The sequence below is a fragment of the Nicotiana tabacum genome, chromosome 6 (genome assembly GCF_000715075.1).
Source record: "Nicotiana tabacum cultivar K326 chromosome 6, ASM71507v2, whole genome shotgun sequence".
In the NCBI taxonomy this organism is placed as follows: Eukaryota; Viridiplantae; Streptophyta; class Magnoliopsida; order Solanales; family Solanaceae; genus Nicotiana; species Nicotiana tabacum.
The window spans coordinates 83,584,516-83,656,604 of record NC_134085.1 but is presented as its reverse complement, the minus strand read 5'-3'; the positions used below and the strand labels follow the sequence as shown (position 1 = coordinate 83,656,604).

The following is a 72,089-nucleotide window of genomic DNA, read 5'->3' as shown; positions in this document are numbered from 1 at the left end:
GCTCGAATTATGAGAGCTACTTGAAGGAGCAGGTAGTTTTTGTCCCAAGCAAGCGGGTGTTCCTCCTTCTAGCTCCCAGAGCTAATGCTTTGTTTATTTCAGTTGTATTAAAAGGCGAAGGTCATGGAGCGCCTTCGAGATGAGGTTGGTCGAGTCAGGCACAAGTATGATGAGTTAAAGGCTCAAGTGGATGCTCAAGCTTCGACGGAGGAGGGTGCTCTGGCTAAGGCTTCCACCCTTGAGGTTCAACTTTGCTTAGCTCGTGACAATAGCTTGGTTCGAAAAGATACGATTGCAAAGCTCGAGACCAAGCTCTCGAAGATAAGGGCTAAGATTGTGGATGCCCGAGCTAAAGCTGTAATAAGCCGAATAAGGCGGACTAGAAAGTGGCGGATGCTCAATCTAAGCTGAGAAAGATCCTTGACCGCGAAGATCAGATCAAAGAATACGCTCAGTGTAAGTCTCATAGGAAAACCCTCGAGGAGATCAGTGCAATAATGGCTATTACGCTTTTGCCCTTAGCATATTTAGCTAGCTGGACCTTAGGATCTTTTATATATGTGGGCTGGCGACAGTGTCTCTTACGCCTTGGGTCGATGCGACCTTTTATGTATATGGGCTGGCTACAGTGGTTGTTACACCTTGGGTCGATGCGGCCTTTTATGTAGGCTTTAATTTTCCCTCGATAAAGATTTTTTGACATAGTGTTTGCTTGGATCTTTGACGGTTTAATAAAAAACCTCGATTGTGAGTCGTTATATAGTTATGATTGAGCACCTCAAGAGGTTTGGCTCGGACGTTGAGTATCTCGAAGCCGGTGTTTAGGAGCTGACATGGTCGAAGCTCTTTTGCCTATATCAGGGGTAGCATGTTTAACTGGTTCTTTCCGAAGTATATTCGAAGTAATTGAAGGCCTGTGATTTATAGCGACGGTACGGCATCCCCGAGTCGTATGAGTTTGGCTGGTACAGCCTTGTGACCGGAGTCATTAGTGTTTGGCTGTAGCCTTTAAGTCCCGAGTGAAGTAGTTTCAGCATCTATATCGAGGGTATGACTTTCTAGGGGTCTTACAAGTTCGATATATAGCCGAAACTTTGAGGTCGGGTTTATGCCTTTATTAAGGTCCTACAAGTTTTTTATGCCTTTGAAGTCTTACAGTTTTGGGTACTTGGTACAAGTATTGTTCATGCCTTACTTGAGGTCTTACAGTTGTTGTTGTTGCCTTATGTAGGTCTTACGATGCCGAGGCTGCCCGCATGTGGCCTTACGTCCTCGGATTTTGGTAAGTGGATGGAGATGGAGATTGAAGATAGTCCCTAATTCATCGAGGGTTTCTTGGCTCGGGAGCAATTACTTGCAGACTCGGTGTTGCCTCATTGAGGGCTTACGATTTCGGAGTTCACGACTCGTAGGTCATTTGGTCATGAGTATTTGACACTAATCCCCGAGTGTTCGGGACGTTCTTGGCTCTGGAGCCACTTTGTGATCATGATGGTTCCTCATCGAGGGCTTATAAGTTAGGAGCTCTGACCTAGAGGTCGCATTGTTTCTAGTAGATGACGCTAGTCCCCGAGTGTTCGGGACATTGTTTTGGCTCTAGGGCCATTTTTTGCAAAAATGTCGAGCTTCCTTGAAGTGCAAAAATTCTTTTGGGAAGATTCTTTGATTACTTGGTACAAGTATACATGTTTTGGCTATTGTGGGCTCGGTTGTTCTATACGGACACAGTTCGTTCAACCGTTTGGCCATATACATTACTTTCCTATTGAGCCCCCGTTTAGCGTATCTTGGCTTCTCCGAGTAGGTGACCTTCCGGGGGGATGGCCCCTAGTATTTGAGGCTGGTTGTAAAAGAAGCCTTGAATACTTGTTGGATCATCGTTAGGTAGCATATAGATGTTGCCTCATTAAAAACCTCGCCGGTAAAACCCTTTTTGGGATAAAAACCTGGTCGAAGGAAAAAAGTGCAATGCATGCTTTAGAATCCTAAGGCCTACGAGTTGGAGAGTGCTTTGGCCTTTTTGATCAGGTACCTGTACTCGGGTCAGTGTGGAATATAATTGAAAGAGAAAGGAAACGGTCATACCTTAGTGTACGATGCAGTGGCGATGTTTCGAGCCCTGATACGTTTTAGTTGCTTGTGATGAGGACGCAGTACGGTCCCATACTTTGTTTAGTTGGGATAGCTGGGAGTGTAGTTTGTTATTGTTATTTTACTGTTTACTTATCCTTCGACTACCTCGAAGGTGGAGATGCCGGTGTCGGCGCCACATCGTGTACTGCGAATATTTCTTTCACCGCATGTTATTCCCCATAGACGGACTTAATCCCATCCTTTGTGGGGAATTTCATCATCTGATGGAGGGTGGATGGAACTGCTCTCATGCAGTGTATCCACGGCCTTCCGAGCAAGGCGTTGTACCTCATGTCTCCCTTGATGATGTGGAATTTGGTTTTTTGGATTGTGCCGGCCACATTGACTAGAAGGGTGATTTCCCCTTTTGTTATTTCGCTCGCCATGTTGAATCCATTGAGGACTCGAGAGGCAGGTACGATTTAGTTAAGAAGTCTGAGCTACTCTACCACCTTCGATTTGATAATGTTGGCCGAACTGCCTGGATCCACAAGTACATGCTTAATCTGAAATGTATTAACAAGAAAAGATATTACCAATGCATCGTTGTGGGGATGAGACAAGGTCTCGATGTCTTCGTTGTTGAATGTAAGGTCATCCTCGGGTATGTAATCCCGAGTTCGCTTTTCTCTGGTGACGGATATTTTTGTTCTTCTCATTATGGGCTCTTGTGGGGCATCAATGCCTACAAATATCACGTGGATGACATGTTGTTGCTCATTCGTTTCGTTCTTCTTGGTCGCCTCTCTTCCCTAGAACTGGTGTTTGGCCCGATCGCTTAGGAATTATTGGAGGTGAGCTTTATTGAGTAGGGTGGCCACTTCCTCTCGGAGCTAGTTGCAGTCTTTCGTCTTGTGGCCATGCGTGTTGTGAAACTCACAAACTAAGTTATGATTTCTTTGCGAAGGGCCTGATTGCATAGGCCTGGGCCTACTGGCGTCTCTGATTTTACTGATGGCGAACACGATTTCTGATACATCTACGTTGAAGTTGTACTCCAACAAGCGAGGTGCCTCCGTTGGCCCCGTGTTCCTGTCGAATCCGAATCTATTGACGAATTCCCGAGGGTTTTTACCTCGATCCATCCTTCGGTCATTGCGAGGTATGTTACGCTTCGGGGCGTTTCTCCTATCGTCAGTGTATGGCTGGTACCTTTCCTTGTTTAGTTTTGGCTCATTCGCCAAAAGCCTTCTTGGGTATACCGAGCCTGAGGGGCCTCCTAGTTGGTCGTCTTCGGCCCTGATTTTTGATTGATAGCGATTGTGAACGTCCGACCAGGTCACAACGGGATATTTGACCAGTTTTTGTTTCAATTGCTTCGAAGCCATCGAGCTTCGCTCATTCAAACCTTGAGTAAAGGCCTGCACTGCCCAATCATCGGAGACTGGTGGTAGTTCCATTTGTTCCATTTGAAAGCGAGATACGAACTCTTGCAACATCTCATTCTCTCTCTGCTTAATCTTGAAGACGTCGGATTTCCTGGTTTGTACATTGATAGCACAAGCATGTGCCTTTATGCAAGAATCTGCCAGCATGGCAAATGAATCTATAGAGTTGGGAGCTAAGTTGTGATACCACATCATGGCCCCCTTCGAGAGTGTTTCCCCAAACTTCTTTAGTAATACGGACTCGATCTCGTCGTCCTTTATGTCGTTGCCCTTCACTACGCAAGTGTAAGCGATAACGTGCTCATTGGGTTTTGGGGTCCCGTTGTATTTTGGAAGGTCTGGAATCCTGAACTTCTTTGGACTGGGATTTGGAGTCGCTTCCTCTGAGAACGGCCTTTGTATGAACTTCTTTGAATCCTCACCTTTTAGGATCGTGGGTGCGCCCGTAATTTGGTTGACACTGGAGTTGTAGGTCTCGACCTTTTTGTCGTTGGATTATATCTTCTTCTCACTGTCACACCTCCTTTTTACTTGGAAGAGAAAAGAAAGAAATTTTTGCAATTTAAGTGACATTATTTGAAAAAGGATTAATTTATTTTAATATAAAGAGTCGCCACTTGGAATAAATATTTACGGTGTCCCAAGTTACCATTTATTTTAAAATTCCAATTCAAGGAAATTGCCCTGATTAAGTCTGTGAAACACAGAAGACCGGGTAAGGAAATCTGTTAACCCAGGAGAAGGTGTTAGGCACTACCGAATTCCGTGGTTTTAGCACGGTTGCTTAACAATTTATACTTGGCTTAAATTATTTAATTACGTGTTTTAGAACCTACATGCATTTTACCTTTAATGATTTTAATTACTCGATTACTCATACTTAAAGAATTATCGAGTTACGCGTACGTATACTCGTGTGGTTTGGCATGCCAAGAGTCATGTCACGCGTACGTGTACACAATTCACAATACATAGTTTATTTAAGAGAAAGCTTGGTCAAAGTCGTACGGACGCGTACCTTGATTTATCTTGAAAATCGTAATTATGTCACGCGAACATGTACACAATCACGATGATTAATTGGTTAACACGCACCTAAAGCATACTAGCTTATTCAGAGTATTTTGTTTATTTATCTTTTATTACCATTATTATTTCTTTTACCTATTGGAGCAGAATCTTGAGTTAATTAGCTAATTAATGCATGACTTGATTACTAAGCCTAAGTTCTTTTACAAGACCAATCCTTGGCATACATAATTTCTCATTGATTTAAGCTCAACTTTTCATTCTTTATTAATTCAAACCTAAACTTACTAAAACGTTAGGAGTAATTAAAGTTTAATCATCTTATGCAATTTTTTTTTATTACCACTAAGATTGAAATATTTAATATGCTACTATTGCTATTACTTTCTAAAGATTTAGAAGTAAAAATTAAGCAAAGAAATAAAATGAACTAGCTAAATCATCTTAAAATTGAAAAAATACAGAATATTTAATCTATTATACTAGAAGGACATTCACCTCGTATATATACTAATTAGAGTACTTCAACCTATACTAAAGTCTGCAATTTGCAAAAGAAAGTTCTTATATGAAATTTATATGAATATCTACATTGAAAGTAAATAGGTTTTATCATTACTTTTTACGATGCAAAATTGACGATTTTTAAAGACTAATGGAGACCTCTAAATTTATATATATTTTTAAACCATGTTAAGAAAACAAGAAGAAAAGAAAAAAAAACAAAAATGTGAATTTTCTTCTTCTAAAACACTTTATCCATTTAGCCAAAGGACCATTTCAACTTCTAAAGGAAAATTAAACCAAACAGTAGGTATAAGATACCTTAGCAGTACTTTAACCAAACTTTAAGAATGGCATACTCATTTTTATTTAACAATCTTTACGAAACTAGTGAAAATCATTATATACTAATTAGTGTAGTATAACAAAGTAACTTCTATAATTAATTTTTAACTTTAGCAGCAAATGAGTGTTCAACTAACTATGAATTACTTAGCACTATCTAATATCTATGGCATCAGGATCACAATAAAAAAAGAAATTAAGGAGATAACTAAACAATAAAATAAATATGAAATAAGGTAAACATCACGTTAAACATTACAAACACACAAAATGCGTACAAATTAAAAGAATGGAGAAACAAAGATAGAGGATATGAACCTTTGCAGAAGCTTTTAAGAATATAAATGAAAACCCAGCAATTACAAGAAAACGGATGAAGATAGTAAACGTAACCCGGACCCGAAAATCGAAATCGAAACTTCGTCTCTCCAAAATGCTTTTTCTCTTGATCCTTCTTACTTAGTTTTTTTTTTTTTTTGCTTGCTATGAATATATGTCTCCGGTCCTCTTTTTTTCCTTCAGAAAAGTCACTGTATATAGGAATGTATAGGAGTTGAGGACGGAGGATGTGCAAGTGAGTGGTATTGATCGTGTGTATGTGTGTGATGTGGGTGTATGATCATGGGTAGAAGACGTGAGTGAAGTGTGGAAATTGGGGAAGTTGGGATCAGATTTTGTTCTCTCTTTTTTTTCTTTTTCGTTAGTTTTTAATTTTTAATTTTTTATTTAAATTTTCTTAACACTTTTTTTAATTAAATAAAAGAAGATAAAACACACACACATACACACACATATATATATATCAACCAACTTACTTTTAGACTTAAAAAAAACTATATAAATAAGAAAACTCAATATTTACACTAAAGTTTAAATTATACTAAGAAAAATACTACTATAACTTACATTTAAAATAAGAAGAAACTAAATTTATATATATTCTTCTATTTAAACATAGGAACAAATCTTATATTCTAAGAATGTGAATATTTTTTTTTAGTTTTTAATTTTCTTAAATAAAACCTATTAAGAATAAGATAAAAATTTAAAATATTAAAAATTAGACCTAAAAGAAATATCTACACCAAAATAGTATAGAATTTGGGTGTGGTCAAAAATTAATTGTTCACACTCGCCCGATTCTATCCTCTTCGTGAGGTCCTCGAGCATCTTTACGATGGCGGGATCGGCTACCGACCCGTTGTTGCTTGACCTTCCGGTACCTGCTCGGTCGGGGGAGCCGTCGCAGGCACAACCGTGCTGGGAGTTTTCAGGTGGCTTTGCAGTTGAGCAATCGCCATTTGTTGTGCCTGCAACATTTCAAAAACAACGTGAAGGCTAACCTCCCGTTCTTCCCTAGCCGGGGTTTCCTGCGCTTCTTGTTGGTCTCCTTGGTGCACGCTCCTGTTAGTGTGGGAGCTTACATCGACGTGTTGAGCATCATGTGAGACCGCGTCCACGGAGATCGGTTCTGGCGCGTTCTCGGGGTTTAGTGGTGTCTCATCAGCATCTGGAACATCTACGCCATTGTCTCCGTGGTTCTCAAGATTGTTGTTTACTGAGTCGGACATTTTGACCTGAAATCGAAGATCTTGGACAAGAAAAAGTGTGAAAGATAACTTGCTTTATGTACTTAAACCAGCAAGAAAATAATCACTATTATTTTTAGCCTCACGGTGGGCGCCAAACTGTTTACCGTGAAAATGGTAATATCAATTAAATTTGATTTAGTGGTTCTAAAAATACGTGATCTATTTTAATGCTAGTTGTTAGGCAGTAGATACTATGTGAAAGAATTAGAAACGAAATAAAAGCTTAAGAACGAGGTGTTAATCAAACCGAATCGTTGCTAATCTGGGCCTCTAGCTTGCCTATTCGAGGGCCTCGGGGTCGAGTTTGAAACTCGACTGGGAGCTATCAAAGGCGGTCGATGGCGAATAGCAGTTACAAATTGATCAAGGGCGACTCTTTATGGCCAATAATAAGCATTAGATGATGAACAATGAATAGAATCACAATAAATACGAGCAATAAATGAAGTAATAAGATCAGGAGAATATGTTAGAGAGCAGAGAGAATGTTCTTGTATATTTAGTATGGAGCAACATATGTTTACACAATGATAAGGATCTCCTTTTATATAAGTGGGGGAATCCCAACATTGTACAAGTGCATTTATTACAAAGATATGGAGATGGGACATCCAACTAATGCCACGATATGGGCTTAGACTAGCCTGACAGATTTTGTCGGCTCTAGCTTCAGGCCTTGGGAACTCCCAATTTTCTTCCTGTAACTGTCGGCCTCACACTGTCCCGAGGTCGAGCGTCGATGGCCCTCGAGGCATGAAACTCGGTCGTGATTTCTAGCCTTCGAGGCGTCATAACAATGAAAAATTGGACCCCCCGATTTTACAGTATACAAACATAAACAACAACAGACCCTCAGGCAATATCACATCTCCTATTGGGTACCCGCACTCACTGGGGGTGTGCCGACTCCTGGAGGTGCTCCTATAGCCCAAGCATCATACCAAGCCATCTCTTGGCATAATCAAACAGGCCCTCGACCTCATAACAAGCCACCTCGTGGCATAACAAACCAGGACCTCGACCTCATAGTCATGAATCAGTACAATACTGTTGCGGCACGCAGCCCGATCTCATAATATCCTCATAACATAGGACCTCGGTTAACTCAGTCAGAAATCTCTCAAGCTACTCCGGCAACAGTAAAACGTGATGCTCAGCCCAAAATATCATTTAAAATATCAAAATGGAGTAAGTATGGCTGAGTTATGAAAATAGTAGAATACGACATGACTATGTACAAATATGAAGTCAAAACAGTGAGGAATAGTAGTAAATATCCCCTAAGGGTCCAAAACAGTTGGCACGAGGCCCAAATATGGCATTCAGCCCAAAACATGGTAATACTTTCCCAAAACATAATGATAACAAACAAGTTTTAATCAAATACGCGATTTAACAGTCATACGAGACGAACTAATTCACAATCCCCAATGGTGCACGACCCCACGCTCATCATCTAGCATGTGCGTCACCTAAAAGTAGCACAACGATGTAAAATCCGGGGTTTCATCCCCTTAGGGCGGCATTTACAATCATTACATACCTCTATCCGGTCCAAACTCTAGCCCGCGATGCCTTTGCCTTTCGACTCGGCCTCCAGATGCTCCAAATCTATCCAAAAATAGATTTATAGCATCAAAATATGCTAAAGGAACAAGGCCCACTAAAATATAACCAATTTACATCAAAAATCCCGAAATTGGCCAAACCCGACCACCGAGCCCACGTCTCGAAATTCGATAAAAGTCACATCAATGGAATCCTCATCCTCCCACAAGTTCAAACATACTAAGAATACCTAAATCCGACCACAAATGACCCCTCAAATCCCTAGATTAAGGTCTCCAATTTCCAAGCCCATACTCCCCAATTTTTAGGCTTTAGATTCCACAATTTCATGTTTAATTAGGTAGAAATCACAATAGGATCGAGTATTGAGTCCAAAAATATTACCTCCAAGAAGTTATCTTGAATTCCCCCTTCAATCTCCCCAAGAAGCTCCAAAATCGACTCAAAAATGGTGAACTATGGCCAAAAATCGCTAAAGTGCTCTTTTAAACATTTTGCCCAGCAATTTAAATTCCTTCTTCGCAAACGCAGTCAAAGCCTCGCGTTCGCGAAGCACAAAATCCGTTGACCACTTAATCCTTCTTCACGAACGTGACATCCTGAATGCGAACGCGAAACTTCAGCTTCTCAACCCATCGCGAACGCGACCTCTAGCCCGCGAACGCGAAGCACAAATGAACCTTGACCCCAGATGCTACCATTTACTCTACGCGGACGTGGGAACCTCATTGCGTTCGCGATGAAAAATGAACCTAACCCTTCGCAAAAGCGGGACCAACATCCCAAACATGAAGGCCAAATTAATAGCCTCACTACTCATCCCTTCGCGAACGTGAGAGCCCTTTCCCGAACGCGAAGGCCAAAATTCTGCAACTCCAATAGAAGAAAATCTGCAACTTCCCTCAACAAGATTTGATCCGTTTAACCATCCAAAACTCACCTGAGGCCCTCGGGACCTCAACCAAATATGCCAACATATTACAGAACATCATTAAAACTTGTTCCAATATTCGGAACACTCAAAACACCAAATCATCATCAGATTTAAGCCTAAGAATTTCAAAACATCCAAATTCCGCTTTCGATCAAAAAGTCTATCAAACCTCGTCTGAATGACCTGAAATTTTGCACATACGTCACAAATGATACCATGGACATACTCAAACATCCAAAATTCCATTCCGACCCCTATATCAAAATTTTCGCTACCAACCGGAAGACGCAAAAATTCCAATTTCACCAATTCAAGCATAAATCTACTCCAAACCTCCAAAACCCATTATGATCACGCTACTAAGTCCCAAATCATCGTCCAAAAGCTATCCTAACCTTCGGAATTCATATCCGAGCCCTTTTTCACTTAAGTCAACATTCGGTTGACTTTTCCAACCTAAGCTTACTCAAAAGAAACTAATTATTTTATCCCTTTCCAAAACCTCTCAGAATCCGAACCAACCAACCCGATATCACATAATACAGCTGAACAAGACAATAAGAAATAGAAATAGGAGAAATGGAATGGTAACTCATGAAATGACCAGCCGGATCATTACATCCTCCCCCTCGTAAACAAACGTCCAACCTTGAATGGGTCAAGAAACATACCTGAAGTCTCAAATAGGTGAGGATATCTGCTCCGCATCTCCCGCTCGATCTCCCAAGTAGCCTCCTCCATGGGCCGACCTCTCCACTGTACCTTCACTGAAGCTATATCCTTTGATCTCAACTTTCGAACCTGACGCTCCAAAATAGCCACTAGCTCCACATCATAAGTCAAATCACCATCTAACTGAACCGTACTGAAATCCAAAACATGAGACGGATCGCCAATATACTTCCGGAGCATAGAAACATGAAATACCAGATGCACACTTGACAAGCTGGGTGGCAAAGCAAGCTCATAAGCCACCTCCCCAATCCTCCGAAACACCTCAAAAGGCCCAATGAACCGAGGGATCAATTTGCCCTTCTTCCCAAATCTCATAACACCCTTCATAGGTGAAACCTTCAATAGAATCTTCTCCCAAACCATGTATGACACATCTCGAACCTTCCTGTCAGCATAACTCTCTTGCCTCGATTGCACTATACGAAGCCTCTCTTGAATCACCTCTACCTTGTCTAATGCATCCTGCACCAAGTCTATACCCAAAAGCCTAACCTTGCCGGTCTCAAACCAACCAACTGTAGATCTACACTGTCTCCCATATAAAGCCTCATATGTAGCCATCTGAATACTCGACTAATAAGTGTTGTTACAAGAAAACTCCGCGAGAGGTAGAAACTAATCCCATGACCCTCCAAACGTATTGATACAAGCACGCAATATATCCTCCAATATTTGAATAGTGTGCTCGGACTGCCCGTCCGTCTGATGGTGAAAAGCTGTACTCAACTCTACCTGAGTACCCAACTCTCTCTGTACGGCTCTCCAAAACTGTGAAGTAAACTGAGTACCTCTATCTGAAATGATGGAAACTGGGACACCATGCAACTGAACAACCTCTGGGATATAGATTTCTGCCAACCGCTCTAAAAAATAGGTAGTACACACAGGAATAAAGTGTGTGGACTTGGTCAGCCAATCCACAATCACCCAAACAGCATCGAACTTCTTCAAAGTCCATGGGAGCCCAACTATGAAGTCTATAATGATCCGCTCCCACTTCCACTCTGGAATATCCATTTGCTGAAGCAAGCCACCCGGTCTCTGATGCTCATATTTCACCTGCTGACAATTGAGACACTAAGATACAAATCCTACAATGTCATTCTTCATTCTCCTCCATCAATAATGTTGTCTCAGATCCTAATACATCTTTGCAACAGCCGGATGAATGGAATACCGCAAGCTATGGGCCTCTTCCAGAATCAACTCCCGAAGCCCATCTACATTGGGCACGCATATCCATCCATGCATCCTCAATACCTCATTATCACCAATAGTCACATCTCTGGCATCATCGTGTTGAAATCTGTCCCTAAGGACAAGCAAATGAGGATCATCATATTGACGCTCTCTGATGCGATCAAATAAGGAAGACCGAGAAATCACACAAGCCAATACCCGACTGGGCTCCAAAATATCCAACTTTACGAACCGATTGGCCAAGTCCTGAACATCAACTGCAAAAGGTCTCTCCCTAACAGGAATATACACCAAACTCCCCATACTCACCGCCTTCCTACTCAAAGCATTAGCCACTACATTGGCCTTACCTGGATGGTACAGGATAGTAATATTATAATACTTTAGCAGCTCCAACCATCTCCGCTGCCTCAAGATGAGATTCTTTTATTTGAACAAGTGCTGAAGGCTGCGATTATTAGTGAACACCTCAGGGGATACACCATACAAATAATGCCTCCAAATATTCAACGCATGAACAATGGTAGCCAACTCTAGATCATGAACAATGTAGTTCTTCTCATGGGGCTTAAACTAATGAAAAGCATAAGCAGTAACTCTACCCTCTTGCATCAACACACACCCAATACCAACTCTCAAAGTGTCACAATACACGGTATATGAACCTGAAGCTGATGGCAAAACTAACACTAGAGCTATGGTCAAAGCAGTCTTAAGCTTCTGAAAGCTCACCTCACACTCATCCGACCACATGAAAGGAGCACCCCTTTGAGTCAACTTGGTCAAGAGTGATGCTATAGATGAAAATCCCTGAATGAACCGACGGTGGTAACCTGCCAAACCAAGAAAGCTGCGAATCTCTGTGGCTGAGGACAGTCTGGGAAAACTTTGAACCACCTCTATCTTCGTGTGATCAACCTAAACACCCTCACTGGACACCATGTGCCCCAAGAAAGCAACTGAACCAAGCCAAAACTCACACTTAGAGAACTTTGCATAAAGCTTCTCCTCCCTCAATCTCTGCAACACAACTCTCAAATGCTCCGCATGCTCCTCCTGACTACGTGATTACACCAGAATATAATCAATGAAAACTATGACAAATGAGTCGAGATAAGGCCGAAACACGATGTTCCTCAAATGCATGAATGTTACCGGGGCATTGGTTAGCCTAAAAGACATCACCAGGAACTCATAATGACAATATCAGGTTCTGAAAGCTTTCTTAAGAATATTCGAGTCCCTGATCTTCAGTTAGTGATACCCTGACCGAAGATCAATCTTGAAGAACACTCTCATTCCCTGAAGCTGGTCAAATAAATCATCGATACGAGGCAAAGGATACTTGTTCAACTGCCTATAATCAATGCACATCCTCATCGTGCCATACTTCTTCTTCACAAATAGAATAGGCGCACCCCAAGGCGACATACTAGGCCGAATGAACCCCTTATCAAGGAGTTCCTTAAGCTACTCCTTTAACTCCGATGGTGTCATACGATATGGTGGAATAGAAATGGGCTGGGTGCCCGGCACCAAGTCAATACCAAAATCAATATCCCTGGCTGGGAGCATGCCCGGCAGGTCTGCATAAAACACAACGAGAAAATCCCTCACTACTGGAACAAAATCAATATAGGGAGTCTCTGCACTAACATCCCTCACAAAGGCTAAGTATAAAAGAAACCCTTTCCCAACCATACGCTGGACCTTCAGAAATGATATCACCCTACTGGGAATATAATCAGTCGAACCTCGTCACTCAATCCGTGGCACACCCGGCATAGCCAACGTCACTGTCTTAGCATGACAGTCCAATATAGCACTACATAGAGATAGCCAATCCATGCCTAATATCACATCAAAGTCTACCATACACAGTAACAAAAGGTCCACTCGGGTCAACATACCCCCAATAATCACCACACACGACCGGTACACACGGTCCACAACAATAGTATCACCCATCGACGTAGATACATGAACAGATGAAACAAAAGACTCACCAGGCATACCCAAATAACGAGCAAAATATGATGACACATATGAAATAGTGGAACCAGGATCAAATAATATAGAGGCATCTCTGTGGCAAACGGAGACAATACCTGTAATCACAGCATCTAAAGCAATAGCATCAGGTCTAGCTAGGAGTGCATAAAAATGGGCCTGACCACCACCTGATCGACCTCCCCCTCTTGGGTGACCCCTAGCTGACTGCCCTCCACCCCTAACTGGCTGGGTGGGTGGCGATGTAATTAGTGCTGAAGTCGATGGCTGACTCCTCTGCTTAGATGAATCACCAAGACGACGAGGATACTTCCTCCACATATGACCCAATTCTCCACACTCATAACAACTCCCTGGTGCTGGAGACGGAGACTGAAGGGAACCCCAAGCACCAGAATGACTAGCAGATGCACCTTACATAGAAGAGCCCTAAACAGATGGAGCACAGGATGAACTCTGGGCTGGAAGGGCAATGAGTGATGAATGGCCCTGATGAGAATTGTGAGAACCATGGCCCGATGATGCCCCACGATAACCTGGGCGGGCTGACTGAGCATGCTTGAATGGGCGCCGTCTGCCGTGTCTAAACTAACCTCTTGAAAGAGCACCCCCAAAACTACCAGATTGCCGAGGCCTCTTGGCCTCCCTCTCATCTTGCTCCTGGCAAAGAACTAACTCAATCTCACGAGCGATATCAACAACCTTCTCAAAAGTAGCACCTGACACCCTCTCCCTAGTCATCAGAATCCGAAGCTGATATGTGAGGCCAACAACGAACCCCCTAATCCTCTCCCTGTCCGTAGGAACCAACCAAACAGCATGATGAGCTCACTCCAGGGACCTAATCTCATACTATGTCACAGTCAAATCACCCTGTCGTAACTACTCGAACTGCCTGCGCAGCTCCTCCCTGTGAGCTAGGCCAGTGCATACTGATAGAATCTGGGTAAAGGCCTCTTGAAAGCCTGGAATCACAATAGGCACAGCTGGTGCCTGAGCTGGTGCACTGCTGGAGCGTCCATAATTAGGACCTGATCATAAACTGGGTGGCTAGTGGATCTACAAGTGCTGCCATAGCTGTTGTACGGGTTATAACCCTGCCCTACCACGGCCTCGACCGCATCCTCGGCCTCTAGTGGCCACAGCTGGTGGTACTGGTGGTCGTCCATCCTGACCGGTAGCACGTGTCCTCACAATCTATCAGAGAATAGAATAACAGAAGTTTAGTACTAGATCAACAGATTCACATGACAAGAATTCAAGAATATGAATTTTTTCCTAAAGGTTTTGCAGCCTCCCGAGGATAAATACAGACGTCTCTGTACCGATCCCCGAGGCTCTACTAATCCTGCTCATTACTAGTAAGACCTATGTAACCTAGGCTCTGATACCAACTTGTCACGACCCTACAATAGACCTGGTCATGATGGCGCATATTGTGGAACTAAGCCAGCTGACACAAACCCCAAACAAACCAAACAATTATAATAAGTCATTTAATGTCATTAATAAGCTAAAACTCCCAAAATGTAAGGTAGAATAGAACAGTGCGGAAACAAAACACAGCCTGACATCGGAGTGTCACTAGTCACGAGAAACTACAACTCGTCTAGAAATATGAAAAGACAACATAGTCTGAAACAAGCTAGTACAAAGCAGAATAAAGATAGGAAGGAGAAGCACTAGGCTGCGGACGCCAAACAGCTACCTAGTAAACTCCGAAAGCTTGCTGGATGACAAATTAACACTTGCTAGCATGACCCGAGACTCTTGGATGTGCACATAGGGTGCAGGGAGTAATGTGAGTACGCCAACTCAATAAGTAATAAAAGTAAAGAGAGCTGAGCAGTAAGAAAATACGTAAACCACAACATAACACTACAACATAACAGTATAAGTCCAAAAAAATGTAGTAAAGCAATAACACTTATTAAAACACCTCAGTTTAGTAAGACCTTTTTAAAACAACTTTCAATAGTTCAAGCGACTGATGTAAACAGTGAGAAAATAATGGAAATGTAAACAGCCACTCGGGCTACCTCATAATTCCTCGTATCAGAACCTCGAGCAATAACAAGAACAACAACAGCCCCTCGGGAAATATCACATCTCATACTGGGTACCCACGCTCACTGAGGGTGTGTAGACTCCTGGAGGGGCTCCTACAGCCCAAGCGCAATAACAAGCCATCTAGTGGCATAATCAAATAGGCCCTCAGCCTCATAACAAGACACCTTGTGGCATAACAAACCAGGCCCTCGGCCTCATAGTAATGAATCAGTACAACACTACTGCGGCGTGCAGCCCGATCCCATAATATCCTCACAACACAAGTCCTCGACCTCACTCAGTCAGAAATCTCTAAAGCCACTCGGACAACAGTAAAACATGATGCCTGGCACAAAATATCATTTAAAATATCAAAACGGAGTAAACATGACTGAGTTATGAAAATACTAAAATATAGCATGACTGAATACAAATATAAAGTCAAAATAGTGAGGAATAGTAGCAAAAATCCCCTAAGGGTCCAAAACAATTGGCATGAGGCCCTAATATGGCATTCAGCCAAAAACATGATAATACTTTCCCAAAACACAATGATAACAAACAAGGTTTAATCAAATACGCGATTTAGCAGTCATAGGGCACAGACTAAGTCACAATCTCCAACGGTGCACGATCCCACGCTCGTCATGTAGCATGTGCGTCACCTGAAAGTACCATAACGATATGAAATCTGGGGTTTCATACCCTTAGGACAGCATTTACAATCATTACTTACCTCTATCCGGTCCAAACTCTAGCCTACAATGCCTTTGCCTCTCGAATCGGCCCCCAGATGCTCCAAATCTAACCAAAAACAGATTTATACCATCAAAATATGCTAAGGGAACAAAGCTCACTCGAAAATAACCAATTTGGATAAAAAAATCCCGAAATAGGCCAAACCCGACCCCGGGACCACATCTCGAAATTCGATAAAAGTCATATCAATGGAATCCTTATTCTCCCATGAGTTCATACATTCCAAGAATACCAAAATCCGACCACAAATGACCCCTCAAATCCCAAGATTAAAGTTTCCAATTTCCAAGCCCTAACTCCCTAATTTTTAGGCTTTAGATTCCTCAAATTTCATGTCTAATTAGGTAGAAATCACAATAGGATCGAGTATTGAGTCTAAAAATCTTACCTCCAAGAATTTATCTTGAATTCCCCCTTCAATCTCCCCCAAAAAGCTCCATAACCGACTCAGAAATGGTAAACTATGGCCAAAAATCGCTAAAGTGGTCTTTTAAACATTCTGCCCAGCGATTTAAATTCCTTCTTCGCGAACACGGTCAAAGCCTCGCGTTTGCGAAGCAAAAAATCTATTGACCACTTAATCTTTCTCCGCGAACGCGAACGCGAACGCGAAGCTTCAGCTGCTCAACCCATCGCGAACGCGACCTCTAGCTCGCGAACGCGAAGAACAAATGAACCTGGACCCCATCTACTCCCAATTACTCTACGCGAATGCGGGACCAACATTGCAAACACGAAGACCAAATTAACTGCCTCACTACTCATCCCTTCGCGAATGCGAGAGCCCTCTCGCAAACGCAAAGGCCAAAAATCTGCAACACCAACAACAGAAAATCTGCAACTTCCCTCAACAAGATTTGATCCGTCTAACTAGCCAAAATTCACCCGAGGCCCTCGGGACCTCAACCAAACATGTCAACAAATCCCATAACATCATTCAAACTTGTTCCAATCGTTGAAAAACTCTGAGGGTGCGCTCAGACTGTCCGTCCGTCTGAGGGTGAAATATTATACTCAACTCCACCCAAGTACCCAACTCATGTTGAACGGCCTTCCGGAACCGTGATATGAACTGAATACCCCTCTGTTAAATGATGGAAACTTGAATACCGTGAAGACAAACAATCTCCCGGATATAAATCTCCACTAGAAGCTCCGAAAATAGGTAGTACTCATAGGAATAAAGTGTGCAAACTTGGTCAGTTGATCCACAATCACCCAAATAGAATCGAACTTTCTCAAAGTCTATGGGAGCCCAACTACAAAGTCCATGGTGATCTGCTCCCACTTCCACTCAGAAATTTCTATCTGCTGAAGCAACCCACCAGGTCTCTCGTGCTCATTCTTCACCTACTGACAGTTGAGACACCGAGCTACAAATCCAACTATATCTTTCTTCATCCGCCTACACCAATAGTATTGCCTCAAATCCGGATACATCTTCGCGACACCCGGATGAATGGAATACCGCGAGCTATGGGCCTTCTCCAGAATCAACTCCCGAAGCCCATCAACATTGGGTACACAAATCCGGACCTGCATCCTCAATACCCCATCATCACCAATAGTCACATCTCTGGCATCGCCATGCTGAACCTTTTCCTTGAGGACAAGCAAATGAGGGTCATCATACTGACGCTCCCTAATATGATCAAATAAGGAAGACCGAGAAACCACGCACGCTAGAACCTGACTGGGCTCCAAAAGATCCAATCTCACAAACTAGCTGGCTAAGGCCTGAACATCCATCGCTATAGGCCTCTCCGATGCTGGTAAATAAGACAAACTTTCCAAACTCTTTGCTCGGCGATTCAAGGCATCGACCACCATATTGGCCTTGCCCAGATAATACAAAATAGTGATATCATAGTCCTTCAGCAACTCTAACCATCTCCTTTGGCGCAAATTTAAATCCTTTTGTTTGAACAAGTGCTGTAAGCTCAGATGATCAGTATAAATCTCACAGGGGACACCGTACAAGTAATGACGCCAGATCTTCATGGCGTGAACAATGGCAGCTAAATCAATGTGGTGGATGGGATAATTCTTCTCGTGAACCTTTAACTGTCTTGACGTGTAGGCAATCACCCTACCGTTCTGCATCAAAACCGCTTCAAGGCTAATCCTCGAGGCATCACAATAGACAGTGTAAGACCCCGAACCGGTAGGTAGTATCAAAATTTGGGCTATAGTCAAAGCTGTCTTAAGCTTCTGAAAGCTCACCTCACACTCTTCTGTCCACTGGAACGGAACAACCTTCTGGGTCAGTCTGGTCATAGGGGCTGCAATCGATGAAAACCCCTCAACAAAATGACAGTAATAATCCGCCAAGACAAGAAAACTGCGGATCTCTATAGCTGAGGATGGTCTAGGACAACTCTACACTACTTCTACTTTTTTCGGATCCACCTTTATCCCCTCACTAGAAACCACGTGACCAAGAATGCCACGGAATCCAACCAAAACTCACACTTCGAGAACTTAGCATATAACTTCTTCTCTCTCAGAGTCTGAAGCACAGTCCTCAGGTGCTTCTCATGATGTTCCTGACTCCGGGAATATACCTGAATATCATCAATAAAGAAAATGATGAACGAGTCAAGATACGGCGGGAACACATTGCGCATCAAGTACATAAAGGCTGCTGGGGCATTGGTCAGCCCAAATGACATAACAAGGAAATCGTAATGACCACACCGAGTCCTGAAAGCAGTCTTCGGGATATCTGGCTCCCGAATCTTCAACTGATGGTAACTGAGCATAAGTCAATCTTAGAAAACACTCGCGCGCCCCGAAGCTGGTCAAGCAGATCATCCATACAAAGTAAGGGATAATGGTTCTTCACTATAACTTTGTTCAACTTGCGGTAATCAATATACATAAGCATAGAACCATCCTTTTTCTTCACAAACAAGATAGGAGCACCCCAAGACGGTACACTAGGCCAAATAAAACCCTTATCAAGTAATTCTTGTAACTGATCCTTCAACATATGAGGAGCCATTTGATACGGAGGAATAGAAATGGATTGAGTGACCGGCAACAAATCAATTCCAAAATCAATATCTCTATTAGGCGACATGCCCGAAAGATCAGTTGGAAACACATCGTAAAAATCCCAGACTATTGGGATTGAATCAACTGAAGGAGTATCAATACTGACATCTCTCACATAAGCTAAATACACATCACACCCCTTCTCAACCACTCGCTGAGCCTTAAGAAAAGAAATAACTCTATTGGGAGTGTGATGTAAAGTACCCCACCACTCAATACGTGGTACACCTGGCATAGCTAGCGCCACAATTTTGGCGTGACAATCAAGGATAGCATAATGGGGCAACAACTAGTCCATGCCCAAGATAATATCAAAATCTACCATGTTGAGTAACAATAAATCGGCTCTAGTCTCAAAACCACTAAGAACAACCAAATACGACCGACAAATGCAGTCCACAACAATAGAATCTCCCAAAGGAGTAGAAACATAAACAGGAGAACTCAAAGAATACCTAGTTGCACCCAAATACGAAGCAAAATAAGAAGACACATAAGAGTAAGTGGAGCCTGGATCGAATAGAACCAATGCATATCTGTGATAAACCAGTATAATACCTGTGATGACAGAATCGGAGGCAACATCCTCGGTACGGGCAGGAAGGGCATAGTATCAGGCCTGACCTCCCCCTCTAGGGTGACCTCTACCTCTCCTCTCTCTCCCTAGCATGCGTGTCATCAATTCTCCTAGCAATGCTCACCACCTGCTGATAAGAAATATCCATCTCCAACTCACGAGACATGCTAGACCTGATGCTGGGAATAAGCCGCTCAATAAACCGGCGAACCCTTTCGCGAATAGTAGAAACCAAGGCTGGTGCATGTCTAGCCAAACTAGTGTAACAGATAGCATACTCTAAGACAGTCATAGCACTATGGCATAAATGCTCAAACTCCGCGTACCATGCATCCCTAAGGCTCCGAGGAACATACTCTCTCGGGAATTGATCTGAAAACTGAGTCCAAGTTAGTGAAGCAGCCTCATTTGGACTGTCTAACTCATAGGTGAGCCACCACTCATAGACGGCTCCTCGAAGCTGGAAGGTAGTGACGGAAACCCCGGTCGACCCTGATATACCCATGGTACGGAGAATGTGGTAACACTCATCTTGAAATCCCAGAGCATTATCCGATGCTAGACCACTAAATACAGGAGGCTTGTACTTCGTGAACCTCTTCATCCTTAGCTGCTCATCCTCGGAAACCGCTGCCCTGCTGTCGGGCTAATCTTGGACTGCAGGCGGTACAAGAATAATCTCGGGAACCTCCTCAACATGCACTCGCTGCTCAGGAGTGCGGGCGACGGGAGTCTATGCTCTCCCCTTGGCCTTAGATGTAGCTGCAGCAATGGGAAGCAACCCTGCCCAAGCCAAAGTGGTACATGCTCATGAACTGTGCCAGAGTCTCCTGAAGTGCTGGAGTAGTAGTAGCAGTAGGTGTAAGGTGCCTGGACTCTGGATGGAACTGGTGGTGGTACCTTGGTGGCAGCTCGTGCAGGTTCTCTAGCTACACTATATGCGCGGCCTCGGCCTCTACCCCGGCCCCAGCCTCTGACGGCTGCAGTAAGGGGCATGGGTGCCTGATCATCTCAGGTAGCACGTGTCCTCACCATTTGTGAGAGAATAGAAGACAGAAGTTTAGAATTGTGACATCAAATATCGCACGACAAGGAAATCAAATGAAGTGGAATTTTCCTAACAGTTACATAGCATCTCACTGATAAGTATAGACATCTTCGTACCGATCCACGAGACTCTAATAAATCGGCTTGTGATTCATGACTCCTATGAACCTAGAGCTCTGATACCAACTTTTCACAACCCCTGTTCGTCCTCCGTGAACCATCGTGATGGAACCTAGTCTCTACAACTAAGTAAGCCTAAAAATGCGGAAGATAAACCAAATTGCGTAAGAAAACAATTAAAAGCTGAAATAGTGAAATAAAATAGCATTTATAAGTGACGCTCGGCATACACAATGTTAACTCTCAAAAACTAAATACATTTCCCAAAACCCGGAATCTCATGATCACAAGTCTTTGAATGTATACAAGTATCTATCTCCAGAATATCTAACAAAAAAAGAAAATACAGAAGGGCTAATACTTCAAAGGGAGAGTAGAAAGGGACTCTTCGGTCTGCGGACACGGAAGATATACCTCGGAGTCTTTACGAATGCCTCGTCTCAAGTGTGATAAGTCTGGGTTGAGGTACCTGGATCTGCGTATGAAAAACATGCATAGAAAGGGCATGAGTACACAACATCGGTACTTAGTAAGTGTCAAGCCTAACCTCGGTCGGGTAGTGACGAGGAAAGTCGGGCCCTACTGAGATTAAATAAAATATACGATGTGACAGTATAAAATAAAGCAGTACAGTTGAAAGATCGCGATAAGAATTAATATAGGATAATAAAGATAACTGCAACTGAAATAAAGGCAAAAACAATCACAAGGAATACTACTCTTCATAAAGATAATAACCGATGATATCTCAGTATCCCGAGGATCTCTTAGTGCCCTCAATGTGTGCCAGGGATCTCTTGGTATCCCGAGGGATCTCTTGGTATCCCGAGGATCTCTTGGTATCCTCAATATATGCCTAGGATCTCTTGGTATCCCTAGGATATCTTGGTATCCCGAGGATCTCTCGGTATCCTCAATATATGATAGGGATACCCTGGTATCCTGAGGATCTCTTGGTATCCTCAATATACGTGCTAGGGATCTCTCGGTATCCCGCAGCTCAGCTCAAATCATAGATACATAGAATTGATCTCCCGGGATGCCGTGTCGTAGTCCCAAAGTAAAAACACACAGCAACAACACGAGGAATACTCAATTAAGCTCAATTTCATACCAAGTAAGACAGGTAATTCTAACCTAACATGCTTCACATAATACAATTTAGGCAGTTTAAGCAATAAAATAATTAAGTCAATTAAACATGTTTCTCTTAGCTAACAACAGGCTAAAATTTCAAGTACAGTAAGTAGTAAAGGAAAACACAATTAAAACTACTTTAGTGAAAACATGTTTTTCAACAATTAGCACAAGTACGCACTCGTTACCTCACGTACAAGGCATTTCAATTACCACAATACCAAATCCTAAGGGGAATGTCCCCCATACAAGGTTAGGCAAGCCACTTACCTTGAACCATCAAATTAATCCGAAACCACGCTTTTTCCACGAGTACTCAACTCCAAATGGCCCAAACCTATTCAATGCAATTTCATAATGTAAATAACATTTCAAGTAACTGATTATACAAAGAAATTCTAAGCTAGTACACGAAATTAGGCAAAATGACCAAAACGCACCTTGGACCCACATCTCAAAATCGGGTAAAATTTACATTTCCAGAATCCTCACACTCTCACGAGTTTAGTGATACCAAAAGTACCAAAATCGGACCTCAAATGGTCCCTCAAATCATCACTCAAAGATCTCTAATTAATCAAGCCCTAACCCCCAAATTATCACTGATTTTCCTTAAATTTTCATGCTTATAATGATTAAATCACCTCAATAACGAGTTTAGGGACCAAAGACCTTGCCCCAATTAAATCCTCTGAAAATCTCTCTAAAAATGCTCCCCAAGGCTTCTTCCCGTTTAAAAAGAGGTGAAAATAGCTCAAATTCGCGAAGGCAAGTATTTATATGTTTCTGCCCAACTAATCCGCTTCTGCAGTCATGGGACCGCACCTGTGGTCCCGCTTTTGCGGACCAACAATCGCATCTGCGACAAATCACTAACTCAGACTTTTCCGCACCTGCAGCTCCCCATTCGCAGATGCAGCACCGCCTCTGCGGTAAATCTCCCGCTTCTGCAGCTCCTGCCCCTTCCTCATCTGGCCACTTCTGCGATTTGATTCCGCATCTGCGGGAGTCGCACCTACGGCCTCTCAACCACAGATGCAGGTATGACAGCAGTCTTCAGCTGCAACTCCAAATTCCAAATCCTTACGTCAACCATCCGAAATCATCCTGAGGTCCCTAGGACCTCAACCAAAAGTACAAACAAGTCTAATACCACTGTCCAAACTTATACCAATACTTAAAACAGCTAAAACAACATTCAAACGATAAATCAACCACGGATTCAAGCCTAAGAACTCCCAAACTCTAAATTTACGCTTTCGATCAAAAAGTCTATCAAACCTCGTCCGAATGACCTGAAATTTGCACACACGTCATATTCAACACTACGGAACTTCTCCAACTTCCAGAATTCTATTCCAACCCTTGGATCAAATTCTCACTATCAAACAGGAAACTTTAAAATTCGACTTTCGGCATTTCAAGACAAAATTAGCTACGGACCTCCAAAACACAATCCAAACACACCCCTAAGCCCGAAATCACCCAACGGAGCTAACGGAACCATCAGAATTGCTCTCTGATGCCGTCTTCACACTATTCCAACTACGGTCAAATTTTCCAAAACTTAAGCTCTCATTTAGGGACTAAGTGTCCCAAAACTCTCTGAAACTCAAAACCGAACATCCCGGCAAATCAAAATAGCAAAACTAAACACGGGAAAAGCAGTTTATAGGGGATCGAGGCGTTAATTCTTAAGACGACCGGCCGGGTCATCACGACAACACTTTCTGTAACCCAAATTTTTAATAAATATATTAATACCATAATTATAACTTATTTAATTAATATATTTGCCGATTAAAACCCATAATATAATTATTTCTGGGAGATATCAATTTAATAAACACATAAAATTCACATATAAATTCAAGTAGCAATCACACCAATTTATCGTATAAAACAAATTCGACAAACAAGAATTTGAGGCATGGCAAATAGAGGATTTAATAAATGCCAACAATTATCTAATATAATACATATAAATACTTATGTCATGACCCAGATTGCCCACCTTCGGGAGTCGTGATGGCGCCTACTAGTGAAAGTTAGGCAAGCTAATTATTTCAATTGTTTTACCCTTTTCATTTTTAATTCCTTAATAGTTGTAACTTAACACTTTATAAACAATGGAAATAAATAAAGCAAAAGAATGAAATTTAACAATTAAGCTATTACCAATACGAATCCATAAACATAAACCACCCAGAACTGGTGTCACAATCTCACAGACTATATAAGAAAGCTACAAATAAAGTCTGAACAAGAAAGTACATGTCTGTATCTAGAATTTAACAGAACAGAAAGAAACTAGATAGGAAGGGGACGCCAGGGCTTGCAGACGCCTGTATGTCTACCTCGGGTCTCATAATGGACTGAAGGCAGCAACCCCTAGCTTTGGACCGTATGCTCAAGTACCGGGATCTGCACAAAAGATCCTGGAGTGTAGTATCAATACAATCGATCACATGTGCTGGTAAGTGTCGAGCCTAACCTCAGTGAAGTAGTGACGAGGCTAGGACACAAGAACCACATAACCTGCAGCTAAACAGTATCTAACAAAATAACAGTAATAAAATGTCACGACCCTAGTTTGTCCTCCGTGAACTATCATGACGGCACCTAGTCTCTACGCTAGGTAAGCCTAATAAATTTGTGGAAAAAGGAAAACAATAGATAAAACTAATAAAAACTGCGAAATAAGCAAAATAAAGGTTTAAAATGCTGCTCGGCATATACAATTATAACTCTCAACTGAACAACTTCCCAACACCCGGACTCTCATGAAATCACAAGCTATAAATTATGCATTGCGCTCTAACTCCAGAATGTCTAAATCAAAATAAATACAGAAGGGATAAAACCATAAGAGAGAATGGAAAAGGACTCTTCGGTCTGCGGACGTGGAAGATATACCTCGAAGTATCTGGAGGATCGCCTCGCCTCAAGAAAAACATGCGCAGAAAGGGCATGAGTATACCACAGTAGTACTTAGTAAGTGCCAAGCCTAACCTTGGGGTCGAATTTGAAGCTCGGCTGGGAGATATCAAGGGCGGTCGATAGAGATTAATAGTTATAAATAAATCAATAATGACTCTTTATGGCCAATAATAAGCGATACATAATGAACTTTAAGTAGAACACAATAAATATAGGCAATAAATGGGGCAATGAAATCAAGAAAATGTGTTAGATAGTAGAGAGAATGTTCTTATAAATTTAGTATGGAGCAACAAATTTTTACAAAGTGACAAGGGTCCCCTTTATATATGAGGGGAAATCCCAACATAGTACAAGTGCATTTATTACAAAGATATGGGGATGGGACAACTAGTTGATGCCATGATTCGGGTCTAAATTTAGCTCACTAGACTTTTTTAGCCCTAGTTGTGCGCCTTGGTAACTCCCCACTTTTCCATCATAGTCATTGGTCTGCATCGACCCGAGGTCGAGCATTGATAGCCCTCGAGGATGAACCTCGACCCTAGTCTAGAACCTTGTGAAATGAGCTTACGAGGCATCATAATGACGAAAAATTGGACCCTCCGATTTTACCGTATAAAGATAGTCCTCGCGTTTCTTAGAGTGAGAGTGATACGAAATGACCTTGAATTCCTGCCCCCTGGTACTTCCGCAGTGACGATAGTCATAAGGTGCCGAAAGACGACACACACAACCCCTGAAAGCCTTTGCATTGATTATGGCGGTTGGATGTCCCTTGGCCTCCTTTAGCGTGTGTGTGGGGCCTCTATAAATATTTCTCTTCTCATTATTTACAACTCATTGCACCACAAAGCCCCAAAAAGTTTCCTTCTACCTTTACTTTTGTTCTTTCCTCGAAACACAACTTCCCTTTCTCTTCTGGAATTTTTTAGGAATGTCAAAAACTTTCGTTTTTTCTTCTCAGGAAAGCGTGACCTCCTCCTCTTCGCTTCCATTTAAAGGCAAAGCGGTAATGCCTCCTCGTGCTGAGGAATGCATTCCAGAATATTTTGCAACGACTTCTAATTTCAAGGTCGAGAGACCTTCTTCGAAGCCTGGGCACCCTGAGCCTGTGTCTTAGTATATTAGCTCGGTATCAGACGTCAAACGGATGAGGACTGATTGTCGCTGGAGGGACGTGATGCTTGTGGAGATTCCTACTCAGGAGGGGGATATAACGACATACAAAGTTGATTTCCTCAGTGTGTATACTTACCCATTTACCGCTAGGCTAGTGGGGCCATCTTTGCCTCCGATAGACCTTGTGATTATCGACCTCTGCCAACGGTATCAAGTGACCCTTGGCCAAATTCACCCTTCATTTTGGCGCACTGTCTACATGATCAGGTACCATATGAACATGATTGAGGAAATTCCCTTCATCTTCGATCACCCGATCAGGATGTACAACCCTCGTCTCTTCCGTGGGGGTCTAATTATGCTCCACTGCCGAGCTCTGGTGGCCCTCTTTTCTTGTATCGAAGAAGTTGGGAACGGAAGGTGGATGACCCACTTTGTCCGAGTAAGGAATTTGGACTTGATCCCGGTGGAAAGGATGTCGTTCCCCGAAAGGTGGAATATGGAACGTAAGTAGATACACTATCTAGAATTTCCTTGTTTCTTTTTAGGTACATCTTTCCATGCATTTAATTTTCTTCGCTGATGCAGCCGTGGCAGTTTATCCTGGTGTGATCATAGACCTATTGGGTTGGGTCGATCGACTGGACTCGATCTGCTCATATGCCGAGCGAGTGTGGCGTGACCTGTCTCGAGCTCGATGGGAAGCTAAGGACCATGGTGAGTTTTCCCCTTGCTGTAGTCGTACCTTTCAACCTGAATCGCTACTGATAACGCTCTCACTCCCTATGCTTACCTCTTTCATTTGTGTAGGTCAGGGGGAGATCCCCTTGATGAAGGGAACATCGCTTGGTAAAGAGAGTACTTTGGGACCTGATGAAGGGAAGAAAAGGCAAAGTGAACCATCGAATGAACCTTCGGAATCAAAGAAGATCAAGGTGGAAGAAACTAAGGTCGACCCGGTAACCCCAACTCCAGGAGCAGTTGGAAGCCAACGAGTTGAAGGCAAGGGGGAAAATAATTTCTTTATAGCGTCCAAGGGAGGGGAAAACCTGACCGATCCTCAGGCGTTAGAGATGGTGGCTCTAGAGCCAGAGCTTGATGTCATTGTGGTCCAACTTTGGAATAAGGAGGCCACTGAGGGGGTATCAGGCGATGTCCCCGAGCCGACCGATGGCAAAAAATTTCCTTCGAGATAGAACACATTTGGTACGCGGTCCGGAAGAGCCTAGTTCTGGAGCCCTTCATGGACAAGAGATGGCCCTGATTGACCCTACTGGTGCGGTTGTCGTGAGTGATTCCTCTCAGGGAATGACCTTATCCCCTAAGAGAATGCAAGATGTCCCGAATGAAGAATCTTCTTATGCAGGGGTGCCTATCAAAGACAGATAGGCGCTCGAAAGGCTTTCAGTCGATCCTGAGGGAATTCCTGGTCTCGAAGCTTCACTCATTTTCAGCGAGATGAGCAGGCTTTGCGAGAAGGTAGCTTTTGTAAATCCTGTCTGCCATTCTGATCTTTGCCGCTTTGATCTTTGTCTTTCTAACTTGTCTTTTTCATGGCTTCAAGCCAAGGTGCTTTATAATCAAACTTTCAACCAGTTTCAGGCTGAGGTGACCCGTATTGAGCGTGAGAAGGCTCATTCTATTGAACAGGTTATGTAGTTTCCATTTTGCTATCGTTTGAATGTTTGCCGGATCCCAATGTTTTAATATCCTGGATTTGATTAATGCAGTTCAAGAAGGAAGGCACCCTACTAAGGGAGGGGCTCCGAGCTAGAAATTCTGAAGTCCTCAAACTCAAACGACATGTAAGAGAGATAACCTCTGAGAGGGATACCCTTCATTAAAAGATGGCATCAGTCGGGCGTCAGCTTCAAGATGCGAGGGCGGATAGTGACAAATATAGAGGTCTCCACTCTGAGTTGGTAGCTGCACTATCCGAGGTCAAAACCGGAGCTGAGGCGATTATATCTGCACACAAAGAGGGTGCCATTTTTAATAAACGCTCACACCATGAGAGTGCCTAAGGAGGCCGAATTGAAATTGACTCGAGCTGTGGAGCACGCTCGATTAGAATCTCGGAGGCAAACTCTAGAAGATATACATGCAAGGGATATCGAGTTGTCTGCTGAGCTCGAGAGGGTGAAGACCCTAGAGGGAAGAGCTACTGCCCTATTTGCTTCTGGAGATGTGTCGGGTAGTGTCTTAGAAGATGACGAGAATTGAAGCGGGATTCATCGAGGGGAAGAGGCCATCAAAGGTCCTGGGGCTATAGCTGGAACCGTTGGCGCACAACCTCCGGCGGAGCCATTGAAGATGCAGGCTTGATGATGGATCGAGGTTCTGTTTGGCTTCATTCTTTATAAGGATTTTTAAATGCCTTGTAAATGTACCTCTTCGAGCCATATGTATAATAGGCTTTCGTTTTTTATCATTTCTATTCTCCTTTGTCTTTTGAGAATAATAAGCGATACTTTTGGTAGTCGATTCGAGATCTTAGCCCTTGGGTTGTACCCTCAGGTTTTTGCTATTACTAAGCGGCCTGTGATGGTCAAAAGTCAATCCCCGAGTGTTCTCGGGTTAGACCTATCTTTTATACATTGGGTCGCTGTGACCTACGACTTTAGCATTGGCGGTAGTGGCTCTTACGTGTTTGGTCGGTGCAACCTTTAATTTTAGTGCTGGCGACAGTGGCTCTTACGCGTTTGCTCTTAGGCATATTTAATTAACTATTTTGGGTTCAGTCTCCGAATCGGGTTATGACTCGAGCTCATTCGACCCTCAAGTTTTTGAATTGAAAGATCTCCCTTAGGCTCTTACGCATTGGGTCAGTGCGACCTTTTGTGTGGGCTAGCAATAGTGGCTCTTACGCCTTGGGTTGATGTTGCCTTTTTTGTGGGCTGGCGATAATGGCTCTTACGCCTTGGGTCAATACGACCTACTATGTGGGCTGGCAACAATGGCTCTTACACCTTAGGTTTGGCTCGTAGGCTTAGTATCTCGAAGCCAGTGTTTAGGAGTTGACGTGGTCGAAGCTCTTTTTCCTATGTCGAGGGTAGCTTGTTTAACCGGTTCTTTCCAAAGTATATTCGAAGTAATTGAAGGACTATAATTTTATAATGACGATCAAGCATCCCCGAGTTACGTTAGTTTGGCTGGTACAGCCTTGTGACCGGAGTCATTTGTGTTTGGCCGAAGCCTTTAAGTCCCGAGTGAAGTAGTTTCAGCGTCTATATCGAGGGTATGCCTTTTTAGGGGTCTTATAAGTTCGATATATAGTCTAAACTTTGAGATCGGGTTTATGCCTTTAGTAAGGTCTTACAAGTTTTACATGACTTTGAGGTCTTACAGTTTTGGATACTTGGTACAAGTATGGTCCATGTCTTGCTTGAGGTTTTACAGATTTTGTTGTTGCCTTATGTAGGTCTTACGAGACTGAGGTTGCCCGAATGTGGCCTTACGGCCTCAGGTTTTGATAAGTCGATGGAGATGGCGATTAACGGTAGTCCCCGAATCATCGGGGATTCCTTGGCTCAGGAGCCATTACTTGTTAACTTGGTATTGCCTCATCGAGGGTTTACGATTTTTGAGTTTCCGACCCAGATGTCATGTAGCCTTGAGTTTTCCATGCCAGTCCCCAAGTGTTCGGGACGCTTTTGGCTCTGGAGTTGTCTTGTTATCTCGTTGTTGCCTCATTGAGGGCTTATGAGTTTGAGGCTCCGACCCGGGGGTCGAACTGTTTCGAGTTTTTGACGTTAGTCCTCGATTGTTCGGGACATTTTTTTGGCTCTGGGGCCATGTTTTGAAAAAATATCGGGCTTCCCTGAGATGCAAAATGCTTTTTGGTAGTATTCTTTGATTACTTGGTACAAGTATAATTATTTTGTTGTTGCGGGCTCGATTGTTCTACGCGGACACGGTTCGTTAGACCGTTTGGCCTGGTACATTATTTTCCTACTGAGAGCCTTCTTTGCATATCTTGGCTTTTCTAAGTTGGTGACCTTCCGGGGGGGGGCCCCCAGTATTCGAGGTTGATCGCAAAAGAAGCCTTGAATACTTGTTGAGTCTTCCTCAGGTAGCATATGTGTGTTGCCTCATTAAGAACCTCGCCGGTAAAACCCTTTTTTGGGATAAAATCCGGTCGAAGGAAAAGAGTGCAACGCATGCCTTAGTAGTAGTAGCATTTCAGCATTGATATGTTCCAATTGCTTGGAAGCTGCTCGCCTTCCATGTACCGAGCTTCAAGGACCCTTTGTCGATTACTCCGAGGACGTGGTACGGTCCTTCCTAATTTTGGCCTAGCTTTCCTTCATTAGGATTTCGGGTGTTAAGGGTGACTTTCCTTAGGACAAAGTCCCCGATTCCGAGATGTCAGAGGTTTGTTCTCCTATTATAATACCTTTCGATCCTTTTCTTTTGCGCGGCCATTCAGACCAGCGAGGCTTCTTGCTTTTCATCTAATAGTTCGAGGGTCGTAGTCATGGCCTCATTGTTCGAGCTCTCAGTGGTGTGTCGAAATCTGGCGCTTGGCATTCCGACCTCCACTAGTATCAGGGCCTCGACGCCATTTACTAGAGAGAAAGGTGTTTCCCATGTGCTTGATTTTGATGATGTTCGGTATGCCCACAACACTTCGGGCAATATTTCTCTCCTTTTTCCTTTTAGCGCTTTACAACTTCTTTTTTAAGTTTTGGATGATGGTTTTGTTTGTGGACTCGGCCTGGCCGTTTGTACACAGGTGGTAAGGCTTGACAAGATTCTCCTGATTTTGTGATCCTCAAGGAACTATGTTACTTTGCTTCCGATGAACTGCCTCCCATTATAGCATGTTATCATAGAAGGAATCCTGAATCGGCACATATTGTGATCCCAGATGAAGTCAATGACTTCTTTTTCTCTTATCTTCTCGAAGGCCTGCGCTTCCACCCATTTTGAGAAATAGTCACTCATAAATAAAATGAATTTAACTTTACCTGGCGCCGTTGCTAGGGGTCCGACGATGCCCATTCCCTATTTCATGAATGGCCATGGCGATAAGACTGAATGTAGCTATTTGTCGGGTTGGTGAATCACAGGGGCAAATCTCTGGCATTTGTCGCACTCTCGGACGAATTCCTTAGTGTCTTTTTCCATGTTGTCCCAATAGTAGTCTACCCTGATCACCTTTCGGACTAGGGAATCGGCGCCGGAGTGATTTCCAAAAGTACCCTCGTGGATTTCTCGGAGTACATAGTCTGTGTCCCCTGGCCCTAGACATACTGCTAGGGGGCCATCGAAGGTTCTATTGTATAGAGTCCCATTTTCATCGAGTGAGAACCGGGCTGCTTTGATTCGCAGGGCCCTTGATTCCTTTGGGTCCATGTGTATTTTTCCGTTTTTCATATAGTCAATGTATTTATTTCCCCAATCTCATGTTAGGCTAGTAGAATTAATCTCGGTATGACCTTTCTCGACCACCGATTTGGACAGCTGAATAACAACCCCGGGAAGTAGGTCATCTTCTTCAATAGATGATCCCAGGTTTGCAAGGGCATCGGCCTCGCTGTTCTGCTCACGAGGTATGTGGACCAGGGTCCATTCTTTGAAACGACATAATAAGATTTGGATTTAGTCCAAATACCTTTGCATCCTATCTTCTCGGACCTCGTAGCTCCCATTTACCTGGTTTACTACTAGGAGTGAATCGCATTTTGCTTCGACAAACTCAGCCTCCAGGCTTTTGGCCAATTTCAGACCTGCAATCATAGCCTCATACTCAACTTCATTGTTAGTTAATTTTGCAGTTTTTATAGATTGTCTGATTATGCCACTCGTGGGCGGGTTCTGGACAATACCGAGCCCGGACCCTCTCATATTTGTGGCGCCATCGGTGAACATGATCCATACCCCGGAAAATGTGCATGATTTTAGTAAGAGTTCCTTTTCTACCTCAGGCACGAGGGAGAGTGAGAAGTCATCCACGAAGTCTGCCAGAATCTAGGACTTGATGGACGTTCGGGGTTGATACTCGATATAATACTGTAAATCCACAGAAAAATATTGCTAAGTAATTTAAAATTTCGTCGTGCCAAGGTAGGATAATTGTTTTATCTCGCGTGCAAATGAGGATTCATGATATAATGGATATCAATAGGATATGTTAATAAGCGCATAAGTTATATTATAAGTGATTTGGGTCTAAGGAGAGGCCTAAGTCTAAGCCAAGTTGGAAAATTTCATAATGGACTAAAGTTGTGAATGAGCACGCACAAGACCTCATTTTGGACAATAATATCTCCAGTTATGTAAGGTGTTGTGTGACGCACAACCTATCAAACTAAAGCTCTTTGAGTCTAACTTCCAACGCATTACACCGTTTGTAATTTGGAGGTGCATAAAGAAAGTTATGACCATTTTACCGGACCTATATCAGATGCGCGTCCGCGGCGCGACCGCGGGAAAACTGATAATTTATGCCTCCGAGCGCGGACAGATCGCGGTAAGAGCGCGGTCACCGCGTCCCGGGCACGGTTTGACCGCAGTCGCGCGCCTGGCAGCCCTATAAATACCCCAAGACCGGGTATGGAGAGTCTCTAAGTCATTTTTTTGAGCTAGGGCTTGCTCTATCAAGGGGAATCCGTCCCATACTTCCCTCCTATGATCCAAGGTAATGTTTTTGGAGTATTTTGAGTTGATTACTACTCCTAAACACTTATATTAACAAGGATTTATCGTGAAAATCCATAGATTCCCATTCAAATCCCTAAATTGATCAAGAACACTACAAGTGGGGATTCTCAAGATTCTTACTACAAGAGGTATGTCTATCATCTCTAACTGCTCTATAGTGATTATTTATGTATGATATATACGTTAAAACTCATGGGATGGTAATTGGAAGCCATAAGTGCCTAACCTAGGTTGTGTTGGTGTTGAAGGTATTGTAAGATGGGTTATTGAGGTATGATTCTTAGGTGTAATAGTACTATGGATACATGCATGTACAAATTAGGTTTGTGGGAAGATTGTTGGATATAAATAAGTAAAGATTGGGTTGGAAAATGAAGGAAATCTTGTAAAAGAGATTTGAAATCAAGATGCTCAACTAGTATTTGATAAAATGCTCAAATAAGTTGAAACCAGGAACGCCTTCCTAATTTGTGTTCAATTTTGTCATGTTTCAAGTAGATTGGGATTGCTAGAATTTCTGGAAGGTTGTAGTAACTTAAGGAAAGCTTAAAAAGGCATGTATGTCTCAAAACCCCTCCTCTTAGAAATTAAGCTTCCATGGTGCCCGTGTAAATATTGTAAGTTCGAAACGTGATTGATGCAATGCTTGTTATGTTAAGTGAATTGATGTTGTGAAAATGTATGTGGTAAGTACTTCTTTATGTGTTTAATGTGCTATTCTTGTAAATGGAATATGTGTGGAGAACATGATGTGTGTGGTAAATGCCTAACTATCATGCCAAGGTTACTTTGGAACTAATATGCCAAACTTGATGAATTTCCTTCTATGCTTATGACTTAAATTGCTTTTGTATATGCCTATGACTTTAAGTGGCAAGGTAAATGTTGGAAATGGGAACAATGTGAAATGTGAGTTATGAAATGTGGAAATTGTGGCACCAAGCGCGGGTAAACTAATACATGTGTAGCCAAAGATTGGTGTGAGATGAATAACAGAAAATGGTAACGTCTCGGGGGGATGACTTAGCTGATCCGGCCGTGATCGGATGCCATGATATATGTATACACACATGGTGGTAATGTATTGATGATCGAAACTGGAAAGTGTGAATGAAATAATAGTAACGTCTCGGGGAGACGGCTTAGCCGATCGGGCCAAGATCGGACTCCGCTCAAAAAAACGGTGGTAATAAGGATAATGATGCAATACTGTGGGATGCTCCAATCTAAAATTGCAAAAACTATGTGAAAATTATATGAACCTCCTTATATTGACATGGTGCTTATTTGATACTTTGTTGTCTATACGATTTCCTCTTTACTCTTGTATGGTTGTTTTCTCTAATAAGATGGTGTTTAGTTATACATACTAGTACTATTCCATGGTATTAACGTCCCTTTTGCCGGGGTGCTACATTTTTAAATGAATGTAGGTGGCTCTATCGCGGATAGTGCCGATAGTGTGTAGCGGAGCATCCTTTTCTCAAAATATTGGTGAGCCCCTTCCTCATTCAAGGGGTCATGTTGTACACCTTTTGTTATAGATATCCATTTTGAGGTATAGCCAGGGCCTTGTTGCCGGCATTGTTATCCCTGTCTTTTGTATCCCTAGAGGCTCCATAGACGTTTGTGTGGGTTATGTACGGGTATTGGATAGGTCAATAAACCATGTTGTAACCTTGTACTCTTTCTTTCTTTTAAACTATAACTGTATGGAATCTTGGACACTTAACTACGATTTATTGTTGCGATATAAAATGAACTAAAATGTTGAATGTACTATCTTTCTTTGTCTAAATAAATGAAACCATGGTTTCCTTATTCATATTGAGTTGGATGGGTAGTGTTGATAAGGATTGCTCAGTTGGGTACACTCAATTGAGCGCCGGTCGCGCCTCCCGAGGTTGGGGCGTGACAAACTTGGTATCAGAGCCTAAGGTTTTAAGGTGTCCTAGGATGTCTCGGAGTCGTGCCTAGTAGAGTCCTTCTTATCGGTGTGTAGTCGACCACATCTATAAGATGGAGGCTGCTTGGGCATTTAGGAATAATACCCCTCTTTGATATTCTGGATCGTGCGGTACAACTTGTTATGAAACTATTCCCTCTCTAATTAGTGCATTGTCCTGTCTTTTAGTACGTGGTACCTAAGAAAGCGAGAACTGGCCAAGAAGCCAATGCTACCTCAGGAGTGGTTGATGATTCATTGCTTGACACTGCGAGTGAGGGTAGTCACGTTGTTATCACCCTGCCTGGTTCTTCTATTCTAGAGCAGACTATCCTAGTTCCTACACCTACGGAGGGTACTACTATCCCTCTCATTGATACTCATATTCTACCTCTAGCCCCAGCTTCCGGTTCTGGTATTTCTGATGGGGATCTTAGGGGAGCTATTCAGATGTTGACCCAGATAGTGGCCTCTCAGGCCTAGAGTTCAAGTGTTGCGCCTAGTTCATCCAGTCAGCAAGGGGATTCCACCAATTCCAGGGTGAACAAATTTCTTCAGTTAGACCCTCCAGTATTTACGGGTGCCAATCCAGAAGAAGTCCCTCAGGATTTTATTAATGAGATGCATAAGACCCTTAGGGTGATGCGTGCAACTGAGACAGAGAGAGTAAAGTTGGATGCCTACCATCTGAAAGGGGTGGCCTATTCCTGGTTTGAGTTGTGGGAAGATTCACGTGAGGAGGGTAACCCTCCGATGAGGTGGAGCGAGTTTGTTGATGCCTTTATTGATCATTTCCTGCTTGCCGAGCCAAATGCAGCCCTTGCAGCAAAGTTTGAGAATCTGACGCAGGCTAGAAGAAATGTGTGGGAGTACCATATGGAGTTTTCTTGCGTGTCTAAATATGCTATTCATATGTTGCCCACAATGGAAGCCAGGGTGCGTCCGTTTGTTCAGGGCCTAAATCCTTTGACTATTAATGAGGCTTCTACAGCTGCATGGAATTATGACATGAATTATGGGAAGATGGTGGCATTTTCTCAAGCCATAGAGAATTGTAAATTGAAGAACAAAATGGAGAGAGAGGGTAACAGAAAGACCCGGTCTACGAGCAACGTGGGTGAGTCATTCGGTGGGGGAAGATCAGCTTTCAGGGGAGGATCATCAGGGCCGTCCCAGTCTGTTGCATAGTCTTCAGCTAGTGCTCTACCATCAGGGCCCAGCCAGTAGAAGCAGTGGAGTCGTTTTAGGCCCAGTCAAGGCAACAGAGAATCCTATTAGCAGGGTCAGTCAGGAGAGAGATCCCAGCAACAATAGAGGTCTCCATGCCCCAAGTGCGGGAAGATGCACTTAGGGGTTTGCTACTTGGAGTTACCCATATGTTATGGATGTGGGATGAGGGGCCACATCTAGAGGCATTGTCATACATCCCGCCAGGGAGCGGGTAGGGGCACAACACAGTCATCCCATCCAGTAGCTGCTACATCCTCATCCCCCTCTCCAACTCGAGGTGCCCCAGCACTCACATGGCATGGTGTAGCTAGGGGTGGTGCATAGAGTTCAGGAGGACTCAGCCGGTTCTATGCTATAAGTGGTCACCAAATTACAGAGGCTTCTCCAGATGTTGTTACAGGTATTCTGACTGTCCAATCTCATGATGTGTATGCACTTATTGACACAAGTTCCACCTTGTCATATGTTACCCCTTTTGTTGCTATGGAATTTGGGATAGAACTGGATGAGCTTCATGAGCCATTTTCATTGTCTACTCCGGTGGGTAAGTCTATTACGGCTGCTCGAGTTTATAGAGGATGTGTTGTTACGGTATAGGGTAGGGATACCACGGACGATCTTATTGAATTAGGGATCGTCGATTTTCATGTAATAATTGGAATGAATTGGCTTTATCCATGCTTTGCCAAGCTTGATTGTCGGAATAGAACCATAAGGCTTGAGTTTCCTAATGAGCTCGTTGTTGAGTGTAAGGGAGATAATGTAGTGCCTAAAGGTCGGTTTATTTCATACCTTAAGGCCGCGAATATTATCAAGAAGGGGTGTATCTATCATTTAGTTTGTGTTGCGAACACCAATGTCGAGGTGCCTAGACTTGAGTCTGTATCAGTTGTGAATGAATTTCTGGATGTCTTTTCAGATGAGCTCCCTGGGATTCCGCCAGACAGGGAGATTGATTTTGGGATCGATGTGATGCCAGGCACGCAACCTATATCAATTCCACCTTAAAGAATGGCACCGGCAGAACTGAAAGAGCTAAAGGAACAATTGAAGAATTTGCTAGAAAAGGGTTTCATCCGGCTGAGTGTGTCTCCGTGGGGCGCACCGGTCTTGTTTGTAAGAAAGAAAGATGGGTCGCTGAGGATGTGTATTGACTACTGGCAACTCAACAAGGTCACAATCAAAAATAAATATCCTCTACCAAGGATAGATGACTTGTTTGATCAATTGCAAGGTGCTTCGTGTTTTTCAAAAATTGACTTGCGGTCTAGGTATCATCAATTGAAGATAAGGGAGCAGGATATTCCAAAAATAGCTTTCAGGACTCGGTATGGGCACTTTGAATTTATGGCGATGTCTTTTGGGCTAACAAATGCCCTGGCAGCTTTTATGGATCTTATGAATCGAGTCTTCAAACCTTTTTTAGACTCCTTTGTGATAGTATTCATTGACGATATTCTTCTATATTCCCGAAGTCGAGAAGACCATGCTAACCATCTAAGGGCAGTTCTACAGACTCTTCAGCAACATCAACTATATGCAAAATTTTCGAAATGAGAATTCTGGCTTGAATCTGTCGCGTTCTTGGGTCATGTCGTCTCTAGGGAAGGAATTATGGTTGATCCTCAAAAAAGATTGCAGCAGTTAGAAATTGGCCCAGACCTACCACTTCAATAGAGATTCACAGTTTCTTGGGTTTGGCTGGGTACTACAGGATATTTGTGGAGGGGTTTTCTACTCTTGCCTCTCTATTGACTAAATTGACCTAGAAAGCAATTAAATTCCAATGGTCTGATGCTTGTGAAAGGAGTTTCCAAGAATTGAAATCAAGACTGACTACAGCGCCGGTATTAACCCTACCAGAGGGTACAGAGGGATTTGTGGTGTATTGCAACGCTTCAAGGATCGGGCTTGGGTGTGTGTTAATGCAACACAGCAAGGTTATAGCCTACGCTTCTAGGTAACTCAAGAACCATGAAAAGACCTATCCATCCCATGACCTAGAGCTTGCAGTAGTGGTGTTTGCACTAAATATTTGGCGACGTTATTTGTATGGGGTGCATATTGATGTATTTACGGACCATAAGAGCCTTCAATATATTTTCAAGTAGAAGGAGTTGAATCTCAGACAAAGAAGATGGCTAGAGTTACTCAAGGACTATGACATTGATATTCTCTATCACCCGGGAAAGGCCAATGTTGTGGCAGATGCTCTTAGTCGAAAATCCATGGGAAGTTTGGCTCATTTGGAGGCATATCATAGGCCATTGGCCAGGGAGGTTCACCAGTTGGCTAATTTGGGAGTTCGCCTTGCAGACTCTAATGAAGGAGGGGTAACCGTGCAGAATAGGGCTGAATCATCGCTCGTGGCGGATGTGAAAGATAAGCATTTCAATGATCCGTTGTTAGCACAATTGAAGGAGGGGATTCATAAACACAAGACCACAGCTTTTTCCTTTGGCATGAATGATGGTACCCTACAGTACCAAGATCGCCTATGTGTTCTGGATATTGACGGTCTTCAGGAGAGGATCATGGCAGAAGCTCACACTTCCAGGTACTCCGTGCACCCAGGTTCTACGAAAATGTTTCATGATCTCAGGGAAGTTTATTGGTGGAATGACATGAAGAGGGATGTGGCAGACTTTGTGGCTAGATGTTCGAACTGTCAGTAACTGAAGGCCGAACATCAAAGACCTGGTGGATTGGCTCAAAGCATAGAAATTCCAATGTGGAAACGGGAGATGATCAATATGGATTTTGTGGTAGGGTTGTCACGCACTCCGCGCAAATTCAACTCAATTCAGGTGATCGTGGATCGACTCACAAAATCAACACACTTCTTGCCAGTTAGATCTACTGACACAGCGGAATAGTATCCTCAGTTGTATATCAAAGAAACAGTCAGGTTGCATGGCACTCCAGTCTCAATCATTTTAGATCGAGGGGCTCATTTCACTGCCAACTTTTGGAAGAAATTTCAGCAAGGGTTGGGAACGCAAGTAAATCTTAGCACATATTTCCATCCTCAAACCGACGGGCAAGCAGAGCGGACTATTCAGACGCTTGAGGACATGTTGCGTGTTTGTACTCTTAATTTCAAAGGTAGTTGGGATGACGATTTTCCACTCATAGAATTTGCTTACAACAACAGTTTTCATGCTAGTATCCATATGGCACCATTCGAGGCACTGTATGGTAGGAGATGTAGGTCTTCCATTGGGCGGTTCGAGGTTGGAGAAGCAGAATTGATAGGGTCGGATCTCATGCATCAGGCCATGGAGAAAGTCAAGATTATTAAGGAGAGGTTGAAAACTGCTCAGAGTCGCCAAAAGTCTTATTCGGATATTCGTCACAGAGATTTGGAGTTCAAAGAAGATGATTGGGTATTTTTGAAGGTTTCCCCCATGAAGGGCATCATGCGATTCGGGAAGAAAGGGAAATTAAGAATGAGGTATGTTGGCCCTTATAGAATCATTCAGAGGATTGGTCAGGTGTACAAGCTCGAGCTGCAACCTGAGATGTCGTTGGTATATCCAGTCTTCCACGTGTCTATGTTGAAGAAGGTAGTGGGAGATTCGTCCGCTATTGTGCCAATTGAAGCTATTGAGGTTAATGAAGAACTATCTTATGAAGAAATTCCAGTTGCCATTCTTGATAGGCAAGTCCGGAAATTGAGAAATAAGGAAATTGCCTCCGTAAAAGTGTTATGGTGGAACCAGCAGGTTGAGGAAGCCACTTGAGAAGCCGAGGAAGAAATGAGAAAGAGGTACCCACATTTGTTTGAATAGTCATGTAATAGCTTTTATGCATTTGGTTCCTATGAACTCTTATCTTTTGATTTGATCTATGTTAAATTATTCCATTTTTGTTATATATGTTGCCTATGTGGACATGGTTGGTGTTATACAAGTTATGTTATGTCTATGGAACATGTATATTCTGTTAGGATATGTATCTGGGGCCCTCCGACAGGTGGATAGGCCTAGTTACAAAGGAAACTCGGGCGAAAATTTCTGGAATTTAAGGAGTTAGCCAAATTCGGGGTTGTTGATATATTTCATGATGTGAAAAAAAAAACTGAAGTTACATAAGGATGGCTAATGAATGAAACTTGATCCTCATTCGAGGATGAATAATCCTAAGCGGGGAGAATGTAAAGCCCCAAAAATATTTTGCAAAGTAATTTAAGATTTCGTGGTGCCAAGGTAGGCTAATTGTTTTATCTCGCGTGCAAAATGATGATTCATGATATAATGGATATCAATTAGATATGTTAATAAGCGTATAAGTTATATTATAAGTGATTTGGGGTCTAAGGAGAGAACTAAGTCTAAGCCAAGTTGGAAAATTTCATAATGGACTAAAGTTGTGAATGAGTACACACAAGACCTCAATTTGGACAATCATATCTCCAGTTATATAAGGTGTTGTATGATGCAAAACCTATCAAATTAAAGCTCTTTGAGTCTAGTTTCCAACACATCAAAAACCGTTTGTCATTTGGAAGTGCATATAGAAAGTTATGACCATTTTACCGGACCTGTGTCAGATGCGCATCCGCATCGCAGCCGCGGGAAAACTGATAATTTCTGCCTCCGAGCACGGCCACCGCATCCCGGGCGCGGTTTGACCGCGGTCGCGCGCCTGGCAGCCCTATAAATACCTCAAGACCGGGTATGGAGAGTCTCTAAGTCATTGTTTTGAGCTAATGCTTGCTCTATCAAGGGAATCCGTCCCATACTTCCCTCCTATGATCCAGGGTAATGTTTTTGGAGTATTTTGAGTTGATTAATACTCCTAAACACTTATATTAAGAAGGATTGATCTTGAAAATTCATAGATTCCCATTCAATCCCTAAATTGATCAAGAACACTACAAGTGGGGATTCTCAAGGTTCTTACTATAAGAGGTATGTCTATCATCTCTAACTACTCTATGGTGATTATTTATGTATGATATATACGTTAAAACTCATGGGATGGTGATTGGAAGTCATAGGTGCCTAACCTAGGTTGTGTTGGTGTTCAAGGGATTGTAAGATGGGTTATTGAGGTATGATACTTGGGTGTAATAGTATTATGTATACATGCATGTATAAATTAGGTTTGTGAGAAGATTGATGGAGATAAATAAGTAAATATTGGGTTGGGGAATGAAGGAAATCTTGTAAAAGAGATTTAAAATCAAGATGCTCAACTAGTATTTGATAAAATGCTCAATTGAGCTGAAACCAGGAGTGTCTTCCTAATTTGTGTTCAATTTTGTCATGGCTCAAGTAGATTGGGATTTCTAGAATTTCCGGAATGTCGTAGTAACTTAAGAAAAGCTTAAATAAGGTATGTATGGCTAAAAAACCCTCCTCGTAGAAATTGAGCTTCCAGGGGGCCCGTGTAAATGTTGTATGTTCGAAATGTGATTGATGCAATGCTTGTTATCTTAAGTGAATTGATGTTGTGAAAATGTATACGGTAAGTACTTCTTTATGTGTTTAATGTGCTATTCTTGTAAATGGAAGATGTGTGGAGAACATGATGTGTGTGCTAAATGCCTAACTATCATGCCAAGGTTACTTTGGAACTAATATGCCAAACTTGATGAATTTCCTTCTATGCTTATGACTTAAATTGCTTTTGTATATGCATATGACTTTAAGTGGCAAGGTAAATGTTATAAATGTGAACAATGTGAAATGTGAGTTATGAAATGTGGAAATTGTGGCCCCAAGCGCCTGTAAACTAATACATGTGTAGACAAAGATTGGTGTGAGATGAATAACAGAAAATGGTAACGTCTCGGGGAAACGGCTTAGCTGATCAGGCCGTGATCGGATGCCATGATATATGTATACACATATGGTGGTAATGTATTGATGATCGAAACTGGAAAGTGTGAACGAAATAATGGTAACGTCTAGAGAAGTCGGCTTAGCCGATCGGGCCGTGATCGGACTCTACTCACAGAAGCAGTGGTAATATGGATAATGATGCAATATTGTGAGATGCTCCAATCTAAAATTTCAAGAACTATGTGAAAATCAAGTGAACCTCCTTATATTGACGGCATGGTGCTTATTTGATACTTTGTTGTCTATACGATTTCCTCTTTACTCTTGTATGGTTGTTCTCTCTAACAGGATGGTGTTTAGTTATACATACTAGTACTATTCCATGGTACTAACGTCCCTTTTGCCGGGGACGCTACATTTTTAAATGTTTGTCGGTGGCTCCATAGCGGATAGTGCCAATCGTGTGTAGCGGAGCATCCTTTTCTCAAAATCTTGGTGAGCCCCTTCCTCCTTCAAGGGGTCATGTTGTACACCTTTTGTTATAGATATCCATTTTGAGGTATAGTCGAGGCCTTGTTGCCAACGTTGTTATCCATGTCTTTTGTATCCCTAAAGGCTCTGTAGACGTTTGTGTAGGTTATGTACGGGTATTGGATAGGTCAATGAACCATGTTGTAACCTTGTACTCTTGCTTTCTTTTAAACTATAACTGTATAGAATCTTGGACACTTAACTACGATTTAGTGTTGTGATATAAAATGAACTAAAATGTTAAATGTACTATCTTTCCTTGTCTAAATAAACTAAAGCATGGTTTCCTTATTCATATTGAGTTGGATGGGTAGTGTTTGATAAGGCTTGCTCAGTTGGGTTCACTCGATTGAGCGTCGGTGGCGCCTCCCGAGGTTGGGGCATGAAACATACCCCCGAGTTCGATGGCCCATTTGGCCAATCAACGTGATAGTTCGGGCTTATGCAATATGCTTCGGAGAGGGTACGTTGTTAAATCGCAAATACAGTGGCATTGAAAATAGGGTTTCAGTTTTGGCGATGCACTTATTAATGCAAGAGCTAATTTTTCTAGGTGCGGATACCTGGTTTCAGCATCCCCTAGGGTCCAACTTACATAATAAACAGGAAATTGCATACCTTGCTCTTCTCGAACCAGCACACCGCTTACCGATATCTCAGATACGGCCATGTATAGATACATCATTTCATCCTCTTTTGGCATGTGGAGCAAAGGAGGACTAGTCAGGTACCGCTTTAGTTCCTCTAAGGCGTGTTGGCATTCTGGAGTCCACTCGAAGTTGTTTTTCATTTTGAGTAAAGAGAAGAAATGGTGACTGTTGTCTGACAACCTTGATATGAATCTGCTAGAGGCGCCATTCACCCTGTCAGCCGTTGCACGGCCTTTACATTATTTATCATCGTGATTTCTTTGATGGCCTTGATTTTGTCGAGGTTGATCTCTACCCCCCTGTTCGATACCATGAAGCCTAAGAATTTGCCCGAGCCTACTCCGAAGGTGCATTTCTCGGGGTTAAGCTTTTTGTTGTAACTTCTGAGGATGTCGATTGTTTCCTGCAAATAAGTCAAATGGTCCTCTGCGTGCAGGGATTTAACTAGAATGTCATCAATAGAAACTTCCGTGGATTTGCCTATTTGATGGTCGAACGTTTTATTAACTAGCCCCTGCATTTTTCAGCATGAAGGGCATTACATTGTAACAATCGGTACCATACTTCGTGATGAATGAAGTCTTTTCCCTATCCTCGGGGTTCATCTTAATTTGGTTATACCCCGAGTAGGCATCGAGAAAGGTGAGGGTCTCATGGTCGGCCGTAGCATCAATCAGACGATCGATGTTAGGCAATAGGAAAGAATCCTTGGGGCACGCCTTATTTAAATCTTTATAATCTATGCACATTTTTAACTTATTTCCCTTTTTGGGCACTACAACTACGTTGGCCAGCCATTCGGGATACTTTACCTCTCTGATAGACACTATTTTAAGGAGTTTCGTTACCTCGTCCTTGATGAATGTGTTTTTTACTCCGGACTGGGGTCTTCTTTTTTTCTTCACCGATTTATACCCGGGGTCGACACTCAATCGGTGGGTGGTTATTTCCAGCGGGATTCCTGTCATATCTAAATTGGATGAAGCGAAATAGTCGATGTTGTTAATAAGGAATTGAATGAGTTTTTTCATGAGTTCGGGGTTAATCCTGTTCCGGGAGATGCTCGATCAAAACTGCTTGCTCTAGTTCTTCAATTGTCGATTTCGTTGCATCCGACTCTTCAGGGGTAATAAAAGTTCGAGGGTCGAGGAAATCTCTTCATCGTCCTCGGGGGTTTGTATGCTCCTGACTCATTCGAGGTGGAGTGTATGGGGCTTGGTGCCTCCTGGTAAATGTGAACATTTCTTTGATGCATGTTGTTCTCCATATATGGTTGTTATGCCATCTTTTATTGGAAATTTTATCATCTGGTGCATAGTTGAAGGCACCGCCCTCATGTTGTGTATCCACGGCCTGCCAAGCAATGCGTTGTGCCTCATGTCAACAATGATGACGTGGAACTTGGTATTCTGAACTGTACCGGACATGTCAACCGGGAGGACGATCTCTCCTTTCGTTATTTCGCCGACCATGTTGAAGCCGTGGAGGACGCGGGAGGCGGATACGATCTGATCGAGCAACCCAAGTTGTTCTACTACCTTTGACCTGATTACGTTGGCCCAGCTGCCTGGATCCACGAGCACACGTTTAATTTGAACATTGCTTAAATGAAATGAAATTACCAGCGCGTTATTGTGTGGTTCTGCCAAGGTCTTGAGATCCTCCTCGCTGAATGCGAGGGTGTCTTCGATCATGCGATCTCGGATCGGACCCTCGATTGCAGCGGATATTTTTAGCCGTTTGATCACGGGTTCATGGGGAATGTCGGTCCCCCTGATAATCATTTGAACGGCATGCCGAGGAATCTCTCTTTTTGCCCAGGTTGGATGTTTCCGAGTTTCCCGGTGAATTTCTCGGCACGCTCGCTGGTTAATGTGAGGACTGGTGTTAATGCCTTGGGCGTCGCACGAGGTCGTACCATTAGGAATCAGCTCAGGTATGTTCTCAGGGTTTCGTGGTGGCACACCCATACCTGGATTAACCGTACCACCATTCCCATAGTTTTTGAGGCTCTTGTTTTCACGCACACTTGCTAGTTTAGGCATTTTAACCGGAAATCAAAGATCTTGGACAATAAAAAGTGTGAAAGATAACTTGCGTTGTGTAGTAAAACGAGCAAGAAAAATAATCACTATTATTTTTAGCTCCACAGTGGGCACTAAACTGTTTACCGTAAAAATGATAATAACAATTAAATTTGATTTAGTGGTTTTAAAAACACGTGATCTATTTTTATGTTAGTTGTTAGGCAGTCGATGATATGTGGAATACTTAGAAATGAGATAAGAGCTTAAAAACGAGATGATAACCAGACCGAATCGCTGTCGATCGGGGCCTCGAGCTTGCCTATACGAGGGCCTCGGGGTCTAGTCTGAAGCTCGGCTGGGAGCTATCGAGGGCGGTCAATAGAGATTAACAGTTATAAATAAATTAATGACAGCTCTTTATGGCCAATAATAAGCGATAAATGATGAACTTTAAGTAGAACACAATAAATATAGACAATAAATGGGGTAATGAAATCAAGAGAATGTGTTAGAGAGCAGAGAGAATGTTCTTGTGAATTTAGTATGGAGCAACAAATATTTTCAAAGTGACAAGGGTCCCCTTTATATATGAGGGGGAATCTCAACATAGTATAAGTGTATTTATTACAAAGATATGGGGATGGGACAGCTAGTTGACGCCATGATTCGGGTCTGAACTTAGCTCACTAGACTTTGTCAGTCCTAGTTGTGCGCCTTAGGAACTCCGCACTTTTCCATCACAGTCGCTGGTCCGCATTGCCCCGAGGTCGAGCATCAATAGCCCTCGAGGATGAACCTCGTCCCTTGTCTCGAACCTTGTGAAATGTGCTTATGAGGCATCGTAATGATGGAAAATTGGACCTTTCGATTTTACTGTATACAAAAGGTGTTGAACTTGGCACAAGTCATCTTTGAATGTCACACAGCTGAATATTACTCATGTTTTGTTAGTAATTTCCATTGCTCATGGCAGATCCTCGAGGCTGGAAAAAAAATACTTTCTTCCTCTAGTAGATTTTTAGGCATTTTCTCAAATTGCAGAGAAACACATCGCCTTTCATCATTGGTGTATGAACACTGCAATTTTAATGGACTGGTTTAAGAATAGGTATCTGTGAGACACCTTTCACATGTCCCGAGGGAAGCACATTGACAAGTTGAGATTACAACTCTAAAATTCCTCAACGAATGAAAGGCAATACACTGCAAGAAGACAGAAAAGATAATAAGATAATAGACAATAAAGATGCTGAAACAAGAAAGGATCAAGGAACATGATCCATTCTTTAAAGAATCCACACAAAGAAAAAAGTTTAATCAGAGGGAGGGTAACAAAGAGGTGAAAGAGCAAAATTGCAAGTTTAGATCTTGGGCTATACACACATATCTTACAATTGAAACTTGAGTAGAACAATCCCAAAAGTAGCTTAATCGATATGCCTAAACAATGAAACCAACTTCGTATATGAAATACTAGACAGAATGAGCAGTACAAGCAAAACAAACAGACATATGTCGTATTGCATAACCTCTTGCATCACTCAGTTGATCATTATCCAGAGGAAAACTTATGGAATGATATTCACCTACCAAAAGGCAGTTACAGATTAGGCGCATGTCCATTACTTTGCATCTGCCTTAGCAACATCTTAACATCTCCCTTCTTAAATAAACCGTCGATAACCAAACCTGTAATGTCATTATCAAAATTTGACATCGACTTTCTTACTAGTTTTATTTTCTCATAGGAATTTCGGATGTTTCTAATTTGAAATGATCCTATTAGATGAACTGGTGCAAACAGTCTTGAAAGGAAAGGGCTTCTATTAACATTTAGTATAACACTCAATATTTTGCAAGAAATTTGAAAGGTCGTAAGCCTTTAACTCTACCACAAAATTTGAAAGCAAAGTTAACTCAATATGTATGTGTAGTCCAATATTAATAATTATACGCATGAATAACAAATATATGGACAAAGAAATTGAAAAATAAAATTACGATAAGTTAAGTATCAATTATTTTGTGTAGCCTCTTAAGAATTACGTTCATTGGAACAAAACAGTATACCTTAGAGCCTTGATGACAACACTGAAGTGCCCTCTAAGCGGCGAAAGAACTCTCATGCGATTCTTAAAAATAGGAAATGATTGTCACATTTAAAAAGACTTTCTTCACATTATTGTATACACTCATAAAATGCAATAGTGCACTTTCAACAACACCTGATGCTAACTCCAATCAAAATTAGAAAACACTTGGTCTTGGAAGAAGACTTTGTAGCTAATAGAAGGAGAGAATTGCATAAAAAGAGAGCACAAATTTCAATACCAAATAAATAAACGAGGCATAAGGTATATACATGTATTTGACCTGCAAAGTTTCTAAAGAGACAGGCCCCTCTACTTGTTGCTACAGATTCTCAAAGACAGAGTTCCCCTGAAAATTGGAAATGTGACTCTTCTGTTTCTTACCCGAGGAGCAACTGGCTTCATTGATCATGACCTTGTATTCACTATTGTTATATCGGGTCCTCCTTATCCCGGTGGAATATTCTGTTGGTTCATTGTTATTTTCCCTCATTCGTGACAAGGCCTCAACCTTAGCTTCTTCTTTATACAACAAACGAAGTCCATACCTCTTCACTTCTCCAGAAAAAGATAGCCAAATAATCTCATAGTCATTTGGTGTACAAACAAAAAATACAGTGGAAAATGGAATGTTAGATTCTGTAGCCCATTCTGATAAGGCAAGTTTCTGGGTCATCCACGACATCCCGTCATCACATACGGGAATCAATTGAGTTGTGGTGTCAACTAATCTGCCAGAGTAACATACAACAAATCCCAAGAATTTATCAAGTATATACCAATTTTCGGGCAAATTAACTAATACACTTCTATCCCTTCTCTTATGGAGGAACCAACTTGGGATCTCAGGGATGTCATCATCAGGAACCTCACTGGTAAATACTCTTAGTGACAAGGAATCTGTTGTAGACGAGATATTATGAAACAATGAATTACAGATGGAATCATTGCTCCAATAATCTGCATGTATTGTATCTAATTCTGGTGGAAGTTCTGGCAGCTGTGTAAGCCTCTGGCAATATCTTAAGTCCAAGATTCGAAGAGCACCAAGTTGGGTTATGCTTCGAGGAAAATGCTCAAAATTATTTCTATTGAGCTTCAACTTTTTCAAAGAAGATAACGATCCAATATCTTACGGAAGTCCTCCATCTAGTAGATTGCAGTTTTTGAGACTCAAAATTTCAAATGACCGTAATCCAGGGAACTCAAAATACACTCCATCTTTGAAGCAGCCTCCAAACATCAAAATTTTAAGTTTGTTTAAGCGTACGATGGTAGACGGAGGTCGTGAAATTAGAGTACCTCTGGCATCAAGCTCCTCCAAGTTTTCTAAATCCCCTATCTCCTCTGGCAAGCTTTCCAGTTTTGAGAAATCCAACACACTCAGACTAATCAAATTTTTCAACCTACAGATGCTACTTGGAAGAGCTACAAGGTTTCTCGTTCCCCGCAAATTTAGCTCGGTAATATGAGTTTGGTACTGAAAAATAGATGATGGCAGTTCCCTTATCCCAGAGTCTTCCATGTGAATTTGTATCTTCGGCTTCATTCTCCCGTGGATTTCTGGAATTTTCTCTAACCTATAGCAATATTTTAAATCCAGATATTCAAGAGATTCCACATTAACACATGGAAACCTCTTGAGGCTTTTACAATAACAAAATTCTAACTTAATGAGTTTTCTGCAACATCCCAGGGAATGCTGAACCTCTTCAAGATTACTACAATTATAAAAATTCAAATACTCCAAATTTGGCATCCCCGCGAAATCAGTTGTTCGCGTCAGGCTTTTAGAGTTGCTGAGATCTATCCTCCGTAGAAACGGTAAATGTTGTTCATAACATAGAGAGAATGAGAGAAATAATTGCATCTAATCTTACTATGAAAAATAATTGAAGGAGCTTTTAAATTGAGCTTGTTAGTTAAAATGATGATGGGAAGATTTGGAGAAAAATGACATGAAGATCATACAATAATATTGAGAACAACCCCAAATAATATAAAATTAATTTTTTTAGATGGAAATACAAATATTTGAGGTTATGGAATTAATAGCCCTTGTTCGCCTAAAGACATGCATCATAATTGTAGCAAAAATAGGAAGTACCTCAAATAATACATGACAAAAGCAAAAATATTTGTTCATCAACACTAAATTAAAGGACAAAGAGAGTTAGAGAAAACTAATTGGCAATAAAATAAAACTCTACTATCGTACCTTTATTTCCATCCATAAATAATGCAGTGAACTGCCCCGGAGTCGAAGGTGAACAAGCATTTTAGGTTCAAATGTAGATGGCAACGAATCCCAAATATAGCTAGTCCAGACAAACCAATGCAGGCTGTTGATGGAACCATCATAGATCCACCACCCCTCTATGTTTAATATCCTAAGCCTTTTCATATTTTTCATGACCTCATTGCTAATGAGTAGTGTACCAGAATAAGAAGAAACCCAGATTGCTTCCATTGCCATGGTCCTCTGGTAAAAAGATCATTAGGAAATGCTGATGTTACTTTAGAAAAATACTTTTTGCAATTAATTTTATAGTTCTATTTTCTAATATTACATTTTTCCTAGAAGTTCATTATAGTCATGTTTATATGTTTTTCATGTTGCGATACAAAGAAATTGCAATTGAATCAATACCAATAAATTGCAGTGACTTTTTTTTTTTAAAAAAAAAAATGGTAAAGTGACTCACTGATTGAGTTATTATGTAATAAAATATCATGAGATTTTCAAGTTAATCCAAAGAATGACATTGGATCAAACACGTAAAGTGGCTACTAGTCTAATCCATTGCTAAAAAATGTAAGAAAAACGAATTAGGCAACGTAAGGCTACTGATATAAACAAATTAGGAAATTAATGTTTTTTTAACTAATTAGGTAACTAATATTACTTTTGCTTCTCCTACTAACTAAAGTAAACAACTAAAATGACGTACCTGCAAGACCATGAAGCAAGAGGAACAAATAATTGGAATTGACTGCCATATGTGTCTTTTGAATATAAAATTAGAAATTAAATATTATTGGATTGTTTAGCCTACTTACTGTATTATTGGTCATCACTTCTTCGACTTCCTCGGCGAGCCATAGTCTGCAACGTTCTCCGGGATCTTTTTGAAAATTCACTATATATTTACCCATATTATGTATTAAGTCATGCATTTGAACATGATTATATTCAGAGATGAACACAAGAGATTGGTGAATTAAAATATGCAATCCATATTCAGCTCCAATATGACAACTCTCAAGAATTTTTAAGATGTAATCTTTTCCTTTCCCTCGTAAGAAGCATGCTATATCTAGAAACATCTCTTTTTGTATGAGCTCTAATCCATCATAACTAATTTTGAGCTTTTAAGAACTTTTGAATTAGAATTGATTTTCATTTGTTCTATAGCACTTCTCCAAACGGTTATATCCCTCTTATGTAACAAAGAACCCCACATTTTGAGGGATGAAGGAAAGCCTTTAGCATGACTTACTACCTCCAACGAAAGCTTCTTAAAATGCTCGTCTGGATTTTCTTTATCGAAAGCACGTTGACAGAACAATTGCATAGCTTCATGATCAGGTAGCATAGTCACTTCATATATTGCAGCATCCTTCTCTATCAAATGCTTGGCTCTAGTTGTTACTACAACCCTACTGCCATTAACAAACCGACCAATATCACCTGCTAAATACTCCAATTAGCACCTTCTTAGAGCAAAGTCTGTCCGGAATCATCTGCTTCCCATCTTGCTTTTTATTGACGTAATCATCTTTTCTTCTTAACAATTCAGAGAGAAGGGTATTTTGCAAAGAATACAGTTGATGTCTGTTTTCATTTTCTTTAATATCCGCAAGGAAACAAGCAGCTTCAAATTGATGTGATAAAGTGTCAAAATGGCTCTTGCTATTGTCGTCTTCCCTAGACCGCCCATGCCCCAGATCCCCAATATGATCCGAACACCATTGATTCCTATCTTAAGTAGAGACTTTAATTTCTCCGGATGAGTATCTATTCCCACAATATCACGCAAAGAAGACAAAGTAGTACTATTGCACAATTTGGAAATTTCGTCTGAATATTCTCTGCTTCAATCCTATAAAAATAAGAAGACTAATTGTGGATAAATATAAGAAAGTCAAGTATTAGTAAGCATTTCATAATTTTTTTTATTGCAAAGGGGTAGAGGAAGGGAGAGAAGATTGCAAGGTAAGAAATCGAACTCTCATCAACTAGGTAAATAGCCAACAAACTGAGCTACTAAATATTGTTAATTTGCATAGATATGATTAAAAGACTACGTACAAAAAACAAACGCTTGAAGGAGAAATCAAAATATTATATGTGCAAGAATATTATTGAGGAATTGTAGTGATAGGAACTATAGTGACTTATGGCTGATATAAATATATTAGTCAATTATCATTCTGTTTTACAGAAATTATAAAATAAAACATTTCCAACGTCTAATGTACATTTTAAATAAACTGTTGCATATATATTTTAGTCGCCCATGGCGGATGTCTATTCTTTTAGATTGCACCTTTTTTTTTTTTTTGATTAATTTATTTTTGGTGTTGCTCTTATTTTACGAATTTCAACATGGTTTACTTCAAGAAAATTGAATTTAAAAAAAAAAGGAATAAATAATTAATATGAAAAATATAAAGTAAAAATGTCAGTGTCTCATGTTTTTAGGTTAATTTTAGCTCTCGCACATTACAAGGAAGTGAAGCCACTCTACATTCAGTGGCACTCCGTGAGGTTTTAAATAGGAAACGTAATATTTCAGATTTCAGGGGTAATAGAAAAACGTGAATAGCTTAAGATGTTTTTTATTTATTCTCTCTAATTATACTGATAGGAACAATATCTTCTTACTGATAGAAATATATATAACAACCATCATTCGTTTCTTTTTCGGAAAAAAAATAAAAATAAATAAACGTCTAAATGACAATCAATGAAATTAGATTGTGGAAGCAGTATTCTAGCAAAATAAATTAATTAAGTTTCCATCTTTTAATTTTTATTTTGTAAATATGATAAATTTATTTAGTGTCTATTCTGTTTAACTCATTTTTGAGGTACAAATTCTTTTTTCTACAGTAGAATATGTAGTCTTCACATAAGCGACCACATTTGAATGAAAATTATTCCTTTTGAGCTCCTCACTTTGCTCCTGTGGTAATCTAAGGGTTGGAGTTGGAGGGTTCTTAGCACTTGAGCAAACCCTTTCTTGTCGTTTTCGCTTCTTATTTTTTGATTATATGCAATTACTATGTGTTTTTAACTCACCCGTCACTGACATCATATCCTTTTAGATTTGCAGCAGCAGTTAGAGCATTCCTCCATCTTTGGAGCTTCTCAATTCCTTCATCATCATCCTTATAGCTTGTTTCATGTTTGTCAAAGGCTTCAGCAAAGCTCTCCCTCTGTTTCCGAACATGTGATGGATCCATATCATGGAAGACCGGTATGACAGTTTGTCCGCATTGATCCTTGCATTCCATGATCTTCACTAACCCATCTAAGCACCACCTCAATGTTGCATAATTCTTTGAGAAAACAACGAGGGCAACTTGAGACTGTTCGATTGTAACGACCCGGTCGGTTATTTTAAGAATTAACGCCTCGATCCCCAATTAACTGCTTTTTCCGTGTTTATTTCTGCTATTTTGATCTAGCGGGATGTTTTGCTTTGAGTTTCGGAGTATTTTGGGACACTTGGTCCCTAAAAGAGAGCTTAAGCTTTAGAATTTGGACCGTACTCAGGGCAGTATGAAGACGGCCTCAGAATGAAGTTTCATCGGTTCCGTTAGCTCCGTTGGGTGATTTCGGGTTTAGAGGCGTGTTCGGATTTTGTTTTGGAGGTCCATAGCTTATTTAGGCTTGAAATGCCGAAAGTGGAATTTTTGATGTTTCCAGTTCGATAGTGAGATTTTGATATCGGGGTCGGAATGGAATTCCAGAAGTTGGAGTAGCTCCGTAGTGTTGAATGTGACGTGCTTGATCGAAAGCGTAATTTGAGAGTTTTTGGAGTTCTTATGTGTGACGTTAAATTGGTGTTTTGATGTTATTTTGAGCGTTCTGAAGGTTGGAACAAGTTTGAATGATGTTTTAGGATTAGTTGGCATGTTTGGTTTAGGTCTTGGGGGCCTCGGGTGTGTTTCGGATGCTCAACGGACCATTTTTGGACTTGGAGAAGGATCAATTTTTTGCTGGTTTTCTGTTGCAAACTTTTCTTCATCGCGATCGCGTGAGGACACTCTCGATCGCGAAGGCTTAGATGAGGCAGAAGGGATTTTGTTCTATATGATCGAGGGAAATGGAGTGTGAACATGTAGTATTGGCAGAAGTTGAATCACGAACGCGTGGGCTACGACGCATTCGCGATGAGGAAGAACTGAGGCAGCTGAGGAGTGGAAGTTGCTCTTCACGATCGCATGAGGTCAACCGCGATCGTGTAGAGCTGAGCAGTGAAACATCGCGATCGCGTAGGGATTATCGCATTCGCGTAGGTTTAATTTGGGGGTTAGTGATGTTGCTCTTTGCGATCGCGTGGGAGTTTCCGCGATCGCGTTTAAGGTCGCGTCTGGGCAGAACATAATGTTCAAAATCGAGAGTTTTGAGTTCATATCACAAAATTGAATTTGGAGCTCGGTAGGAGACGAATTTTGGAAAGATTTTCGGAGGGAGTTTGTGGGTAATGATTCTTAACTCCTTTTTGCTTATAACTCATTAATCTAAACATGAATTCATCATCTAATTTCGGAGTTGGGTGAGAAATTGGGGAAATTTTTAGAAAAGTTCTTAGGCCTAATTTTGGGGTTTTGATCAAGATTTTGGCATCGAATTTGGATAATTTTGGTGTGGTTAGACTCGTGAGTGTGTGAGAGTTCATGATCCGTAACTTTTACCCGATTCTGAGATGTGGGCCCGGGGGACTTTTTAGGCAATTTTTTTAATTTCACGTGTTAGCTTCGAATTAATTAGTGGAATCAGTTACTTGAAGTTATATTTACATTATGCAATTGATTTGAATAGATTTGGGCCATTTGGAGTCGAGTACTCGTGGAAAGAGCGTGGTTTCAGGTTAATTTTTTGAGCTAGTTCGAGGTAAGTGACTTTCCTAACCTTGTGTAGGGGAACAACCCTTAGGAGTTGGTATTGTTGATATATGAAATGCCTTGTACGTGAGGTGATGAGTGCACACATGTGCTAATTGTTGAAAATTCGGTTTTCATTAAGTAACTATAACTGTGTTTTCTTCACTATTTATACTACGTGCAATTTAAGCCTAGTGTTAGCTTAAGGAAACGTGTCTAATTGACTTAATTGCTTTACTTGTTCAAACTGCTCTATTTAAATTATGTGCAGCAAGATAGGTTAGAAATACATGTTTGCCTTGGTATTAAATTTGAATTTAACTAAATATTCTTCGTATTGCTGTTGGGTGTTTACTTTGAGACTACGGGACGGTATCCCGGAAGATCCCCCTGCATGTTTACTTTAGGACTACGGATTTGTATTCTGGTAAATCCCCCTGCAAATTTATATTGGAGCTACGGGACTGCACCCGGTAGATTTCCCAAGTATTGGGTATTTACATTTGGGACTACGGATCGGGATTCCGGTAGATCCCAGTGCACTTTGAGTTGGACAACGGGACGATACCCAAGAGATCCACTAGATATTTATATTTGGGGACTACAGGGCGGTATCCTGGGAGATCCCCAGTTGCTATCTCTAAGTGGAGTTATGTTTTTATCTGGAATTTCTGTGTGTTGTATTTGTTGTTATTCTATTATCCTGTGTTACTTCACACTGTTAGCATCTAATTATATTTTCGTATTCTATACTGTTTTACCTCATTTTTCAGCTATAATCAGTAGGGCCCAGACCTTCCTCGTCACTACTCGACCGAGGTTAGGCTTGACACTTACTGTATACCGCTGTGGTGTACTCATGCCCTTTCTGCACATGTTTTTCATGTGCAGATCCAGGTTTTCCGGCTCAGCCCTACCATCCTTGAGGCGAGGCGATCCTTTAGAGACTTCGAGGTATATCTGCCGCATCCGTAGACCGAGGAGTCCCTCTCCATTCTCTCTTGTAGTTATAGCCCTTCTGTATTTACTTTATTTTAGACATTATGGAGTTAGCACACAATGTAGTATCCATAGCTTGTGATTTCATGAGATTCTGATTTTTGGGAAATTGTTCTATTTGAGAGTTATATTTGCATATGCCGAGCGGTAGTTTAAACCTTCACTATGTTTATTCCGCAATTTTTATTAGTTTTATCTGTTGTTTTACCCTTTTTCCGCAATTATTTGGCTTACCCAGTCGTAGAGACTAGGTGCCATCACGATAGCTCACGGAGGGCGAACTGGGATCGTGACAAGTTGGTATCAGAGCTCTAGGTTCATAGGAGTCATGAATCACAAGCCGGTTTATTAGAGTCTTGCGGATCGGTACGGAGACGTCTGTACTTATCTACGAGAGGCTATGTAACTGTTATGAAAATTATACTTCATTTTAATTTCCTTGTCGTGCGAGGTTTTGATATAACAATTCTAAACTTTTGTCTTCTATTCTCTCACAGATGGTGAGGACACGTGCTACTAGAGATGATCAGGCACCCGCGCCCCCTACTTGAGCCGTCAGTGGTCGGGGCCGGGGTAGAGGCCAAGCACACACATGGTGCAGCCAGAGCACCCGAGCGAGCTGCCACTGAAGTACCACCAGCACTTCCAGCCGGAATTGTGGCACCTGATACGCCTACTGCTACTACTAATCCATCTCTCCAAGAGACTCTTGCACAATTCATGAGTATGTACACCACTCTGGCTTAGGCAGGGTTGCTTCCCCTTATGACAGCCACATCTCAGACTGGAGGAGGAGCACAGACTCCTACCACTCGCACTCCTGAGCAGCGAGTTCATGTTAATCAGGTCCTAGAGATTATTCCTGTATAGCCTGCAGTCGCAGATAAGCCCGAAGCCAGGGCAGTGGCTTCCGAGGATGAGCAGCGGATGCTTGAGAGGTTCAAGAACTACAAGCCTCTTGTATTTAGTGGTCTAGCATCAACTGATGCTCTGGGATTCCTAGATAAGTTCTACCGTATCCTCTGTATCATGGGTATATCCGGATTGAGCGGGGTTTCCTTCACTACCTTCTAGCTTCGAGGAGCCGCCTATGTGTGGTGGTGTACTTATGAGTTAGACAGTCTGAATGAGGCAGCTTCCCTGACTTGGACTCAATTTTCAAATATGTTCCTAAGGGAGTATGTTCCTCAGAGCCTCAGGGGCGCATGGCCCATATAGTTTGAGCAATTGCGCCAGGGTGCTATGACTATCTTAGAGTATGCTGTCCATTTCACTAGCTTGGCTAGACATGCACTAGCTTTGGTTTCTACTGTTCGCGAGAGGGTTCGCCGGTTTATTAAGGGTCTCATTCCCAGCATCATGTCTAGCATGGCTTGTGAGTTGGAGGTGGATATTTCTTATTAACAGGTGGTGAGCATTGCTAGGAGAGTGGAGGGTATGCATGCTCAGGATAGAGGGGAAAGGGAGGCCAAGAGGTCTCGAGAGTCGAGCCTTTATTCTGGTGCCCGTACTCCAGCTGCAGTTTGTCATGGTATGGGTTATATGAGTCGCACCGTTCATTCAACTCTTCCAGCAGCAAGTGGTATTCAGCTCCTCCTAGGCCTCAGGAGCCTTATTATGCACCTTCAGTATCTAGTGCGCCTCCTGCGCGGGGTGCTTTTAGTGGTCAGTCCAACAGACCTGGCCCGAGCCAGTGACAGCCGCCACGTCTTCCCATCGATTGTTTTGAGTGTGGTGACACACACCATATGGTGAGGGATCACCCCAAACTTAGGAGGGGTGCACCTCCACAGACTTCTCAGCCACAGCATGCCCCGCAGAGTTCTCAGGTTATGGTTATAGCATTAGATGCTACCCCACCTGCTCAACCAGCTAGAGGTTGAGGTCATGGAAGTAGAGGTCTCCCTAGAGGGGGAGGCCAGGCCAGATATTATGCCCTTCCTGCCCATACCGAGGTTGTCGCCTCCAATTCTGTCATCACAGGTATTGTCCTGGTTTGTCATAGAGATGCATCAGTTTTATTCGATCCAGGCTCCACTTATTCTTTTGTGTCTTCTTATTTTCCCCCACATTTAGGCGTAAGTCAGGATTCTTTGAGTTCCCCTATTTATGTTTCTACTCCTATAGGAGATTCTTGATCGGGCCCAACCCTTCACCACTACAAAGTGGCAAGAGCGGTCGATGCAGCTTTTACTCGAGAAGGTCGGATCGAATCCACAAGGAGCTAGAATGTTTGGGATTTGGCTTCCTATCTAAACTACAGTGCGTAGTGCTCTTAATTACACTTCCAATCATATTTATTTGTTTGCTACTTCTAATTATTGCTAATGATATGAGAAATTAAACTAAGTATGAATGTTTGTATGGTTTTCTAAATGGTTAATGAGACACTAGGGAAGTGACTTTCTCCTAGGTGAATACTTGACAGGTTATAAACCCTAAGGCAAAGTTGTTATGTTGGGAATTGCGATATAGTCAATGCACGAAACTACTCACTCTATACCTCGCGGTAGCTTGAGTGACTTTGCCCTCTTTGACTTTCTCAAGACCAATTCAGTGTCAAAATTGTGCAAGCAATATAGGCTCAAGTCGTGTATTAATATCTCTAGGTTTAACCCTTTAATTGGGGCTATCAATCTCTTGATTACACCCCAATTCCTTGTTGGACTGATTTTCCTAGACTCAAGCTCTCTTTCTCAAGAAAAACCCAAGTCAAAAGGCACAGATTAGTGTTTGCAACCACTAATTCAACATGGAAAACACAAATCAGTCCAATTATCAAATACTCATGAACACCTAAGCCTTAAAACAAAAGACCCATCAAATACCCACACTAGGGTTGAGCCAGAATCCTAGCTAATGGGTCTAGCTACTCATAATAATGGAAGAAATCAAAGATTTAAATGAAGAATAACCCATATAATATGATTACAAACTAAGATATTGAAGATTCAGTGTTAATCTACCTATAAATTACACAAAATGGACTAAAACCGTCGTTCACGTGCTCTGCAAAGATAAAGATACCTTAAAAATGTGAAAAAGAGGTATTTATACAAGGCTGAATTTTATGGACAAAAATACCCCTGTCGGAGGTACCGCGGACTGCGGAAAATGCACCGTGGCCGTGGTGAGGCTTTTTAGCTCCATTGCTCAGTCTCTGAATCTGGCCACCACGGACCGCATAAAATACACCTCGGCCGCGGTGGCTTCACTGCGGTCCGCACAAAATGGACCGCGGACCGCAATATTTTCCAACTTCAAAACTCCCAGCTCTCTGAATCCCCTCTCCGCGGACCACATATAATGGATTGCGGCCGCGAAGAATCTACCATGAACTGCAGTGCTTGAGCTTCCAAAAGTGCATCTCTCTGATCTTTTCTACTTCCAAAAGTTTCCGCGATTGCGATTAAGGTCGCGTCTGGGCAGAGCATAAAGTTCAAAATTGATGGTTTTGAGTTCATATCACAAAATTGAATTGGGAGCTCGGTAAAAGACGAATTTTGGAACGAATTTTGGAGGGAGTTTGTGGTTAATGATTCTTAACACCTTTTTGCTTATAACCCATTAATCTAAACATGAATTCAACATCTAATTTTTGATTTGGGGTGAGAAATTGGGGAAAATTTTGAAAAAGTTCTTAGGACTAATTTTGGTGTTTTGATCAAGATTTTGGCATCGGATTTGGATAATTTTGATAAGGTTAGACTCGTGAGTGAGTGGAAGTTCATAATCAGTAACTTTTACCCGTTTCCGAGATGTGGGCCCGGGGGATTTTTTGGGCAATTTTATTAATTTCGCTTGTTAGCTTCGAATTAATTAGTGAAATCGATTACTTGAAGTTATATTTACATTATGCAATTGATTTGACTAGATTTGGGCCATTTGGAGTCGAGTACTCGTGGTAAGAGCATGGTTTCGAGTTGATTTTTTGAGCTGGTTCGAGGTAAGTAGCTTGCCTAGCCTTGTGTGAGGGAACTCCACTTAGGATTTGGTATTGTTGATATATGATATGTCTTGTGTGTGAGGTGACGAGTGCGTACATGTGCTAATTTTTGAAAAATTAATTTTCATTAAGTAACTATAACTGTGTTTTCTTCCCTGTTTATACTACTTGCAATTTAAGCCTACTGTTAGCTTACGGAAGCATGTCTAATTGACTTATTTGCTTTACTTGCTCAAACTACTCTATTTAAATTCTGTGCAGCATGCTAGGTTAGAAATACCTGTTTACCTTGGTATAAAATTTGGACTTAACTGAATATTCTTCGTGTTGCTGCTGTGCGTTTACTTTGGGACTATGGGATGGTATCCCGGGAGACCCCCCTGCATGTTTACTTTGGGACTACAGATTTGTATTCCGGTAGATCTCCCTGCACATTTATATTGGAACTACGGGACTGCACCCAGTAGATTCCCCCAGTACTGGGTATTTATATTTGGGACTACGGATCGGGATTTCGGTAGATCCCCGCGCACTATGAGTTGGATTACGGGACGATACTCAGGAGATCCACATGATATTTACATTTGGGGACTATAGGATGGTATCCTGGGAGATCCCCGGTTGCTATCTCTGAGTGGAGTTACATTCATATCTAGAATTTTACTCTCTATTGTATTTGTTGTTATTCTTATTATCCTGTGTTACTTCATACTGTTAGCGTCTAATTATATTGTCTTATTCTATACTGTTTTACCTCGTTTTTAAGCTATAATCAGTAGGGCCCTGACCTTCCTCTTCACTACTTGACCGAGGTTAGGCTTGGCACTTATTGAGTACCGCTGTGGTGTACTCATGCCCTTTCTGCGCATGTTTTTCATGTACAGATGTAGGTTCTTCGGCTCAGCCTTACCATCCTTGAGGCGAGACGATCCTTTAGAGACTTCAAGGTATATATGCCTCGTTCACAGACTGAGGAGTCCCTCTCCATTCTCTTTTGTAGTTACAGCCCTGATGTATTTGCTTTGTTTTAGACATTCTGGAGTTAGCGCACAATGTAGTTTCCATAGCTTGTGATTTCATGAGATTCCGGATGTTGGGAAGTTGTTCAGTTTGAGAGTTATATTTGCATATGCCGAGCAACATTTTAAAAATTCACTATGTTTATTCCGCAGTTCTTATTAGTTTTATCTGCTGTTTTTTCTTTTTTCCGCAATTGTTAGGCTTACCTAGTCGTAAAGACTAGGCGCCGTCACGATAGTTTACGGAGGACGAACTGAGGTGCCTCTCTCTCTTCTCCGTCAAAGAAAAAGGACCCCATTGATTGAATTTCTTTTTGTATTTAAATTTTCTATGGAGGTTGACAAGTCTTCGTCCAACAAAATATTTCTCAATTTTATTATATGATTATATTGTCGGATTTAGCTCGTTCCATCTCAACTATTTTATTGGATATTTAGGTAGATAAAAATTAATAAACTAATGATTTTTGCCTCTAGTGTAATTTGAACATAAAATTTCATAGTTTTTATCTCACTTTATTAACCATTAGAAACACGTCATGAGTCTTCAACATACTCAACTTATAATAAATATAACCTAAATAAAACACGTTACTCAACAAATTATAAGCCTGTTTATTTGAATAGTAAATTATGTTAATGACTAAAAGCAAGGTAATATCCGTGTTATTTCTTTGGTCACTAACAATACAAGACAAATTCATTTCATTATAGTTGAAGATAATAACCAACCAAGAGCACTACCTTACATTTTTTTTGTACGTGAAAGCAAGAGTGGGCCTAGAAATAACACGGAATGTGTCGTTTCCTACTTTGAAGTTTGATTATAAATTTTTTCTATTTAAATTTCTAAAAAGTGTTGTAGTAATAATAGTAATAAAAAGAGCTTTCTACATTTGCACAAGAAGAAGATGATGCCATGGATTCAGTTAATTGTCTGAAAAGAAGATAAAGAAAATTGTGTGGATAGATTTGGTCGATGTAATATGTACCACACTCCAAAAATGAAAAGTTTCTAAACAAGATGGGCTCTACTCCATACAATTATGGCTATTGAATATTTTAGCATTATATGTGGTAAGTTTTCATTGAGTATTACTCCTAATGGAAAGTAAATAGAAGGAATATTTTGTGAACGTTCTTCAAACTATTCTACTCTAGTTTATTAGAATTTTTATTGTTATAGAGGTTGCTTTGAACTATAATAGAAGGAAATAGGAAATTCCTCAAGAGCACCCACCCTCAGGGGTGGATCTAGTTCAATAATTACGGATTGACGTGGACTTAATAACTTTTGTCTAGACTCTATTTATTAAAATTTCAGCTTGAGGTCAAGTCTGTAGATCAGGTATTATTGTATATTAACTTAATATTGATGTAGAAACTTATAAACATAAAACCCTAGATCCGTCTCTAACCCTCCCTGCACAAAAATTCTATTGTTTCACGACCTGAAACTTCCACCACCGGAACCGTGATGACGCCTAATATTTCACTTGCTAGGCAAGCCAACATTATAGAAATTGTCCATTTTTAAACAATTCAAATTAAATTCATTTAGAAATATTAGTATTAAGTATGTCACGATCCAAAACTAAACCTGTCGTGATGGCACATATCGTGGTACTAGGCAAGCGGACACATTACAAAAAAAAGAGATTTTCATTTTCAAGACAATTTCCAAAGCTATTTAATATAAAACCTTCATAAGGAGTGCAAACCAAAATAAAAGTGCGGAAAGAAAGCCCGACATCGAGGTGTCACTAGTCATGAGCATCTACCAAGGATTGTCCGATAATACTAAGACATATACAGTCTGGAAAACAACTAATAACAATCTATAGGAAGATAGGAGGGAGAAGAGCAGGGCTGCAATCGCCATGCATCTAGCTTCCTTGCTAACTCCAACAGATCCGGGACGGATGAAATCAACACTCACTAACACGTCCAGCAACTCCTGGATCTGCACACAAGGTGCAGGGAGTAATGTGAGTACGCCAACTAAGTAAGTAATAAAGGTAAATAAAGACTGAGCAATAACGACGAGCAATAAAACATATATAGTTCATATCATGAAATCTCAGTAGAATACATCAGGCTTTTAAAATCAGGATTCTAAATCAACTCAGCTCATTTAAGTCTAGTTTCAGTAAAACCATTTAAAATATCTTTCAACAGTTTTCAAATAAGGTGATGAAAAAGTGAGTAAAAATGATGAAAGCAATAATAGCCCCTCGAGCAAAACTCACTCGTATACAGCCCCTCGGGCAACATAAATTATAAACAGCCTTTCGGGCAAACATGAATCATATACAGCCCCTTGGGCAATCATCACTGTCACTCATATACAACCCCTCGGGCATACCTCACAATCACTCGTAAACAACCCCTCGGGGAAAACATTATATCGCTCACTCAGGGCACCCGCGCTCAGTTGGGTGTGCAGACTCCGAAGGGGCCGCTACAACTCAAGCGCTATAATTCGCACGGACAACTCACGTGCCATAGTCTCAATATCTGACAATCAGGTACTCGGCCTTACTCAATCATGAATCAGTAAGAGTCCAAACAGCTCTGGCACAAGGCCCAAATATGGCATTCGGCCCAGTTTATAACAATTATTTCTAAAACACATAAGTATCATATAATTTCAGTCAAATACGCAACTTTATAGTTACTACGCGACGGACCAAGTAACAATCCCCAACGGTGCACACCCACACGCCGTCACCTAACATGTGCGTCACTTTAAAGTACAAAATAATGTGAAATCGGGGGTCTTATACCCTCAGGACTAGATTTACAATCATTACTTACCTCAATACACGCAAAACTCCTGCTCCGAAATGCCTTTTCCCCTCGAATCGGCCTCCAATCGACCCGAATCTAGCCACAAGCAACAGAATATGATCAAAATAGGCTAAAGGAACCAATTCCACAAGTAAGAATACATAATTATAATCATAACCCAAAATCGGCTCAAACTCGGCCCTCGGGCCTACGTCTTGAAATCTGACAAAAATTACAGAACTTGAAAGCCCATTCACTCATGAGTCCATACATACGAAATTTATCAAAATCCGACCTCATTTGGTCACTCAAATCCTCAAAATCCTCTATCCAATTTTAAAGCCCTAAATTTCGAAATTTATAGCTCAACTTCCCAACTAGATGATGAATAAAGCCATATATTCATGAAATTTATACCATTATAGGTTAGAATCACTTACCCCAACGTTGCTCCTTCAAATCCCTTGAAAAATCGCCTCTATCCCGAGTTCTTTAAGCCCAAAATCAAAAAATGGAGAACAAAACCTCGAGCTGGGATTTCCTGCGTAGCAAAACTGCACCTACGGTCACATTTCTGCTTCTACGGCACCGCACATGCAGCAATTTCCCTCGCAGGTACAGAACTCACTTAGTGCATCATATCCGCATCTGCGGCCCCTAAATTGCACCTGCGACCTCGCAAATGCGACCAATCCTTCGCATTTGCGGTCCAGCCCTGGCCTTCCATTTCAGCATCTGCGGTTCTCTGAGCGCACCTGCATCCTCGCATATGTGGTTCCCACTCCGCAGGTGTGGAAACATCAGAAGCAACAGCTTCAGCTACATTATTCCACATCCAAACTCTCCGTTATCCATCCAAAATCATCCTAAGGCCATCGGGACCTCAACCAAACATTCCAAAATGTCATATATCCGCATACGAACTTAGTCGAACCTTCGGAAAACTCAAAACAACATCAAAACACCAAATTATACTCGGATTCAAGCCTAAGAACTTCTAAATTTCCAAATTCCGCAACCGATGCCCGAACCTATCAAACCTTGTCCGAATGACCTCAAATTTTTCACACACATCACAAATGACACTACGAACCTACTTCAACTTCTGAAAATTCTGTTTTGACCCCGATATAAAATTTTCCACTGCCGGCCGAAATCACAAAATTTCCAACTTTCGCCAATTCAAGCCTAATTCTACCACAGATCTCCAAATTACAATCCGAACGCGCTCCTAAGTCCAAAATCACCCAACGGAGCTAACAGAACAATCAGAATTCCAATCTAAGGTCAAATACTAAAAAGTCAAAACTTGGTCAAACCTTTCAAATTTAAAGCTTCAAGTTGAGAATTGTTCTTCCAAATCTATTCCGATTATCCTGAAAACCAAAATCGACGATTTACATAAGTTATAATACCTCATACAGGTCTAGTCATGCCCAAGAACTGGCAAGCGAAGTGCAAATGCTCAAAACGACCAGTCGGGTCCTTACATCCTCCCTCACTTAAACATATGTTCGTCCTCGAATGTGTCAAGAGTTGTTCCCAAAGCCATCAAATCGCCACGTATCCTCACTATGCACATACCCTGGGGTTTCCCACGTCACCCTATCCCAAATAGGTCCGATAACACAACATAACTGAAATTTTGCAATCCAACCAAGCCCATAAACCTTAGAACCAAATTTCCATTTCCGAAATTATCTATAAGATCAGAATCTCACATCTATACATTGTATAAGTCCGAACAAGCTGTATCGAACCATATCCGTAACCCAAGATGTAATCACATGATATACCACATAACTCAAACACTCGTAGCTGATAACTTTTACTCACAGTAGCTGCTCAAACAACCCAATACCTGTAATAAACCTCTTATCAAACAAAGCCTCATTCCAACACTTCCGTATACTGCCAATGATAAAAGAAACACGCAGAAATCATAACCATTCCTCAGATCACCCAGTCATGGAGTTCCCTCTCATTCAGCAAGGGCTGTAGTAAATTTCTAAGACAAATTTCGATATTATCTTTCCAACATGCTGAAATCGAATCTGATAGTATTCATTTTAGGTCCATTGACCTCATCTCATCCAACACAGCTACTTTGGTGACTGACACATCAATACGATCTATAGACACACCCCGTGCGATCCGTGCACCAATAAGTAACAATCCAAATGTACTCAAATCATGGAAAATGGCTCAAATGAGTGAGCTGAAATACGCGAACCTATCCAAACACTAGTCCACCTGAAACACCTCAAGTCATCATGCTCAAAATCAACAACCACGCACAATTTGATGTCTACAAAAGGCGAATAACCATAATCATGGAGAAGAAAATGACGTAATGCCTTACCAGCCCGAAAGAACATATTCAATGCGCAATCAATCATGCAACACCCAAATACCCGTCTCACTTAAATTCCGCTTAAAGCCCAAATAGAACCGCACGATATGTGCATATATCCAACAATCACAACTTATCGCAACATAGAAGGGTGACTCATAGATCACTCCAGAACACGAATAAGCTCAATGACAATTGAATGGCACATCCCTCAACAATAGCAATTTGGAGTCAACAAATCCGACCCGGGGCAGAACACACATCCATACTGGGCATACCAATGAACCCTAAATCAACTCTGGTCACCCGCAATAGTTAAATACCCTATGAAAGTCTAAATGACTGAATCACAACACATAATAACCTTTGGCTAACCTTGTCTATATTTTTAAAGTACACAACCATGAAGCAATTTATTCACAAGAACTCTCAATCTCCCAATCTATAGAATATACGAATCACCATATTTGATCTCGACTCCGCCGCCTGAATGTCCACACTTCGCCAATTACAAGATCATCCCATGAAGAATCCTTCTAAAACTCTTTTGTGCCACAAGGCAAAATTTGAACTCCAACAATCGATCAAACAAGAGAGTGCCGCAATACCAATGAAATATCTATAACTCAAACACGTTGCCCCTTTCTGAATGTATACTTTCATCACACCATACCAATTAGTAATATTATTTACCTAGTCATCTGAACTATCCATGCTTCATAAGGATTTATGACCTTCCTTTCAAAACTGAACTGTTACCTTACACATGCAAATCTCAATCTTACACAACATATTGCATATACCATGCCATCCTATGATAAATGTGAGAACTTCATAATCCACTCCGAGTCACAAGCAACTGCGTACTCAACTAGCCAAAAACTTTCCATTTGATCCCACCTAGGAGAAACTCACTATACATCACATGCTCCTCAAGCCAGTAGACAATATACATCTCTAACTGTGGTAGAAACCATCAAGAACTCTCTGAATCCCATTTGCACAAAACTAAACCGTAAGGACTAAATCCTTCTAACTCAACCAAGCTAAACAGGTCACCAAAAACCTAAGAGCATTGCCACGAAATACCTGTAGAAACTCATTACCTCAGAAACACCTAAAGAACTAATCATACCCATTACCATGCCGATCAAACCTACTACCAAGTTGTCCTATCTATTCGAGTTCCTTCTGAATTACCTTCAAATTGATATTTCTCCTCGCCATATCACCACAATCCTCAACCTAGACTCACCACACGAGACCCAAGCATAAACCACACCACCCTAAGGCTCAAAAGCCACTGAATACTCTCGTAAATATCCCCAAAAGTGCCACATTCAAAATACTTAACCTGAAAAGACTTTCTGCGAACCTAAAGCCATTACCTACACCTTCTCGATACTGATATGTAGAATCCATACCGATATAGAAATGCCACAAGTCTAGACACCCTCTATTGTAAACCTCAGTTTCTAGGCAAACAAACATCCTGAATATCACCAATTGCTACCTATGAATCTTGAATCCATTAGAACCATCCTCAGGAGTCATCCACTCTGCTCGAATCTCAATTAGACTGATCAAACGGATCGAATAACTTGTGCTCCATTAGCACTCCAACAGCCTAGGAAGTAACCCCACCTTAATGCAACCAAATAAATTATTGCACCATGCACATTACATCCTTCACTAATAATACACAAGTCATTCCGTGATTCTCATACACCCGTAAAGCATAACACAACCCTTATCCAAAATTTCCTTTACTTGAGTCATCCTCGATTCAACCCTTGGAAAGCCACAACTGATTCACCAGTATACCTAAAACTAAAACCAATACGACACTTAGCCGCTCAATCAACTTATCAATAGCAGACACCCCCACTTGGCTCAAAGCCATAGGTCAAAACACGCAAGAACTCACAATGCCCAACTCTACTACCACCATAATACCATAGTGAGATTAAACTAAATCCTTTATAAGCTCGTGCAACACAAACCTTCTAGTACTTCAAATCATCTGCAAATCTCGCATTCACCCTCGTAACAGTCAAGAAAACTCTCATACGTGATCCAAACTCAAACTTCAGCACATATAATTCACTAGTAGATGAGCGCTCCCTACAAAAAAACATAGGTATCACATGCCCTCAGGATACTCCACAGGAGATAACCCACCTGCTTCGCCTCAATCTAATATCTCTTTATACCCTTCCACTGTCATAAACATCATGCAATCACTTAATCTTCCCGAGTCTAAAATCATATCATGACATGAAATCTACTTCATTCCCCAACTAAACAACATGAAAAGACCCTTCAACACAACCATAACTCGGGGCTATACATCAAATCAAGAGGGAAATCAAGCACCAAATAATTCTTTCTACCCTCAAGCAGACCATCCTCGTCACATCCAAATCGTATGAACACATCTCGTAGTCACATCATACTCATCACGTAGCTATCTAACCATCACTTCCACTAATAGGGACAATAACAAACATATAAATCCAAAAGCACGTGCTCACATAATTAATGCCTCAATGCTCAAGATACAGGCAAAACCTAGCCTCAAGTCCTAGAATGTCATCAATGAATACAATCTGTAACACATCAAGATAAGGCCAGAATATAATATTCATGAGATCCATAAAAGCTGCTGGGGCATTTGTTAGCCCGAACGACATCACCAAGAACTCAAAGTTCCCATATCTTGTCCGTAAGGCCGTCTTTGGAATATCCTTCTCCTTAACCCTCACCTGATGATACCCTGAACGTAAATCAATCTTGGAGAAATACTTGGCACCCTGGAGTTGGTCAAACAGGTCATCAATTCTTGGAAGTGGATACTTGTTCTTTATAGTAGACTTATTCAATTGTCGATAGTCGATACACATCCGTAACGACCCATCTTTCTTCCGCACGAATAGGACTGGAGCACCCCAAGGTGAGGTGCTAGGCCTAATGAAGCCTTTATCCAGCAAGTCCTTCAACTGCACCTTCAACTCTCGCAACTCTGCCGGGGCCATTCTGTATGGAGGGATAGAGATCGGTTGAGTGTCAGGCAATACATCAATGCTAAACTCAATCTCCCTTTCAGGAGGAAGGCCTGGGAGTTCATCTAGGAAAACATCTAGAAATTTGTTGACCACGGGGATTGATTGTAGAGTAGGCGGCTTCGCCTCTGCATCCCTAACGTGAACGAGATGATAAATGTAACCTTTTGAGATCATTTTCCTTGCCTTAAGATAGGAAATAAACCTACCTTTCGGTGTAGCAATGTTCCCTTTCCATTCAATGACGGGTTCACCCGGAAATTGGAACCTAACCATCTTCGTACGACAGTCAACATTTGCATAGCATGAGGCCAACCAGTCCATTCCCATTATCACATCAAAATTAACCATTTCTAACTCAAATAAATTTGCCGAGGTTTGACGACTACAAATCATCACAGTGCAACCTCTATATACCCCTTCTAGCAATAACAGAATCTCCTATCGGAGTAGATACCGCAAGGGGTTTACTTATCAATTCAGGTTCAATGCCAAACTTATTAGCCACAAAGGGTGTAACATATGATAATGTAGATTCCGGATCAATCAACGCATATACATCATAAGAAAACACAGATATAATACCTGTAACAACATCTGGAGATGACTCGAGATCCTGTCGACCTACTAGAGCATAGGTTCGATTTTGAGCACCACTCGAACTCAGCACTGCACCTCTACCCCTACCACGACCTGTCGACTGCTGAAAACCCCGTGCTGGAGGTCGAACTGATGAGGAAGAACCAGACACAGATCCAGTCGGCTGAGCCATACCATCACCTCCTCTATTAGGACAATCCCGCATCATATGGCCAGGCTGCCCGCACGAATAGCATGCATCAGAACCTCGACGACACAGTCCAAAGTGGGCCTTGCCGCACTGATCACAATGTGGTGTTGGGGGTCTCATCTGACTAGTATCCCTGTGATGTTGCGAGCCAGATGCCCGCGAACTCTGACCTGGACCAGAATAGGATCGATCATATCGAGGCCTCTGAAACTGTGGAGGAGCACTAGCTACAGGTGGTGCCGAACTTCTCGAAATTTGTGGCCTGACGCTGCCTCTGAAGTCATCAAAATACCCTGCAAATCTCGCCCTCTTATGCTAGCCCCTATCCTGCTCCCTAATTGCCCTCTGCTGGCGCTTACGATCCTCTAGGGTCTTGGCATAAGCTTGAATACGGGAAATATCCATGCCCTCCACCAAGGAGGCTGTCGTACACTCATTTATCAGATGTGGTCCCAACCTATTCACGAACATATGCACCCTATCACTCATCTCGGCTACCATATGGGGAGCATACCTTGCCAAAGAATCAAACTGCATACTGTACTCTCGCACACTCGTATTACCTTGTCTAAGGTTCAAGAACTTATCAGCTCTAGCTCGTCATATCTCAACTGGCAAGTAGTGATGAAGAAAGGCCTCAGAAAATTCCTTCCACACAACTGGAGGAGTGTTCGGACCCCTGGATCTCTCCCAACTATCATACCAAAGAACCGCTAAATCCCGTAGCCGATAAGAAGCCAACTCTCTTGCCTTTATATCACTAACATGCATAACCCGCAGTGTACGATGAACCTGGTCAATAAAAGTTTGTGGGTCCTCCTTGGGGTCTGATCCGGTAAACATTGGAGGGTCTAAATTAATAAAATCACGAACTCTTGTATTAACTGGTTTATCAGCAACACCTGTATTCTGCCTCTGAGCCTGAGCAGCTACCAAGCTAGTCAACAACTGCAAAGCACTCCGCATATCCTGGTCTGTAGTGCCAGACGGAGGAACTGGAGGCACTGGGTGCCTCCTAATATCCTCTGGAGGAGACGGGGTAGATGAGGTATGAGACGACATCTCACTCTGAGCCTTACTTTGGCCTGCTCTAGCTTGGGGAACCTGACTGGTACCCTCTCCCGCAGCTGTATCAAGCCGTCTACTAATTGTTTTCTTCCTAGTCGAAGGCATCCGTGAAAGAAAACAAGGTGAATAATAGAGACAAACACTTACGACTCAACTCTACGCACGATCTAGATTCAAGAAGAAGATAACAACCCTAGATGTCATGTAGCCTCCTGATAATAAATGTGGCGCGCTACACATCAATAATCAAGACTCTACTAGACATGGCTCATAGACAATCCCTATGATAGAATTGCTCTGATACCAAGTTTGTCACGACCCAAACTAGAGGGCCATGACGAGTTTGTCACGACCCAAACTGGAGGGCCATGACTAGCACCCGACCATACTTGCCGAGCACTAATGTACATTTCATCTAACCTTCATTATTATCTTTTAGGCTGACGAGATCAATATAAATGGTAGACCTGGATCATGGACAACCAGCAATAAAATATGACGGCATGAACATACATAGCATGGGATGACCAGACAATCAAGAAACTACATATAAGTTATGATCTACCACGCTACCATGAAAGACTATATAACAAAAACCAGCCGACAAGGCATACCAAACTATACATGAGTCGACACTTGTCTATGAGCCTATAAATGAACATAAGTGCTGCAATATAGCTGGAACAGGGCCCCAACATACCCATAATGTCTATTACAAAAATGCATACCAAGACCAAGGCATGTCTGGAGAAGGGATCTCACTAATCACCGCTGAACTGGACAGCCTACTGGGGTAGGGGAGCTGCACCTACCTGTCTATCAGGACCTGCAGCACGACATGCAGCGTCCACAAATAAAAGTACGTCAGTACGAATAAAGTACTGAGTATGTAAGGCAGGGAACCATAAATACGATCAGTAATGTAAGTAAGGATAGAGAATATACAACTTGTAACATCTTAGTACCTCTGAGGGCTACTGACATGAAATGCATGATACATATGTATAAATACATACACCTTTAAAACATTCGCCTCTGTGGGCATCATCATCATCATATCGTACCCGGCCATAATAGGCTCGGTAAAAAACGTATGCGGCCATCATAAGGCTCGGTAGAATCGTACCCGGCCACGTGGAGCTCGGTAAAACCAAACTGATTCGGTGGTTGCACAATAGGTGCTGTACCCGGCCAACTATAGCGTGGTTCGGTAGAGTAAAATAGATACATATATATAATGCATGCTCGACTTATGGAATCACATTTTAAACCTTTCGGAGTGACGTAAGGTCGGTATCCTCTGTACACGTTATTAGGACTAACTCTTCACTATGAACCTTATAAAAATTAGGAAGTACCAACAACATTGACAACATAAGAAAAGAGAAGCAACATTAACATCAATCGTTCCATAAGAGGGAAAACAATGTAAGTATTGCTAGCTTCTAAGAGTAGAGTATCTTGGATGCTCGTTCATTACATTATGTACAATCGAAGTCGTGCAAAAGAAGGAAATGGATAGCCTCACATACCTTGTATATACTTCCCCTATCTCAAGCTATGCAATTGTCAAAACTCCTTAGTCTACAATAAGAGAAACGATACTATCGTTATCATTTAAGCGTCACAACTATTATGTATCGACCACAACCTATTTTACGATGAAACGGACAGCACCTCCCCTATATATATGACTTCACACCATTCAAAACTGTCACCAAACATCCCAAACAACATCAATAATAAACATATTGAGCCTCCCAAAATAGTC

General features: G+C 41.6%; 1 protein-coding gene across 1 annotated transcript; it reads right to left on the bottom strand.

Annotated features, from left to right (window-relative positions):
* Positions 1-47,497: 47,497 nt before the first annotated feature.
* Positions 47,498-52,695, bottom strand: LOC107805024 (TMV resistance protein N-like). Its single transcript, XM_075255585.1, has 6 exons — positions 52,481-52,695; positions 51,002-51,267; positions 50,679-50,866; positions 49,509-49,657; positions 48,478-48,755; positions 47,498-48,075 (listed from the first exon to the last, which is right to left on the bottom strand). The coding sequence occupies exons 1-6, from the start codon at positions 52,693-52,695 to the stop codon at positions 47,498-47,500; spliced, it is 1,674 nt and encodes a 557-aa protein (XP_075111686.1).
* Between the last annotated feature and the right edge of the window lie 19,394 nt (positions 52,696-72,089).

Coding starts and splice junctions, on each gene's coding strand:
- LOC107805024 (XM_075255585.1), bottom strand. CDS start 52,695: ATGGAATGCAAGGATCAATGCGGACAAACTGTCATACCGGTCTTCCAT. Junction 49,658..50,678: donor TTAAGAAGCTTTCGTTGGAG/GTAGTAAGTCAT, acceptor TCTTTTTACCAG/AGGACCATGGCAATGGAAGC. Junction 48,076..48,477: donor GGAGGAGCTTGATGCCAGAG/GTACTCTAATTT, acceptor CGTCTACAACAG/ATTCCTTGTCACTAAGAGTA.